At 39.7% G+C, this 72,089-nt stretch overlaps 1 protein-coding gene across 2 annotated transcripts; it reads left to right on the forward strand.

Moving 5' to 3' along the window:
- The first annotated feature begins 19,106 nt into the window (after positions 1 to 19,106).
- MAL2 (mal, T cell differentiation protein 2) lies at positions 19,107 to 55,804 on the forward strand. 2 transcript variants are annotated; one of them, XM_054499247.2, is made up of 4 exons: positions 19,107 to 19,325; positions 38,606 to 38,776; positions 50,320 to 50,475; positions 53,551 to 55,804. In XM_054499247.2, exons 1-4 carry the CDS (start codon positions 19,194 to 19,196, stop codon positions 53,620 to 53,622), a joined length of 531 nt encoding a protein of 176 aa, XP_054355222.1. In that variant the 5' UTR covers positions 19,107 to 19,193; the 3' UTR covers positions 53,623 to 55,804. The 2 variants fall into 2 exon arrangements, with proteins under 2 accessions (XP_054355222.1, XP_054355223.1); XM_054499248.2 differs by lacking the exon at positions 19,107 to 19,325 and adding an exon at positions 32,509 to 32,707.
- The last annotated feature ends 16,285 nt before the right edge of the window (positions 55,805 to 72,089 follow it).

Consider the following 72,089-nt stretch of genomic DNA (forward strand, 5'->3'; position numbering starts at 1 on the left):
TATATGTTTGTATATATAAATTATAGAACTGATTAGATAGATATAAATATATAAATATTTACCCTATATATAAAATTTAGCTCCAGAATTTCATAGAAACTGGTTTTTCAGTGTTGTCCCTGGTGGATATCAAAAAATGCCAACTGTGTGCAATTGAAAATTCTCAATTGTATACAGTTAGTATTTTGATATCTGCTAGTGACAACAGTTGAAAAACCAGTTTCTATAAAACACTGGAACCAAACCATCCTATAAACAAAAAGATGAGTGGACCTGCTTCTTTGGATAATATTGGTTATTCCACAAAAACAAAAACAAACAAACAAACAAAAACAGAAAGAGATTGAGCTCATTAACGTTCAAATGAGGATCCATTTGAACAGAGAAGGTTAATGAGTACACAGTGTGGGAGGAGCCCTGAGATAGTTTAAGGCCATGAAACAAATGCAATGTTTAGAAGAAAATGAAAGATAATTCCACTTAATGAGTACCCAGCAGACTAATTATTGCAATGAAAAATGTTTAATTAAAAAGAAGTCTGCTTTCTAATGATTGTACTGACAGTAAACCAGTTGAAAAAATCCCAAAGACAGCTAAAAACAATATATATAAAGACTGCAGGAAAAGTTTCCACAAAGAAGATAAGTATATTTGCTTATTATTATGATTTAAAGTTAGCATTCTAGCAATCCTGGCCTCTTTTAATACAATGTTTCCTGATCTCTTAAGAAAACACCCAGATGAACATGGGAGAAGAGATTACTTGGAAACAAAAGAAAGTCATAGCAGAATCATTTTAATAAAATTTAATATTAATTCAGAGAAAATACATTTTAACACAAATTTGTTTTAAAAATGTGAAATTATAGCAAATTCCATTCAGGTCATTAGTGCCAGAATCCATTTATGGAATCAAAATATCAACCAAGCCTATACAGCTTCAGTTTGTGGTGGGACTTGAGAAAGACAGATAAAGAATATTTTCACATTCTGTTTCACTTAAACAACCACCAGTGTCTCGATGGACAGGGCATGCAACTGGAAGAGAGTAGAACTAGGAGTTTCAAGACAGGGCTGCAAAATGTGACTCTGCCTCTGATTTCTCTGTGAGTATAAGTGTGTGTGTGTGTGTGTGTGTGTGTGAGAGAGAGAGAGTGAGAGAGAGACAGAGTATGGATAGTGTTATCAGTTATCAACTTCAATCTGGGGGAATCCATAATCATTCATTTTCTGGGCCTTTTCTTCCCTTGACTTGCCCACTTCTCTTCCCCGCCCACTTCTCTTCCCCTTCCCAGACAAATAGAGAGATAGAAGCAATGGTGTGCTGGGGTCAGCCTGTACCAATTCATGAGAGCTGTCAAATTTTTAAGTAAACTTGAAAGCTGCCTATGACAAAATTTATAGCCATCATTAAAGTTTAAATTATATACATTTACAAGTAGATAAATTATAAAGTAATAAATATTCAAACTCAACAATTTTGAATTTTTCCCTGGAGCTTATCTACACCTGTCATTTCTGTAGAGTGTATGTACTACCGCACACCTCTTTGTAATTCCACCCTCAGTGACTTCACATTGGTAGCTTGAAATTGACAATGGCAGAAATATTCACACCACAGAATCAGCAGGTGTTAGAATTTAGAGCTCCCCTCTACCCCCAGTGGTTGTTAAACATTTACCAACACATCACTGAATAGAGGCCATCATGGGGAACTGAGCCATGGTGGGTAGACTCTATGTTTAGAGGGTGGCACTTAAGCTCTGGCTGCTGTTGGAGCAGAGGGAACTGATAAGAGGTGAGTCTGCAGAAGAAAACCCAAACAGATGTGAGATCAGTGCACTGGTATTCTGAAGAAGCTATTGAGAGAGAAGTCAAGACTCTGGCTAGGAATTGTTGAGATGAGAATTTAGAAAACCCAACAAAAGCAGAATGTATAAAAAAGTAAACAGATGGTGAAACCACAGAAAACTTATTCAACTGAGTAGATCAGCATGTTTTATCATTTGGGTATTAGACACAGACAAGGGAGAAGCATTTTGAGGCAGGTACACTGATTTCCACATATATCTTGCATTACTTCAAACACAATCCTGTTCTTCTGAAATTACTTCTTTTCTCTCTATTCAAAGCTCTCTAACCCTCAATATGTGATCTGCAATTAAAAAGAAAGAAACTGGACTAAAATAATTTACACTGAGATATAATTAACATTCCTGAATACTAGGATCAATGTTCACACACACACACACACACACACACACACACACACACCGGGGGGGGGGGTGTTGCTAGAATAGCATTCATAGATAAAAACTATTGGAAATAGAATTAGTAGCAAATCGATAGGTTCCTAGTTGTAGCATAACCATGTGTAAGAGTCAGATGACCCTAAACTTTGAGCTGTGAAGTTTTAATCATGCTACATGATTAGAGAACCATTGTTTCCCCTTCCTTTGTGAGATTATCTGCTATTATGTGGCAGACACTTGGCTCCAACTGTATCCTGCTTGTTTATTATTCATGAGTAGTAAGAAACAAGAGTCTCTGTCCTGGGCATTGAGGTCTAAGCCTCGTAGTTTCAGTTATATGATATATCAAACTAGCAGTAGGAATTGCACCATCAGGGTTTATGGTTGGAGACACATCAGTCCTCCCTGGCATGATCGAGGGTTGGAGCTCAAGCCTTGCATTCAACTAAGATTGATCACCCTGAGAACTGGGACATAACCAGCTAGCACAGAGTTTGCACAAAGTCAGCTCCTTTTCTGGGAGGTCAGTCTGCAGGGGATCATTCTTGAACAAGTTTCTCCTCCTTTTTCATTGACACATATACCCCGGATTCCTCAAGAGATTCTTGGAATGTAATTGATGAGTTAATCAACACAGAATAATCTATATTATATGACAGTTCAAGTAGTTTTCTTTAAAAAAAAAGAAGACAAATAGGTCTTCTGCTGTCTTTTCCTCTGTCTGCTAGAACACCTCGTTGCCACCAGAACAGTTCTTCACACTTTAAAAACACCCAAGACAGGGATAACAGACTTTTTTCCCCAGCATCAACTGCTCCAAGGAAAAGTATGCTACAGTTGATTACTGATGTCTGTCACGGGTATAGGGGTAAAAGGTTGTATGACACATGCTATATGTTGGTCATTTTACCTATCTTTTTGGCAAATTATTCTTCCCACTTTAAAAATCATATTTTTAGGCATCTGTCTCCTTAAAAACCACAAGTTAGACAAGGGAATGTTATTCAATGCTAGAAAGAAATGAGCTAAGTCATGAAAAGACATGAAGGAAACAAATGCTTATTATTAAGTGAAAGAAGCTAATGTGAAAAGGCAACATACTGTATAACTCTTTATGATGTTCTAGAAAAGGCAAAACTATGGAGACAATAAAAAAAAATCAGTAGGTGTTGGGAGCAGGAGAAAAAAAGAATGAATGGGTGGAGCACAGAGGATTTTTAGGGCAGTGAAACTACTATGTCTGATACTATAATGGTAAACACATATGTCCAAACCCACACAATGTACAAAACCAAGAGTGAACCCTTATGCAAACTATGGACTTTGGGTGATATGTGTGAATACAGGTTCATCATTTGTAACAAATGTAACGACTCTGGTGGGGAATGTTGATAATGGAGTTGGCTATTCATGTCAGGGGGAACGGGGTATATGAGAAATCTCTGTACCTTCCACTCACTTTTGCTGTAAAACTAAAACTGCTCTTAAAAATAAAGTCTTTTTTTAAAAAAAGAATAAAGCTCCAACAAGCTACTGATCTCTGCTATGATGTTTCCAATGGTTATGCCCTCGTGTGATACAGTTAAAGGAAAATTAGCTAAATAGGCTGTATCTGTCCTTGGAAAATTTTGTAGTTAGGCCAAATGTGGTTACGTCTAAGGCTTGAAAAACATTGATAGAACAAATTCACTGGGGAAAGATTTATTTCTCTCTTCTGGTGAGACAATGCTAAGTGTGAAACTGGCCATCTGAAGTGTGATTTCCTCTGTAAAAGTAATGGCAACACCTGTTCCCTCTTGCCTTTGTAAACACCAATGCATTTCTTTATTTTATGGATTCCAAAGTCATTTTCTGTTGGATAAATTTAAACAATTACCAAAATGAAGAGGCAACATAATGTATATTTCAGGAATAATTTTTATGATGTGTGCATTATTAGTAATGATGGTTAGCATTTATTAAGTGCTTACTATGAGTTAGGTACTGGGATAAGTCCTCTGTAATCTGCAGAATAGCACTGCCTCTCTACAAAAATGTGATTAAAAATATAAAAACAAGGAACTCATTAGAATACATAGTGTTCTGTAAAATTTGAAACTAGAATATTTCCCCGCAAGTTTAATAATTTTTATTATCCTGGTATGGTGGCATACACCTGTAGTCCCAGCTACTCGGGAGGCCGAGGCAGGAGGATCACTTGAGCCCAGGAGTTCAACTCTGCATGAGCTGTGATAGCACTACTGTACTCCAGCCTGGGCAACAGAGGGAGACTCCATCTCTTAAAAAAATTGTTTTTAAATAATGTGTTCACCTTCAGCCATACTTACCAAAATAACTGAGTACTCACTAAATATTTATTATGACATCATATTTGTGAGCATTCTACCATTGAAATCACATCCTCTAATTCATTTTGCCTCACAATAACCTCAAAGGTGGATAAAGACAGGAAAATAACCCCCATTTTATGGATGAGGAATGCGCCTTAGGGAGGTTAAATAATTTCTTCAAGCTAAGCAAGTCTTTTCTCCAAAGTTTGTAAATTTACCCCCTCTCCATACTACTTTCCAATTTAGTTGCTGGTTTCAACATTTGTTTACCAATTTATTCTTTAGGTAGCACCCTGAGCTACCTCTTTAAAGTGTGGGCTTCATAAGGTCACTCCTCTGATACTATAATGATAAATACATAAGTCTAAACCGATAGAATGTACTACACCAAGAGTGAACCCTTATGTAAATTATTGAGTTTGGATGATGATGTGTGAATATAGGTTCATCATTTGTAACAAATGTACCACTCTGGTGGGGAATGTTGATAATGAAGTTGGCTATTCATGTGTGGGGGAACAGGATATATGAGGAATCACTCGAGTCCTGTTGTAATAAATATTTAGTGAGTGCTCAATTATTTTGCTAAACAGGGTTGAGAGTGAATAAATTATTTTTAAAAACATTTTTAAAGAGATGGGGGTCTCTCTCTGCTGCCCAGGCTAGAGTACAGTAGTGCTATTAAAACAGGAAATGTTCCCTTGTCCCCCTCATAGGGCATGCGATGGGGGTGTGGCTCGTTTCTTCAGTGCCCCGCTGCTCAAACCTCTAGGGGAGCATACAGATGGGCAGGCTGTGGGGCTCCAACCATGTCAGTGTCTAGGGGTGAATGTTTACAGCTCCTGAAACCCCAGTGGGTGTGCATTACAGGGTGCTCTTTTAGTTTGCCGTCTATAGGTGGCTTGTGTTAACCAGCTCAATTAGACCTTCTACCTTGTCGCAAGGATGGAGGGCTTTCTGTATCCTGGGTTCTTGCCTTGGTGTACTGGAAGAATCAGATCACATGTGGGCTTGGAGAATGAGTGCAAAGTTTCATTGAGTGGAAGTAGCTCTCCACCGATGGGGGAGCCAGAAGGGAGATAGTTTTCCCTGGAGTTGGGCAGCTCGGTAGCCAACTGCACGGCCAAACTCCACCTCGTCCCACAGGTTGATGGCCTGCTGGCATGCAGATGCCTGTCGGTGTGCTCTTCTGCCAGCGTTATCCTCCGGACATCCTCTCCAAAACCAACTGCTTGCACCTTCTTTGGCTGATGTGCTCCTCACGACCTTGTGTCTCTGCTTTGCTAGGGTCTTGGGTTTTTATAGGCCCAGGATTGGGGCTTGGCAGGAAGGCAGAAGTGCCTGTCCTCACCTATCTCCATGGGGGTGGAGCCCTAGCCAGGGACCGCCCCTCCTTCACCCAGCACTTCCCTTCCCCACTTCCCTATCATTTAAAGGGACCACACGCTTCCCTTCCCAGCACTCCCGTATCACTGTCATAGCTCACCGCAGCCTTGAACTCCTGGGCTCAAATGATCAAGTTCTTTTAGAGTTCTTAGGATTAAGTTCATAATCTGAAGCATGAACCATAAGGCTCTGGAGGACCAAAGCTTCATTTAACTCCCTGGCTTCATCTCAAAATACATAGATTTCACTCAGTTTTTCACCACCTAGCTCCTTCTTGAATAACAGCCTTCACATATGCTCTTCTCTTCATTTATAATGCCCCTTCCTCCTCCACTCTTCAGCAGTCTAGTTTTTATTCATCCTCAGGAGCACTTTGAGTCACTTACTCACCAAAGGTTTCCCCAACTTCCCACATTAGGTGAAGATTCTGTCATTCACTCATATGCTCTCCATATAAGGAAAACCTTTGACAAAGTCTTTTAGGCTGCCCAGCATAAGGTCCAAGCCATTATTTGGCCAGTTTTCCAAAGTATATGTTATGGTGGGAAGTAGACCCCAACTCTGGCGATGGAGGTCTAAAAGTAGATGCATATGTTCCCGTCTTTCTTTTCAGCTAGATTACAGATGCATGAGCTGGGTTTACCAAGTCAGATGCATGTGCTTCCAGCTTTAAATGAGATGCTGGCAACCCAATGAAGCATGGACAGAAGAGAATTTATTCTCAAGGAGGTGACAGTGGCTGCACCGATATCCAGTTTTAAGGGATCCACAGAGATAGTAATGGCATTGGTACTGATGGTGGAATCCTTGATCCAGTTCTGGCAATGTAAGAAGTGCAAGGCACAGATTTTGGTGATGGATGAAGTTGAGTGTAGTGTTCTCACTAGACTGTTTCTGTAACTTTATTTTGGCCGTGAGTTTGGCCGTGTATCTGACCTTATTCCTATCCACTTTCTGAGCTTGGTTTCTCAACCTTCCTGCCAAGTGCCTGAACTAATACTACATGTCTTTAAAATAAATTATATTTCTGTTTAAATCAGCCAGATTCAGATTCTATTGCTTGCAACTTAGAACTCTGACTGATAAAAAACATCCTTGCCCTTTATAACATTTACCACAATTTTAAATAAATATTGATTTCACTGATAACTACGTCTCCCACTACACTATAAGCCTGATGAAGATTAGGCCTCTGCCTATTGTATGCACCACTGTATCTCTAGTGTCTGGCACAGACTTGTCACATAACAACCACAAAATAAATTTGCTGAATGAAAAAATAAGTTAATATGTGTAAAACAGTGTGCCTAAATGGTGGAGAGAGTAGGGGACAATAGGGTATACAAAGGAAGATCACAAACATAATCCTCCACAGGCCAGACACAGTGGCCCATGCCTGTAATCTCAGCACTTTGGGAGGCCAAGGCAGGAGGATCACTTGAGGCCAGAAGTTTGAGACCAGCCTGTGCAACATAGCAAGACCTTGTTTCTACAAAAAATTTAAAAATTAGCCAGGCATGGTGGCACATGCCTATAGTCCCAGCTACTCAGATGGCTAAGGCAGGAGGATAGCTTGGCCACAGCAGTTTCAGACTGCAGTAAACCATGATCATGCTACCACACTCCAGCCTGGATGACAGAGTGAAATCCTGTTTCTAAAAAAACCCCTAAAATTCTCAATAGAAATTAAAAAAAAAAATTCTCAATAGAAAAGAGAAGGTTATAATGAATTAAAGTGATTATACAGAGACATATACATATGTCTGTCTATATATACACACATATACACGCAAACTCATGTGAGCCGAACTCATGAAGTCCATTATCAGCACCTATGGCCCATGTATATATGTGTATATGTCTGTATAGTGTTTCTTTCCCTGGGCAAAGTTGAGCCCCTGTATATTTATATATGTCTATATATATGTATGTCTGTATACTATGTATGTCTGTGTATAATCACTTTAATTCATTATACCTACATATATATGTATATATGTGAGTTTGCATGTATATATGTGTATTGATATTATATATATATACACACACACATATGTGTGTGTGAGAGTGTGAGCTAATGAATGACCATTATGTAAGATACAATGTGAAAAGTGTTGGAAACATAGAAAGATCAAAAGGGAAAACAACATAGGGCCTTTTGAAAGAGGTCCTCAGGTAGGATCTTAAAGCATAGATCAAATTTGGATATTCAAAAGTTTAAGAAGGGAGTCTGGACAAACGGAGGGATGAACAAAGGCACAGAGATCAGAATGTGCAGAGTTATGAGGTATAACAAGTTGTCCAGTTTCTCATTTACTTAGGACACAATGGGCAGCCATGGAAAGCATTAGGAAGGAAAATGACATGTCTAGGCTGTGCTTTGATAAAGTCAATGTCACAGAACTATTTAAAATTTACCAGCAGATAAAAAGACCAGACTCAATGAAATCAGATATTCAAGAAAAAAAAAAGAAGAGGTAATAGGGCATTAAGTCATAGGAATAAATGCATAGGACAGATGTATGAGTTATCAAAGAAGCAAGACTGCAAAGATTTGAACACTGGATATGGAAGTACAATAGAAGAAAGGTAGTTTTGTAAAATGAAATTAAAAGCTGAATAACTGGGAATATGGTAATGGCAAGAACAGAAGGAAGAAACAAAAGTAAAAGGTGAAGTTTCATAGAGAAAGATAAAATTGCCTATAAGATATATTGTATTAGTCTGTTCTCATGCTGCTAATAAAGACATACCTTAGACCGGGTAATTTATAAAGGAAAGAGGTTTAATTGACTCACAATTCCACGTGGCTGGGGAGGCCTCACAATCATGGCAGAAGACGAAGGAGGAGCAAAGGGACGTCTTACATGGCGGCAGGGAAGAGAGCTTCAGGGGAACTCCCCTTTATAAAACCATCAGATCTCATGAGACTTACTCACTATTCACAAGAACAGCATGGGAAAGACCCACCCCTATGATTCAATTACCTCCCACTGGGCCCCTCCCACAACACATGGGAATTATGGGAGCTACAATTGAAGATGAGATTTGGGTAGAGACAGCCAATCTGTATCATAGGTTGAGCTTAAAGTAGATGTGCATTCCAACAGACAACAGAAGTAGAGGTCTGAAGTTTGAGAGAGAAATCAGAGTTAGGAGTGTAGATTAGGGAGAGAAGCAGATAATGTCATTGCTTTCCCAGATTCCTTCAAATCCCTTTACACTATTTCTGTGCACCTGTCTTCCCACTTTGGTGTGGATTCCACTATCAACAGCTAGGGCTCATTTTTGGAAGACAACTTTGAGCTCCTGGAGGTGCATTGCCTGCATGTGGAGAAAACTGGAAGAGTCTGGAGTCTATGCTCCTCCTTCCCTTTCCTCCTTAGCCTTTGACAGTGATAAATAAGTGAAGACATGAAGACATAAGAAAGCCTTGCATCAGATTGTGCAACACTGAGTCGTAACTTACATTCCAGTTTTTCTGCTGGATTAGGCTGACTTTTGCCTGAGATCATACTCTTGCCTGGCTTCCTCTCCCTTGTCCTGCTTTACTTACCATTTTGTTTGTTTGTTTGTTTGTTTGTTTTTTCAGGCTCAGCACAAGAGTACTTCTTTAATCGATCACTTGCACATTAATCCATAACTCAGGGTCTGCCTCTAGGGAGCCAGGCTGAAGACAGGGAATTGTTTGATAGTGTTGATCAAGTCTTCTATAATGTCACTGATATTCTAATTTTTTTATCAATTATTGAAAAAGAACCAATGAGATTTCTAATTGTAATTGTGGATTTCTGTACTTTTCCTTGCATCTCATTATTTTGCACCATCTATTGTTAAAATTGTTATAAGGTGTATTAACATTTGGGAATTTTAAGCCCTCTTGATAAATTGACCTTTTTATCATTATGCAATAACATTCTTTATCTTTGATAACTTTCTGGCATTAAAACCCATTTAGCCTGATATTAATATAGCCCCTCAGGCTTTCTTTTCCTTATTTTTTTCATGAGATACCTATTCACCTCCTTTCTCTTTTAATATAATTGTCTTTATATTTAAAGTAAGTTTTTCTGTAGATAGTATATAGTTGTGTCTTGCTTTTTATCAAATCTGATCATCTCTGCCTTTAAACTGAAGATTTGAAGGGAATTTGCATTTAATGTAATTATTGGTTTAATTTTACCATCTTCCTATTTTCTCTTTGTTTCATATATTCTTTGCTTCCTTTTTCATCTTTGCATGACTTCTTTTGGATTAATTTTATATCTCCCGTGATTCCTTTATATCTCCTCTGTTGACTTATTAGCTGTAACTCTTTATTTCTTATTTTGTAATTTATGTAGGGTTTATGGTATGCATCTTTAATTTTCCACAGTCTAACCTCACATACTATTACACCACTTCAAATGGAGTATAAAAATTTTAGAACACTACATGTGGCATTTCCCTCTCAAGACCTTGGTGTTGTTGTCATCATATATTCTATTTTTACATATATTATAAATGTTAAACACACTAATAATTTTTTCTTTAATCAATGACAATAATTTAAATTTTTTTAATTTATAAAATGTATTGTATTTATCCAAATATTCACGCTTTGTGGCGTTCTATTTCTTTGTGTTGATGCAAATTTCCAACTGGCATCAATTTATGTCTGCCTGAAAGAATTTATCATTTCCTACAGCACATTATCTGCTGCTATCAAATTTGTTCTGCTTCTCCATATCTGAAAAAGTCTATATTTCATTTTCATTTTAAAGGACACTTTTCCTGTGTATAAAATTAAGGTCACAGAGTTTATTTTCTTTTAGCAGCTTAAAGATGGTCTACTCTCTGCTTGCCTAAATTGTTTTCTATGAGAAGTCTGTTACTATTCTTATCTTCATCGCTCTGTATGTAATGTGTCTTTTTTTGTGGTATACTTAAAGATTTTCTCTTTATTATTTCTTATAGGCAATTTGATTATGATGTGCCTTGGTTTTGATTTCATGTTTTCAATTCTTAAGATCCATTGAGTTAATTCAATCTCTGGGTATAAATTACAACAATTTTTAAATCTCTCAGCCATATTTTTCCTGTGTCTTCCTCTCTTCTCCTTCTGACACTCTAATTATAAATATATTAAAACACTTGGCCCAGAACAGTGGCTCATGCCTGTAATCCCAGCACTTTGGGAGGCCGAGGCGGGTGGATCACTCGAGGTCAGGAGTTTCAGATCAACCTGGCCAACATGGTGAAACCCCGTTTCTACTAAAAATACAAAAATTAGCCAGGCTTGGTGATGGGCGCCTGTAATCCCAGCTACTGGGGAGGCTGAGGCAGGAGAATTTCTTGAACCTGGGAGGTGGAGGTTGCAGTGAGCTGAGATTGCACCACTGTACTGCAGACTGGGCAACAGAGTGAGACTCCATCTCAAAAAAAAAAACAACGTTATGCTGCTGGCTAATGCTCTGTTCATTTTTTCAGCTATTTTTTTCTCTGTGTGTTTCATTTTAAATGGTTTCTATTTCTATATCTTCAAGGTAACTAATTTTCTTCTGCAGTGTCTAACCTGGTAATCCTCTGCAGGTTATCTTTTATCTCAGACATTGTAGTCTTCATATCTAGAAGTTGTTTGGATTTTTTTAAATGTCTTCTGTGTTTCTACATGATTTACTCAATCTTTCATCTCAGACATTGTAGTCTTCATATCTAGAAGTTGTTTGGATTTTTTAAATGTCTTCTGTGTTTCTACATGATTTACTCAATATTTACTCTATTTTTCAACAAAAAATACATTCATAACAACTGTCTTAATGTTCTTTTTACTACCACAATCGACTATGTGATTTCTGAGGCTGCTTGTAGTGAATGATTATGTCCTCACTATGTATCATATTTCCTGCTTCTTTGTATGCCTGGCAATTTTTAATTGGATGTCAAACCCTGTGAACCTTATCTTGATTGCTGGACATTTTTGTATTCCTATAATATTCTTGAGCATTGTTCTGTGGTTCATTTGAGTTATTTGACCCTTCTGATGCTTTTTATAAAGGTTTGTAAAGCAGAATGAAAGCAGCCTCTTCACTCTGATGATAGTTTCTTTTACTGTGCAGAAGCTCTTGAGTTTAATTAGATCCCATTTGTCGATTTTGGCTTTTGTTGCCATTGCTTTTGGTGTTTTAGACATGAAGTCCTTGCCCATGCCTATGTCCTGAATGGTAATGCCTAGGTTTTCTTCTAGGGTTTTTATGGTTTTAGGTCTAACATTTAAGTCTTTAATCCATCCTGAATTGATTTTTGTATATGGTGTAAGGAAGGGATCCAGTTTCAGCTTTCTACATATGGCTAGCCAGTTTTCCCAGCACCATTTATTAAATAGGGAATCCTTTCCCCATTTCTTGTTTTTGTCAGGTTTGCCAAAGATCAGATACTTGTAGATATGTGGCATTATTTCTGACAGCTCTGTTCTGTTCCATTGATCTATATCTCTGTTTTGGTACCAGTACCATGCTGTTTTGGTTACTGTAGCCTTGTAGTATAGTTTGAAGTCAGGTAGTGTGATGCCTCCACCTTTGTTCTTTTGGCTTAGGATTGACTTGGCGATGCGGGTTCTTTTTTGGTTCCATATGAACTTTAAAGTAGTTTTTTCCAATTCTGTGAAGAAAGTCATTGGTAGCTTGATGGGGATGGCATTGAATCTGTAAATTACCTTGGGAAGGATGGCCATTTTCATGATATTGATTCTTCCTACCCATGAGCATGGAATGTTCTTCCACTTGTTTGTATCCTCTTTTATTTCCTTGAGCAGTGGTTTGTAGTTCTCCTTGAAGAGGTCTTTCACATCCCTTGTAAGTTGGATTCCTAGGTATTTTATTCTCTTTGAAGCAATTGTGAATGGGAGTTCACTCATGATTTGGCTCTCTGTTTGTCTGTTATTGATGTATAAGAATGCTTGTGATTTTTGCACATTGATTTTGTATCCTGAGACTTTGCTGAAGTTGCTTATCAGCTTAAGGAGATTTTGGGCTGAGACAATGGGGTTTTCTAGATATACTATCATGTCATCTGCAAACAGGGACAATTTGACTCCAAAATGGGAGAAAATTTTCGCAACCTACTCATCTGACAAAGGGCTAATATTCAGAATCTACAATGAACTCCAACAAATTTACAAGAAAAAAACAAACAACCCCATCAAAAAGTGGGCGAAGGACATGAACAGACATTTCTCAAAAGAAGACATTTATGCAGCCAAAAAACACATGAAAAAATGCTCACCATCACTGGCCATCAGAGAAATGCAAATCAAAACCACAATGAGATACCATCTCACACCAGTTAGAATGGCAATCATTAAAAAGTCAGGAAACAACAGGTGCTGGAGAGGATGTGGAGAAATAGGAACACTTTTACACTGTTGGTGGGACTGTAAACTAGTTCAACCCTTGTGGAAGTCAGTGTGGCGATTCCTCAGGGATCTAGAACTAGAAATTCCATTCGACCCAGCCATCCCATTACTGGGTATATACCCAAAGGACTATAAATCATGCTGCTATAAAGACACATGCACACGTATGTTTATTGCCGCATTATTCACAATAGCAAAGACTTGGAACCAACCCAAATGTCCAACAATGATAGACTGGATTAAGAAAATGTGGCACATATACACTATGGAATACTATGCAGCCATAAAAAATGATGAGTTCACGTCCTTTGTAGGGACATGGATGAAATTGGAAACCATCATTCTCAGTAAACTATCGCAAGAACAAAAAACCAAACACCGCATATTCTCACTCATAGGTGGGAATTGAACAATGAGAACACATGGACACAGGAAGGGGAACATCACACTTCGGGGACTGTTGTGGGGTGGGGGGAGGGGGGAGGGATAGCATTGGGAGATATACCTAATGCTAGATGACGAGTTGGTGAGTGCAGCGCACCAGCATGGCACATGTATACTTATGTAACTTACCTGCACATTGCGCACATGTACCATAAAACCTAAAGTATAATAATAATAATAAAAGAAAAAAGAAAAAGAAAAGAAAAAAAAGAAATAAAGAAATAAACTCAAAAAATTAAAAAAAATAAAAAAAATAAAAATGGGAGTTTCTCTGCTCAAAAAAAAAAAAAAAAAAAAAAAAAAGAAAGCAGCCTCTCTTTTTTTTTTTTTCGTCTGAGGTTGACTTTGCCCCAGTACTGAGGCAATACTCTTCTGAATATTCTATCCAGTGCTCCATTAATTAGATTTTCCACTCTGAATGGTGGAAACATGGACTATTCCTGGTCCTGCATGAATTCCTGGGATTATTCCTCTGCTCCTTTGGAATGTTTCTGCCCTGGCCTTGGGTAAGTTAGTCACCTTCATGTGCTAATCAGCACTCAGATGAAGATTTAATAAAGGGGGCCTTTGCTGGCCTCCCAGTGTTTATCTGTACACAGCTCTTTTCTCCCCAGTACTCTGTGAACTCTAGCTTGGTTGGCCTCCTCAAATTCCCAGCTTCACCACCTCATCTCATGGAGACTGCTAGCTTCCACCAGTGTCTCCCCTCCCTGTGCTCTGAAAACTCTCCCCAAGCTGGGGAAATCACAGGGCTCACATCATTTTTTCCCATCTCCAATGGATCACTGTTCTGCGTTACCTGAAGTGCAATGTCTGAAACTATTGTTTCATAAATTTCCTCTGGGATTTTAGCTGTTTCGTGCAAGGAAGGTTAATCTAGTCCTGGTTATTATATTTTGGACTGGAATTACTTGTTGCTGTTTTGGATGATAAGGGAAACATAGATATTCAAAGAGAAAGGCTGTGTATAAAGCAAAAATTGAACATTGAGGAGACAGAAAAGAAAATTAAGAATTAATTTCCTAAGAAAAATACAAAGGGGAAATGATAAAAAGCTGAGATGGGGCTCAACTTTGCCTAGGGAAAGAAACACTTCTTATGAAACATGAAGTAGCATAGGAACAACGATGAAGCATAGAAATTTAGATGCAGCGTTCAATTGGTCAGCTGATTTTACTTGAGTTTCTATTATATAATGTGAATAAAACTCAGCTGTTTCCTCCAGTGAGGAAGAAGGGGATGGAGGAGGGGAAGAGTGAAGTGTGATTCCCAGCACAGTGCCTCCCCACTCCACTGCCAAAAAAGAAATCTTTCCAAATCCTCTAACTCCTGAGCTTTTCATTTTCTTGACAGAAGTAAGGGGTTTATAGATTGTCTAAGGAGATCACAGTCGGGCCACTTTAAAACTTCTGGTGGTCTGATTGACAGCTCATGTTGGTATCTGATATCTACCATCTCCTGGTGCCTCCACTGAACTTTTCAATTTAATATCCTGTTACAGAACACTAGCAAGGAATAGGAGACAAGTAAAAACACAATTTCAATTCAGTGATATACGTTCTCTATGTGGATTAAGCACAGCAGGTTATAGAAACACACTGGGTGACAGGGGGCCCTACATAATCTTGAATGAGCAGAGAAAGGCTGCCAGAAAGATCTGTCCCTGTGACCCAAAATATACAGAAAATAGGTTTAGGATATGGGAGTGGTAAGAAGAAAGGATGTCCTGCAAAAGAGAGGAGAATGTGTAAATGTTGGAAGCAGGAGGTATTGAAGATGTAGGTGGATCAACAAGGCTGGTGAGGTGGGAGGGCTCATCAGAAGCCACGTGCCAGAAATACCTTGAATGCACTCCAGGGCATCTGTAATGGGTCCCGAGAAAAGTAAGGAATTGGAGGCGTTTTAAGTAGAGGGGTGACTAACAAATTTTCTGTTTAGAGATCATTCAGATAGCAGTGCAGAGAATATAAGAGAGGGAAATTCACTGTCAGAAGCATATTCCTTGTGAGAAGAGCATTCACTGTGAGAGGGATAGTGAGTCAGAACAATAGAACGGAAAGTGCATATATTCTAGAAAATAAAATGGTAGAACTGCCAGAACCTGGTGACTGATTAAATATGTGTCATGAGAAGGAGGTACCAAGGGAAACACCCAGGTGTTTGTCTTGGATAACTGGATTGATGGCAGTGTTTTCAATGAAACAAGTATTACTGGCTAGATGTCCTAAAACTTCTTGTAAGCTAAAAGAAACTATGGAAGGGTGGAACAGTCTAGATTTGTTTTCATTCGCTGAACATAAGTCTACTTGTGACAGGCACAAGGACAGGTAAAACAAAAGAAGCTATGGGATAAGAACTGAGAGAAATATTGCCAGGCATGCGGGTGGCAGCGGGGGAGGCGGGGGGAGGTAAAAGGAAAATGACAACTGGGGATCCCTAAGGCTCAGTCAAGATTAGATCACATGAATTAGTAGTGGAACTAAGAGTCTTTATTATGACCTTCTTTCAGCAACCCTGGGCAGTGTGATGAATGATTCAGAGAGGGCAGATGTAGATTGTGGGTTGAACTCAAGCTGAAGAATAAGGAACGGTGAGAGTAAGTTTAGAGTCAAGTACAAGATGGGAAGCAATGTGGGACCAATACGAGCATTGCAGAAATGCCTTCCCATAAGCACAGGCTGGATGGGGAAGCTAGAAAAGCTAGAATGGGGCCAATGAGAGAATACAAGGGATGGTAAGGCTGGAGGCCAAAGAATTGGGGATAAAAGAGAGAAACCAATAGGAGACAGTCATCAGAATGTCAGTGTCCAAGAGAATGGCAGCATAAAAATTCCCAATAATAAGGTGAGAATTTATTGACGGCAGCAAGTTGTTTTGATTCAAGATCATTGAAAATATTATAACATGAGTGTTGACATTCCATAAAAACGGAGTTCAAAGGAAGTCTATGAGCAGGGTTACAGTTATGCTGGAAGTCAGGAACCACCAGAACAGGATGGGAAAAGAGCAGAAATTTGAAACTGTTAAGAGTTCATGGTTAGTGTCCTGGAGGAAGAGGCAGAGGAGTGGGGTGGAGTGGAGCTAAGTGCATTTTCTTCCTTTGATTTTAGAGGTGTTGCCTTCACTAGAAGGAAACTGGTATTATCAAGAACAAACAGGTGTTGGTAGCGATCATAAGAGAAAAAAGCATTCTAGAAAAGAGTTCTCTTTCAGCCAAGCGCAGTGGCTCACGCCTGTAATCCCAGCACTTTGGGAGGCTGAGGTGGGTGGATCACCAGGTCAGGAGTTTGAGACCAGCCTGGCCAACATAGTGAAACCCTGTCTCTACTAAAAATACTAAAATTAGCCCGGTGTGGTGGCACGTGCCTGTATTCCCAGCTGCTCAGGAGGCTGAGGCGGGAGAATCACTTGATCCCTGGAGGCAGAGATTGCAGTGAGCCAAGACCACACTATTGCACTTCAGCCTAGGAAACAGAGTTAGATTCTGTCTCAAAAAAATAAAAATAAAAATAAAAAATAAGTGTTCTTTTTCAAGCAGATAATATGTTACAATAACAGAGGGCTCATTGACAACCTTTTTCATGCCTCTGGTCACTGTGGAAGCAGGAAGTAGAGGCAAAGCAAAGATGGCTGAGGATATGCAGTACAGCAAGGAGGGTGCAGTAAGAGACCCAGTTGAAAGTGTTCTCCTAGGTGGCAATGCTAAAATAAGCTCACTTGAGGCTCTTCTGAATCATTAGCCCTTCTAGAAACTCCAAGGACATATTAAGTTCATTCACTAAAATATTTTAGGCATGGTGTAGTTGCTGATCATCTCCATGATTACTTCTTTGAAGTCTTTCCTTTGAACATTTTTTAAGTGCTTACTGAGAATTCTTAGGCAGAAAATAAAACAAAAAGATTATCCCGTGCCAATCAGAGTCTGAACACAGACAGGGCTCATCGATCAAACAAATCAATGCAGAAAACTTAAAATTTCCTGTTAAACAAACACCACACATTAAATACCAGAAAGTGGTGACTAAGAGGTGGAGAGAGGAGGGATATACAAAAGGTTTCACCCACACCCTGCTTTGTGGTTTTTACCCGGATGCCACAACCACACCTATGAGTTTCACTTATTAAAATAATAGAGAAGTAGAGTAACTAGAATCTGCTGACCAGAGCATAGTGCTAAATACAGTTCCTCAGAGACTGAACCTGACAGGCAAGGTCAGGATTCAACTTGGAGAATGTCTGATGAGATTAGCCAATGTTTTTTTCCAACGTGGTCTACCTGTGTGTGCTGATGCGTGTAGATTTGGTAGATTTGCTCATCTTTAGCAAACAAGATAATTAAGCTCATCTCCTCTGTTGAACTTACAAAATGTTGACGTTAAAACCAAGGATAAAATGGAGATAAATGGAGATAAACTAGAGCAGGGAATTCGAACCATACATAGACTCAAAAAAAAAATTCCCTTAAGCCCTTAAAAGGCAATAAGCAAGTAGTTTTATAGCAGTGAAATCAATAATTAAAAGTTCTACTTAAAAAAATATAACCCATGCAACATCGTGTGTCCACTGAGCAGTGATAGGCGCGTGTGTAAGGAAAAGAGCTGTCATTATATCAGCTAGCATTTAAGGAACTTACTGTGCGCTAAAATCTTTTCATGTTATATGATCTAATGTGAGCATCTATGCCAGTGGATTTCACATCCCCGTTTCACTGACGAGGACACCTCCGGTGACCTGCAGGGACCCCGCGCCAGTGGCTGCTGCAGCTGACTCATCCGACTCCCACGCGCGACGCTGCCCGAGTGGCGTTTAAAAAAATCCCACTCGAGTCCCATTTAAAACATAAGCACCCCACTTTTTAAGTGTGACTGGTGACCTCGATTTTACCTTCTGAGTCACAGCCCCAAGACCTGTGTATCTGTCAGATTGAGCACAGTGGGCGAGGGCGCGCTGTGAGAGTTGGGGAGAAGACAGGTGGAGAGCACAGGTGCAAACTAAGGGGAGGGCTAGAAGGTAAAAATAGCCATCAGGTGTATGGGGTGCGCATGGAGACGCCCGCGGAGCGCTGGCTCTGGCCAGCGGAGCAGGAGGTGAGGTCGGTGGAGCTGGGAGGACCGCGCCCGGCGGCTGCAATAGCCGCACCTGTGCACGTGATCGCGAGTGGCTCGGGCGCCAGGGCGAAGCGGCGCTCACCTGGGCCCACGTGACGGGGCGGGGCTCGAGGACCCCCCCCCCACGGCCACGCCTCCTCCCGCGCGGCGCACCCGGACCCCGCGCAGCCCAGCGGCGGCGGCGGCGGCGGCGGCGGCGGCGGCGGCGGCGGCAGGAGCCCGGGAGGCGGAGGCGGGAGGCGGCGGCGGCGCGCGGAGACGCAGCAGCGGCAGCGGCAGCATGTCGGCCGGCGGAGCGTCAGTCCCGCCGCCCCCGAACCCCGCCGTGTCCTTCCCGGTGCCCCGGGTCACCCTGCCCGCCGGCCCCGACATCCTGCGGACCTACTCGGGCGCCTTCGTCTGCCTGGAGATTGTAAGTAGGGCCGCCCGGAGCGAGGGTTGCGCGGGCAGCGAGGACAGGCGGCGGCATCCTTGTCCCCCGGGCTGTCTTCCTCTGCGTCCGCCCCCGGCTTCTTCTCTTCGACGTGACCTTGTCCTGCGCTCCCTCCCGAGGTCCTCTCCGTGCCCCGCGCCGCCTCCCGGGCCCTCCCTCCTAGCACCTGTTACGCGGGCACCTGCTTCCCCGTGGGCGACGGAAATTGCCTGGGGAGGGCGAGTAGGCGGCCCGGCAGGGCCGAAGATTGGGGACGTGGAGGAAAGAAAGGTGTTGGGGCTCAGAGGCGCCTTTAGAAACCCAGGGCATGGCCAGAGGCCGCGCTTGGCCGGAGCGAGCTCCTGGCTCTCGGCCTCGCCTGTTGCTAACCTGCCGTTTTGTTGGGTGGTGCAAAGGTGTAGCCGATGACTGGGTGACCTGGAGGCTGCCACGCTGTGGAAAGTGGGGGCAGGAGGCAACAGGAAGAGGAAGAGGGCTGAGGACTTGGGCATGCTTTTTCCCCACTCACCCTTGCCATCATTAGTGGCCTTTGGATTGGAAACAGGAGCTGGGCAGGAGGCAGGGCAAGGAGAAAGGTGAGTTATGTGCCATGCCCTGGGCAGTTTCTAATCCAGTGGGCGTGAGAATGGTGGGGGAAATGTGGAAACGTGGCTGTCGAGTTCTTCTCTGCCTGCCTTTGCACCTTCTCACTTCCTGGCCTCCTTACGCAACTCCAAACCTTTTTAGCACACTTTGTTGGGCTCAAGTAAAGGTGGGGTCACCTGCCTGTCGTGCAACCTTTTTAGGTAGCACTTGAACTTTTTAAATGGAATTTTATGGAGTTGGAAACTTTCAAAGCTCCTTGTGGACAAGTAGAAAATGTGCAAATATAAATTGGGCAACCTGAGGTTGCATCATGCCTGAGAATGGCAAATAAAAAGTGAAATGTTAGCGAGTTAGTGCCTTTCCGGCAGGCTAGTATTGTTTGCTCGGTTTAGGATTTTCATCTCTCCCCTCACCCTCGCCTTTGAGCTTGCATAACCTTTATTTGGGTCGCTTTGGTTTCACTTTTGTGCTTGTGGAGCTGGAACACCTTGTGAGCACTGTTCTATTATGCTAAGGTAGTCACACCACCCTAAGTTAAGTTTAGCCCAGATATGAATCTGAAAGAGGAGACGTGAGTGAGTTGCAGGCTATGACATCAGTAATGGGATTCTGACTGCGAGGCTGGTTTGAGTTTGAGCCTGGTTCAGAAGCATCTGAGTGCTTGGGATGAGGTGCAGGCATCCATGTGGGAAGAGCGGAGAGAGGATGGCATTGGGCTGGCTGCCTTGCTGTGGGAGGGAGACACGTTTAGAACTGGAAGATCTGCAAAGAACGATTTCTTAGGTTCTCGGCTACTTTATTCCGTGTTCTGCAAGCTCCAGTTTTTTGCCTACCTCTTTGAGAAGTTTTTGCCATATCCTCATTCCACCTGTACTAGAATTTACAGAGTTCATTGAAATACTTTCTAAACTTCAGTACTTTTGCTTCTTCTTAAGCAATAATATACATGAAATTTCAAATTTGATATTCTGGTTATATTTTTCTAATGTTTATTCAAATATATGTATGTATGTATGTAAAGATACATGTGTGTGTATATGTAAATATATATACATGTGTATATGCAAAGAAGGCTTATCCATATGCCCTCTAATCAAATACCATCTCAAGAACCTGTAGTCATGTCAGACTTTTAGGACACAAGGCCTAATTCTGAGGGAAAAGAGTAGAAAGTGACTTTGTCAAGTTCCCCTCCCCCTCCCCATTATATCTTTTTTTAATCTAGCCCAGTGGTTAGTTCTCAATTCTTGCTGTACTTAATAACTTGAACAGCTTTTTAAAATACTGTTGCCAGCCCAGACTAATTAAATCAGAATCTCCGGGGGAGTGTCAGAGTTCACTAGTTATTTTTTAAAGCTTCCCTGGTGATTCTAATATTCAGAGCCTAGAGAAGACAGCTCGGCTTTCATAGATGTGAATTCTCTCTATCTGCTAAAACTACCACCACTCCCCAACCTAGGAGGGATCCCAGACTCACAGAAGTGTCCAATCTAATCCTCTTATCTCATTTCCTCTGGTTTCGTACATCCTGAAACATGTCTCACACTCTTGGCTAGGTAGAACAGCATCTCTTCCAAAAGCTTATTAGTTTGCTTCTCTCTCTTTTTATGGCCAACTCAATAAGTTTACATTTTAGGCCCCCTTTATCTCCTTTACTTGAATATCAGTCTCCCCCACCCCATTGAAAAATGACCAAAATGTTCCAATGAAACTGGTGACCTTAGAGAAACAAAACAGGAGACCACTAGAGTCAAATTATAGCTCCTCGGCTCTCATCCTTTAGGACTGTTTAGAGATATTGATTTACATGCTTTAAGAGAGCAGAGATCAAAGTTGCCTTGTTACCCCTATATTTAGAATACTCATCTTGAGTGGATGTACAGATAGAAGCTAACCGAACACTTTTGAAGCAACTTAGCTCCTAGATGTCTCAATTTCCATCTAATTTTCTGATTCTTTTAAAATTGGCCATCGCCCATGGCTCCTCCTCAGAAATTCCTCAACCTGTAAAGTAAATGTGAGAATTTCCCAGGTACTGTCCTAAATGCTAAGTGATCTCCATTCTGGGGACCCATTTTTTTAACCTCTGCCCGTGTTTCTGGATATCCTCAAAGTCCATTTTAATTTTGACCTTCTGTTCAAATTCGTTTGTCTTTAAGAGTTCTTCATTTCTGTCCCATTGCCTTCTGAAACTTAACATGTGAAAATTGTACCTGACAAAGGAGGACTGGGCTATCAACAGTTGACTACACTATTGACACCATGCTCTTGGAGTTCGGTTCTCACACTTACCATTTAACTTGGCTCAAAGTATTCATGCCCAATTCCTCTTAATGTATTCTATTCACAGCCTGTCAGATATAAGCCATTTGTTGGGGAGATATTACAAAATATATAAATAGTGCCAGCCTACGAGCACCAGGAAAAGCATTATAGCACTGGCTTCTTAAGTGGAGAATATTACAACCTCGCATGCATAGTGATTTTTTTTTTTTTTTTGAGATAGGGAGATAGGTGTGTTCCACTCCTGGATACCTAATTGTCAGCTCTTTGGTTTTGGCCTTAGCAATACTTACCAATGTATGCTTGCCACAGAGTTTAATACTAAGTTAATATTGCAAAGCTAAGCCTTTTAGCTTAGAATGGAAGACATCACCTTCAAAATTCTCATTTTCAAAATCTCAGTTTTTTGAGTGAATATTTTCTAAAAATCACTCATCAGGTATTTACTGAATACCTACTATGTGCAAGGCACTCCTCTGGGAACAAAGATGTTTAAACCTTTCCTCACCGGAAAGACCTATAACCTAGTTGAGAGTATATTCACAAAAGTAACTACCATTCAGAGAAGAAAGAATTAAGTACGGGAAGTGAACTGCAGCTAAAACATTTTCCAGGTGGGTCTATCTACTTTAAAAAATAACATTGGATCATCTGCACTATTGGGCTGAACAAGATATTTAGGGTCCCTGCTCTCAATGAGCTTATCTTGTAAAATGCGCAAGAAGAATTGAATTTTTAATAGTATTAATCACGAAAAAGAATACAGATAATCATTGAATTCATTGTGATTTATTTTGCAGTTTTAGTGTTTAAGAAACTACTTATATTCCTAAGTTATTCATTCACATTTATCTTTGTGGGAGATACTCTAGGATTCTTTTTTTTTTTTTTTTTTTTTCCATACAACATAGACATAGTATTTATTTATGGGGATGTTTGTTCATAGATACATAGATATATTTTAGCAGTCACTATTTTCTATCCCCCTTTCTGATATCCTCCACCCACACCCACATACAGAGTATCAGTTTTATAGGTGGCATTTCCAAGTTTTATGGGGTTTTTTTTTTTTTTTTTTTTTTATTTCTTAATATATTTTTGATGTAAAAAATACAAATATAACATTCTTTGTCTACATTATAAATATGTCACTTCAAAATGTAGATAATTAATATACTACTTTCTTTTTTTTTTCTTTTTTTTTTTTTGTACATGTGCCCAATGTGCAGTAAGTTACATATGTATACATGTGCCATGCTGGTGCACTGCACCCACCAACTCGTCATCTAGCATTAGGTATATCTCCCAATGTTATCCCTCCCCCCTCCCCCCAACCCACAACAGTCCCTGAAGTGTGATGTTCCCCTTCCTGTGTCCATGTGTTCTCATTGTTCAATTCCCACCTATGAGTGAGAATATGCGGTGTTTGGTTTTTTGTTCTTGCGATAGTTTACTGAGAATGATGATTTCCAATTTCATCCATGTCCCTACAAAGGACATGAACTCATCATTTCTTATGGCTGCATAGTATTCCATGGTGTAGATGTGCCACATTTTCTTAATCCAGTCTATCATTGTTGGACATTTGGGTTGGTTCCAAGTCTTTGCTATTGTGAATAATGCGGCAATAAACATACGTGTGCATGTGTCTTTATAGCAGCATGATTTATAGTCCTTTGGGTATATACCCAGTAATGGGATGGCTGGGTCGAATGGAATTTCTAGTTCTAGATCCCTGAGGAATCGCCACACTGACTTCCACAAGGGTTGAACTAGTTTACAGTCCCACCAACAGTGTAAAAGTGTTCCTATTTCTCCACATCCTCTCCAGCACCTGTTGTTTCCTGACTTTTTAATGATCGCCATTCTAACTGGTGTGAGATGGTATCTCATTGTGGTTTTGATTTGCATTTCTCTGATGGCCAGTGATGGTGAGCATTTTTTCATGTGTCTTTTGGCTGCATAAATGTCTTCTTTTGAGAAGTGTCTGTTCATGTCCTTCGCCCACTTTTTGATGGGGTTGTTTGTTTTTTTCTTGTAAATTTGTTGGAGTTCATTGTAGATTCTGGATATTAGCCCTTTGTCAGATGAGTAGGTTGCGAAAATTTTCTCCCATTTTGTAGGTTGCCTGTTCACTCTGATGGTAGTTTCCTTTGCTGTGCAGAAGCTCTTTAGTTTAATTAGATCCCATTTGTCAATTTTGGCTTTTGTTGCCATTGCTTTTGGTGTTTTAGACATGAAGTCCTTGCCCATGCCTATGTCCTGAATGGTATTGCCTAGGTTTTCTTCTAGGGTTTTTATGGTTTTAGGTCTAACATTTAAGTCTTTAATCCATCTTGAATTGATTTTTGTATAAGGTGTAAGGAAGGGATCCAGTTTCAGCTTTCTACATATGGCTAGCCAGTTTTCCCAGCACCATTTATTAAATAGGGAATCCTTTCCCCATTTCTTGTTTTTGTCAGGTTTGCCAAAGATCAGATGGTTGTAGATATGTGGCGTTATTTCTGACGGCTCTGTTCTGTTCCATTGATCTATATCTCTGTTTTGGTACCAGTACCATGCTGTTTTGGTTACTGTAGCCTTGTAGTATAGTTTGAAGTCAGGTAGTGTGATGCCTCCAGCTTTGTTCTTTTGGCTTAGGATTGACTTGGCGATGCGGGCTCTTTTTTGGTTCCATATGAACTTTAAAGTAGTTTTTTCCAATTCTGTGAAGAAAGTCATTGGTAGCTTGATGGGGATGGCATTGAATCTGTAAATTACCTTGGGAAGGATGGCCATTTTCATGATATTGATTCTTCCTACCCATGAGCATGGAATGTTCTTCCATTTGTTTGTATCCTCTTTTATTTCCTTGAGCAGTGGTTTGTAGTTCTCCTTGAAGAGGTCTTTCACATCCCTTGTAAGTTGGATTCCTAGGTATTTTATTCTCTTTGAAGCAATTGTGAATGGGAGTTCACTCATGATTTGGCTCTCTGTTTGTCTGTTATTGATGTATAAGAATGCTTGTGATTTTTGCACATTGATTTTGTATCCTGAGACTTTGCTGAAGTTGCTTATCAGCTTAAGGAGATTTTGGGCTGAGACAATGGGGTTTTCTAGATATACTATCATGTCATCTGCAAACAGGGACAATTTGACTTCCTCTTTTCCTAATTGAATACCCTTGATTTCCTTCTCCTGCCTAATTGCCCTGGCCAGAACTTCCAATACTATGTTGAATAGAAGTGGCGAGAGAGGGCATCCCTGTCTTGTGCCAGTTTTCAAAGGGAATGCTTTCAGTTTTTGCCCATTCAGTATGATATTGGCTGTGGGTTTGTCATAAATAGCTCTTATTATTTTGAGATACGTCCCATCAATTCCTAATTTATTGAGAGTTTTTAGCATGAAGGGTTGTTGAATTTTGTCAAAGGCCTTTTCTGCATCTATTGAGATAATCATGTGGTTTTTGTCTTTGGTTCTGTTTATATGCTGGATTACATTTATTGATTTGCGTATATTGAACCAGCCTTGCATCCCAGGGATGAAGCCCACTTGATCATGGTGGATAAGCTTTTTGATGTGCTGCTGGATTCTGTTTGCCAGTATTTTATTGAGGATTTTTGCATCAATGTTCATCAAGGATATTGGTCTAAAATTCTCTTTTTTTGTTGTGTCTCTGCCAGGCTTTGGTATCAGGATGATGCTGGCCTCATAAAATGACTTAGGGAGGATTCCCTCTTTTTCTATTGATTGGAATAATTTCAGAAGGAATGGTACCAGCTCCTCCTTGTACCTCTGGTAGAATTCGGCTGTGAACCCATCTGGTCCTGGACTTTTTTTGGTTGGTAAGCTATTGATTATTGCCATAATTTCAGCTCCTGTTATTGGTCTATTCAGAGATTCAACTTCTTCTTGGTTTAGTCTTGGGAGGGTGTATGTGTTGAGGAATTTATCCATTTCTTCTAGATTTTCTAGTTTATTTGCATAGAGGTGTTTGTAATATTCTCTGATGGTAGTTTGTATTTCTGTGGGATCAGTGGTGATATCCCCTTTATCATTTTTTATTGCATCTATTTGATTCTTCTCTCTTTTTTTCTTTATTAATCTTGCTAGCGGTCTATCAATTTTGTTGATCTTTTCAAAAAACCAGCTCCTGGATTCATTTATTTTTTGAAGGGTTTTTTGTGTCTCTATTTCCTTCAGTTCTGCTCTGATTTTAGTTATTTCTTGCCTTCTGCTAGCTTTTGAATGTGTTTGCTCTTGCTTTTCTAGTTCTTTTAATTGTGATGTTAGGGTGTCAATTTTGGATCTTTCCTGCTTTCTCTTGTGGGCATTTAGTGCTATAAATTTCCCTCTACACACTGCTTTGAATGCATCCCAGAGATTCTGGTATGTTGTGTCTTGGTTCTCGTTGGTTTCAAAGAACATCTTTATTTCTGCCTTCATTTCGTTATGTACCCAGTAGTCATTCAGGAGCAGGTTGTTCAGTTTCCACGTAGTTGAGCGGTTTTGAGTGAGATTCTTAATCCTGAGTTCTAGCTTGATTGCACTGTGATCTGAGAGACAGTTTGTTACAATTTCTGTTCTTTTACATTTATTGAGGAGAGCTTTACTTCCAAGGATATGGTCAATTTTGGAATAGGTGTGGTGTGGTGCTGAAAAAAATGTATATTCTGTTGATTTGGGGTGGAGAGTTCTGTAGATGTCTATTAGGTCTGCTTGGTGCAGAGCTGAGTTCAATTCCTGGGTATCCTTGTTGACTTTCTGTCTCGTTGATCTGTCTAATGTTGACAGTGGGGTGTTAAAATCTCCCATTATTAATGTGTGGGAGTCTAAGTCTCTTTGTAGGTCACTCAGGACTTGCTTTATGAATCTGGGTGCTCCTGTATTGGGTGCATATATATTTAGGATAGTTAGCTCTTCTTGTTGAATTAATCCCTTTACCATTATGTAATGGCCTTCTTTGTCTCTTTTGATCTTTGTTGGTTTAAAGTCTGTTTTATCAGAGACTAGGATTGCAACCCCTGCCTTTTTTTGTTTTCCATTTGCTTGGTAGATCTTCCTCCATCCTTTTATTTTGAGCCTATGTGTGTCTCTGCACGTGAGATGGGTTTCCTGAATACAGCACACTGATGGGTCTTGAGTCTTTATCCAATTTGCCAGTCTGTGTCTTTTAATTGGACCATTTAGTCCATTTACATTTAAAGTTAATATTGTTATGTGTGAATTTGATCCTGTCATTATGATGTTAGCTCGATGTTTTGCTCGTTAGTTGATGCAGTCTCTTCCTAGTCTCAATGGTCTTTACATTTCGGCATGATTTTGCAGTGGCTGGTACCGGTTGTGCCTTTCCATGTTTAGCGCTTCTTTCAAGAGCTCTTTTAGGGCAGGCCTGGTGGTGACAAAATCTCTCAGCATTTGCTTGTCTGTAAAGTATTTTATTTCTCCTTCACTTATGAAGCTTAGTTTGGCAGGATATGAAATTCTGGGTTGAAAATTCTTTTCTTTAAGAATGTTGAATATTGGCCCCCACTCTCTTCTGGCTTGTAGGGTTTCTGCCGAGAGATCCGCTGTTAGTCTGATGGGCTTCCCTTTGATGGTAACCCGTCCTTTCTCTCTGGCTGCCCTTAACATTTTTTCCTTCATTTCAACTTTGGTGAATCTGACAATTATGTGTCTTGGAGTTGCTCTTCTCGAAGAGTATCTTTGTGGCGTTCTCTGTATTTCCTGAATCTGAATGTTGGCCTGCCTTGCTAGATTGGGGAAGTTCTCCTGGATAATATCCTGCAGAGTGTTTTCCAACTTGTTTCCATTCTCCCCATCACTTTCAGGTACACCAATCAGACGTAGATTTGGTCTTTTCACATAGTCCCACATTTCTTGGAGGCTTTGCTCGTTTCTTTTTATTCTTTTTTCTCTAAACTTCCCTTCTCGCTTCATTTCATTCATTTCATCTTCCAGGGCTGATACCCTTTCTTCCATTTGATCGCATCGGCTCCTGAGGCTTCTGCATTCTTCACGTAGTTCTCGAGCCTTGGTTTTCAGCTCCATCAACTCCTTTAAGCACTTCTCTGTATTGGTTATTCTAGTTATACATTCTTCTAAATTTTTTTCAAAGTTTTCAACTTCTTTGCCTTTGGATTGAATATCCTCCCGTAGCTCGGAGTAATTTGATCGTCTGAAGCCTTCTTCTCTCAGCTCGTCAAAGTCATTCTCCGTCCAGCTTTGTTCCGTTGCTGGTGAGGAACTGCGTTCCTTTGGAGGAGGAGAGGTACTCTGGTTTTTAGAGTTTCCAGTTTTTCTGCTCTGTTTTTTCCCCATCTTTGTGGTTTTATCTACTTTTGGTCTTTGATGATGGTGATGTACAGATGGGTTTTTGGTGTGGATGTCCTTTCTGTTAGTTTTCCTTCTAACAGACAGAACCCTCAGCTGCAGGTCTGTTGGAGTACCTGGCCGGCCGTGTGAGGTGTCAGTCTGCCCCTGCTGGGGGGTGCCTCCCAGTTAGGCTGCTCGGGGGTCAGGGGTCAGGGACCCACTTGAGGAGGCAGTCAGCCCGTTCTCAGATCTCCAGCTGCGTGCTGGGAGAACCACTGCTCTCCTCACAGCTGTCAGACAGGGACATTTAAGTCTGCAGAGGTTACTGCTGTCTTTTTGTTTGTCTGTGCCCTGCCCCCAGAGGTGGAGCCTACAGAGGCAGGCAGGCCTCCTTGAGCTGTGGTGGGCTCCACCCAGTTCAAGCTTCCAGGCTGCTTTGTTTACCTAAGCGAGCCTGGGCAATGGCGGGCGCCCCTCCCCCAGCCTCGCTGCCGACTTGCTGCTTGATCTCAGACTGTTGTGCTAGCAATCAGCGAGACTCCGTGGGCGTAGGACCCTCTGAGCCAGGTGCGGGCTATACTCTCCTGGGGCACCGTTTCCTAAGCCCGTCGGAAAAGCACAGTATTCGGGTGGGAGTGGCCCGATTTTCCAGGTGCCGTCTGTCACCTCTGGAAGGGGAACTCCCTGACCCCTTGCGCTTCCCGAGTGAGGCAATGCCTCGCTCCTGCTTCGGCTGGCGCACGGTGCGCTCACCCACTGACCTGCGCCCACTGTCTGGCACTCCCTAGTGAGATGAACACGGTACCTCAGATGGAAATGCAGAAATCACCCGTCTTCTGCGTCGCTCGCGCTGGGAGCTGTAGACCGGAGCTGTTCCTATTCGGCCATCTTGGCTCCTCCCCCTACTCTAGGATTCTTATACACATGCTTCTAACTGCAGTGTTTTGGGTGCCATAGTAATTTTCATTTACTCAGCTTATAATTAAGAATACACTATGCATCAAGCCTTCTTTTATGCCCTGAAAATAGAGTAGCTAACATGGCTCCTGCCCTTAAAAGAAATTACTGTTTGGTGGAATATAAAGTCAAGAAAGAATTACTGTGCTGTGTATGAAGTGCTAATATAGGTTTATAAAAAGTATTGTGGAAAAGCAGGATAGAGTACATCTGACTTCTGGAGAGGTCAGAAGAGGCAGCATTAATGAGGTGGAGACATTTGAGGTTAGCCTTCAATAATGAGCCATGGTTCATTAGAAAATGGGAAAGAGAATTCCAGGTAGAAACAAGGACATGTACAGACACAGAGACAAGAAGGACAATGGCAAGAACGTTCTGTCAGTTGTGAGATTTTGGTGGGCAGTGGCAGAAGAAGGAAAAACAGCAGGTAGGACTCAGGTTCTGGTTTGCTGAGAAATGCTAGGCCAAGGCATTGGATTTATTGTCTGATGGAAAGCTGTGAAGGACAGAGATAAACTTGATCCAACTTGTGTCTTAGAAACCTTTGAGTGATGAAGTTTGGTTGTAAAACAAAGAGACTGAAGGCAGGAAGAGCAGTTAGGGGGCTTATTGCAATAGTTTAGATAAGGGATGAAAAGAACCTGAAATAGAACCAATGAAAGAAGGATGGAGAAGAAGAGAGAGAGGTTTGAGGTTTGGGAAGTCAATTAAGTATGTAAAGTTTGACTTGCCCCAAAATGATACCTAGACTAAACTTAAATATAAGATGTAACTCCGAGGAATTATGCCAGAAAAACAAATGTTAATGAAAGGATGATTGTGAGGGAGGGGCTTTAGGGGAGGCAGGTTGAGTCATGCAGATAAATCTATGAAAGGGACTTCAGGTTATTTTCAACTGAGAGCTTTGACTTTGGACTAGGAACATGTATATGTTCTGATGTATAGAGTTTATTGCCTGGAAAATAAATTTTGACTGTGAAGGGACATTGCTTATTTGCAGTGTGCCAGAGGGAGCTGTCCATGGACATAGTTGTCTCCTAAATGGGTTTTAAAACTGTAAGTATTTTTTTTCCTTTGCCTCTGGATTAAAAATCTTCATCCACATTAAAAGAATCTTTAGGCCGGGCGTGGTGGCTCATGCCTGTAATCCCAGCACTTTGGGAGGCTGAAGAGGTGGATCACCTGAGGTCAGGAGTTCGAGACCAGCCTGACCAACATGGTGAAAGCCCCATCTCTACTAAAAATACAAAATTGGCCGGGTGTGGTGGCACATGACTGTAATCCCAGCTACTTGGGAGGCTGTGGCAGGAGAATCGCTTGAACCTGGGAGGCAGAGTTGCAGTGAGCCAAGATCGCACCCTTGCCCTCCAGCCTGGGAAATAAGAGCGAAACTACATCCCCAAAATGATAAATGAATAAATAAACAACCTTTAAAGTTTCATAAGGGAAAATAAACCAATGCCCCTGCCAGAGATTATTATCAACAATCATTTGCTCCGACTGGCAGTCCTTTAAAAAAAAAATACGAAGAACTGAAATATTGAAAACTTTAAACCAAGTAGCTGAAAAGATTCACCTTGAGCTCCAAAGGAAAAAGTCATGGAGAAGAGATTTGATTTGTAGAGCCTGATAGAAATGTTGTATGTGGTGGTAGGAGCTGTGGACATGGTGTATTTGCAGTCATATGGCTGAATAGAAATGACACTGTAATGACAAAGGACAGGAACCAGGTTGGCATACCCAGTATCATGCACATGCAGTACTTAACAAATGCTACTTGTTTGTTCTATAGTACAAACTGAGCAGTATGTGAAAATAGTCTGGAGACATTGGCTGGAGTGGAGAAGGGCAGCTTGGGAGTAGATGCCCTCTTAAATCTTGCCTAGCATGTAAACTGCCATAATTCTTCTCCAGGTTTCTGCACTTTAACTTGAATTTCCTAAGTGTTCTATTTTAGGTGAGAGTACCATGTCCTTTTATAGACAACATATATAACAGTCTCAATTTTTGTATAGTAGCTATGAGAAGGAGGAAGGTAAAAAGAAAGGAAAGAGGCAGTGATTTATACGGGTCTGGCCAATATCAGGGCATTGGCACGCAGGAACAGTTTTAACCTAAAAGTGATAACTAGTTACCTGCAAACATGAAAAGAGAATTTTCAAAATCAAGAGGAATTATTATAAAGAAGAATAAAAAGAACCAGAACATATTTCTCCTCTGTAATATGAGCTTTCCATTTTAGGGTCAGTGTCAGCTATTTAAGCAGCTGAATTGGAGGTTTCGGTCACATGGGGAGGAAGAAAGTATAACTCTCTATAGCACTCTCAGACATATTTTTAAAGCCTTCAAATGTAAAGCTAAAAAGTAACTTCTTTTGCAATGAGTACTAATGTATTTTGGTCATAAGCCTCTTATGTGTGTGTCATTTCTCATTACATCCCAGAATTTGTTCTGTTTTCCTAATTAAATAAATAAACACCTTGCTGCCTTGCATCTCTAATGCAAGTATTAGAGATGCAATACTATGCCAGGCCTATGCCAGGGCCAGTCCAGAAGCAGTTTGGACAGAAGTCAGCATGGTTAGAGGACAGACGGGGACTGATGAGGGGAGCAGGAGGCACTGGGAGAAGGCACAAGATTTACCCTGGTCAAAAGTTCCAGTGGCAGTTACAATAGAAATAGGTCATGTGGGCAAATTTGGGGCCGAAAAAAGATTTAAAATTGGGTGTCATGAATTCAACTGGCAAGAGGTACAAAGTTTCCCATAACTTTCCATCTCAGCCTCCTGAGATCTGGTACTAGGTGGTGGGTGTCACCAATAATAACTTGGGAATTGAGAAGTACATATTCTCGCTTCACTCGTTTTCATGCCTATTTTTGGACATCCACCGTGAACCAGGGAGTGAGCTGGGCTCCAGACCGGAGTGTGTTCCTAGCATCCCAAGCTGCACTCCTAGAGCATTCTCTTCTGGAACCATACATTACACACGCCGGTTGGTTTCTGTTCATTTCAAGGAGGATGGATTGAGGACCTTCTGTAGAAAGCACCATCCTGGGTAATGAGCGTACAGAGATGTTGAAGGCAATGTCACCAACTCTGACGTCACAGTCTAGTGGGTGAAACGGGCATGTGGATCCATGATTTTGATCCAGTTGTAATTGCTGTGGAGAATACACGCGTCAGTAACCGTGGAAGCACCGAGGGATGGCACCTGGCCAGGGAAGTCTTTCTGGAAAACATGGTAACTGGAGTTTAGTTATCCAGCAGAATTTTTACTGTCAGCATGCTAGGCAGAAACATGGTCAAGTGTGATCATTTCTCTATGCTCAGGGGATGAGGGGTAGAGGCCGGAATGCAAAGAGAGGGTGGTAGGAAAAGAAGCATTACAGGGAAGATGATGAGCTTGGGGAGGGGAGCAGCAATATGCCTTGTAGTGGTACCAGTGATCTACAGTTGCATTGTGAATGAATCCATACTTGTGTGGGCTGCTTTGTAAATATGTCTACCAGTTATTATATTGTATCTGTTGGCTGAAGTACGTTTCTAGTTTAAAGAAGTCTTTCAAAATGCGAATTGTATGTAAAATGTAGCTAAATGTAGATGATCTTTTTTTTCTAGCTGATAAATTTCTGAACATACTGAACACTTCTATAACCATGATGTTTCCTGTGCAGCACCCCATAAGTAAACATCCATTAAAATAGAAGGGGTTACAAGTAGATAAAGTGTTCTGAATTTCTGGGTGGGGGGGCCACATGCCCCTTTGTGATTCTGATGAAAGGTGTGGACTGTGTCCTCAGAAAAATGCATATGTACTTGTCCACCCAAGTTTCTATGATTTTAGGAAATCATATGGAATATGGGTAGAAACCCTGCTTTAGAATGAACACTAAACCATGAGAGGGGCACAATAGCAGAATGTTAAAATCATAAATTCTGGAAGCCAATTGCCAAGTTCAAATTTCAGGTCTAACACTTATTAACTATATAACTAGGGAGAAGTTATTAATGGATTTGTACTTCAATTATCTGTAAAGTAGGAATAATAATGTTGTCTCTCAAGGTTTGTGAGGATTAAATTGGCACAAATAAAACCCTTATAACAGTGCTTATAACATAAGAGCTCAGTAAATGTTAAATAATATTTCTGCTGTCACCATTAGCTTCAGCCTCTTACTCTAACTCTAGAAGCCAGACTGGAAGACAAACATTTTTTTTGCTTTTCCTCTACGTTTGCTTGGTGTTCATTCTCACTGCAGTAGAATAATGAAATATCCAATATATAGGTAATAGAATTAGAAGGAGGGAGCTTAATACAGAAAGTTCTAAATAATGTTTTCCCTTATGGGTAGTTTAGCCAGTCTTTATCCTTTCAAATTCACTTACCTTTTCCTGTTCTCATTCCAAAGATTAATTGAAAATAGGTCACAGTAGAAATTAGCCTGTTTACTTTGTGGGTATACTAAGATGGAGGTGTCAAATTGGTTTGAAAAAATGTTTAGCTGTCAGAGGGTATGTTTAAAAGCAGGTAATTAGGAAATAAGTGACATTTGAAAAGAAAAAGGGCATTTGCAAAAGGAATCCTTTGGGAACATAAGACTGTCCAAATAGGAGATGAGTTAAGAATCTGTAATTCATGCACCCAGAATTGCAAGAGTTGCTACTTGCTCAAGAGCATGTTTTCCCGTGGGACTATGTATTTTTCCCATTCCACGGTTTCTAGTGAAAACATGTTTTAACATCAAACCCCGAGGGTTCAGTTTAGTGTGATTTGTGGATAAATACTTCTGTGGTTTTCTTATGGGAGGGATTCAGCCAAGTCATACCTTTCTGGTCTGCAGAGACCAAGCAAACATAACAAACATATGTTAAACCAGAAAAAAGATCAGTTGTTTTAGGAATGTGTAGCAATTTAATAACTGCAACTCAGAATACATTTGAGTACTTCCGGTATGTACCCAGTACACCTAAAGTTGGGTTAAGAAGATAAAAGGTGACTGAGTCACCGGGAAAGGCTGATACCTACTCCTAGGAGGTTTTTACCTTCGTATTGCCTGGAAGCAAAGGTAGTCTTTTTGTTAGAGCTTGAGGTTTGAAGTCATAAGCACAGACTTAGTTTCTTAAAGAAATTTCAAATTGAGGTGCATTTGGCTATTTTATACATAATTATTGGATTTTTTAGAACACTACAAAGCAGTGGAAGGCAGTGGCAGAGAAGGGGTCAGAATGTGGATTCAGATCCAAGATGATGAGAACAACGTGGGCAAAACATATAATAGTTCCGAATACCTTTCTTCACAGTGTGTACTCTGCAGTTGCTACGGTATTTATCATCTGTTCTCTGTCAGATTTAACCATTTTTGTGTTCTGCTTTTTACTTCTAAAAATATGGCCGCCTCCAGAGTCATCTCTACTAAACAGGAATGCTGATAATTACACTGTTTTGCAAACACACTCTAAGCTCACTAATGCCTGGAATTAGATGAAGTGAATATACTGAGCATTGGTCATCTCAATTTTTTAAGTTCAGTTTTTTAAATTGGAGCCAAGTTGGGAAGCTCAAGAAGAAAAGTAGCTTTTGTCAAAAGGAAATCACAAAGTAGGGAATAGTAACTGTCAAGGCCAGAGTGACCCATACACCAGTATGACAGTCTCAAAATGAGGATGGTGGCCCTCCAAAGTGGGCTCAATTATGTTCTCTGGCCCATCCTCTCTCTTCCAAAGACAGCCTAGATTTCACAGTCTCCGCTCTAGGGATGTATCACATGCATTTACGTGAGTGAGAGAGAGGGGGCATTCATACACTCCTTCCCTCTCCCCTTTCCATGCAGCACATACCCAACAAGTGAAGAGGTGAATCTGACTCCTGTTCATGCAGCATTTAGTTTCCCTTCCAAGCCCTTGAGGTGTTTGAAGGGCTGTAATTTTGAGTACGATAAGAACGGTTAATCTGTACTGTTTTACAGTATAGCCTCTGCTGTCAAAGCCTTGGTCTGTCTTGAAAGCTTACTCTGAAGCCTGCCTCCCCTGCCTACCTTTCCAGATTCTTCCCATTATATTTCTTCTCTCTTCTCCCAGGCTCTCAGAACACACTGTGTTGAGCTCTTTTTATAGCACCCACCACAATCTGCTCCTGAATCAGTTTAATGGTGTCTATTTCTTCCTTATTTCAAGCTCCTGGAGACGGAACCTTGCCTTTTTTGTTTTTTATTGAGTGTTCTTCTATAGTACCTAGCAGTAGGTTCGGGGCTTGCCTGTTTGAGGTCCAGTCTGGGTTTAGTAAATGCTGCGTTTAATTCCAAAGTATCATATAGCCTCCTCTTTAGAGGTGTGAATGTATCATAATCCCTAACTCATATTACTATGTTTTTCTATTTGGCTCTGCCTGTCCCTAACAAACAGTGGCCAATTGCTTTTTATTATCCTTTATATTTGCACATAGGTTCTCAGGAAATAACTCAGAAGAGATATTTAATAATAATGTATATTTCTTAAACTGTATTTAAAGTTATGTAGGTTATTCTTTATGGGAGAGTAAGAAAAGACTACCAGAAAGAAAGTGGAAAAAAAGGAAAGATTGATCCATGGAAGACATTCTTATCACCTTCAGATATTTATTTAATAGTATGTAAAGGTAAATAATATTTTATTAGGAACAAGTTTTTTCTTTTATAGGCACTGATAAGGTGGTGGTTAAATGTTTAAGATGCATTGATATTCATTAGATTTATTTCATAACACTTCCTGGATCAATTGTTAATTTTTGATTTGACGTTAGGACTTGAGGTATACACCACAACTATACATATTTTTAGACTGGTGATTTGATTATCATTGATCAAGTGATCATTTATGCTTTCAAAAATGTTTCTTCAAAGTAGTGACAAATTATATGATTGGGCCTTTTCTTGAAGCTTGAATTAAAACTTGTGTTTTTAACTTTCAGCAACTTGTGGAGTAATTTGGATATCTAGATACTGAAATGCAATGTACAGATGAGTATTGATTTTTAATATTTGGAGCTCAAGCTGTTCTCATATGAGCACTAGCTTGTTTACTAAGCAAATAATTGAGAGCGTGCTCTATCTCTCACTCTCCCTGGGTGTGTGTGTGTGTGAGAGAGACAGAGGGACAGATTGATTCTCACTTGCTTGAGGTGTCTTCAGGGCAGGTATGTAGCCTAAGGTTTTGTGCTGCCAAATCTAGCATACTACCTGACTGATGGTTAGGAAGGGATTACTGTGTAGATTAATAAATGGCTTGGGATACAGAGACATATAAAGCGGTATGCTACCAAGAAGGCCTGGTAGTGCAGATGGAGAGCCAAAGGGATTTAATTACAGTGTATCTCACTGATGTAACAAAGCCCAATAGGGAGGTTGCCCAGAGGAGGGAGGCATAACTGAGCAGGGGTGGATCTCAGGAAAAATGTTGTAAATGATGTGCTCAAGATTAGATATGAGTGGGAGAATCTCAAGTACACATAGGGAGGGAATGACATTCACGGCATGCAAGTAACAGGCCACTCTGATGTGAAAGATCTTTGTCTTGGAACTGTGGATTGTTTTTCTCCCCCTAATACAAAATGTGAGGGGCATAGTGGCAAGAGACAAGGATGAAAAAGACATGTCAGATCGCAAATGGCTTGGAATGCCATGCAAAGAATGCGTGGTAGTATGGAGGAGACCAATGGTGATACATGCATAAAACTCATCTTCACACCATTTCTCCTGCGGTGTTCTCTCAAGCCTAGTGGCCCATGCCAGAAATCTGGGTATTTTCCTTATCTGTCCTCTTTCTGTTGTGTCCCACATCTGATCAGGTACCAACTATTATCATGTCTACTTCTAAATTTCACTCTAATCCATTCCTTTCTCTCTGTCCTCAGTGTTCTGATTCTTACAGTCTGTTGGTATAACAGTCTCCTGTGTTACCCAATGTTTGTGAAATCTCTGTGTTGATAGAGTTGAGAAACACAGAGATGTGCTCCCTCACCATCCACCCTTTCCTCCCCAGTCCATTCTCACATTCTAGCCAGAGAGAAATTTCTAAAGGCAAATCTTGACCATGCTAGTGTCTGCTCAAGATGATCTTGGCTTTGTCATCGCCCTTAGGTGAAGTTCAGTTCCTTGGCCCGAGCTTCAGCACCTCCTCGCTCAGTCTCCAGTGCAGTTCTCCACATTCCCCACCAGCACATGCCCCTCCTGTCTTGCTGAGCTTTGTTCTTCACCTGTGCAGGGCTCCTCTCAGCTCCCACCCTGGAACCCCTCTTTCCTCCCTCTGCTTTACCCCATAGCCCTGTGCTTTGGATTGTTGCTTCTAGGAAGTATTTTCAAATCTGGATTTATAGCCGTTGCTGTGTGGACCTGCAGTGCCCTGTATTTGCCCAATTGTGACATTTATGAAGCAGCTTTTTAATCGCTTGCTTGTCTCTTTCCTGTAATATACTGTGAGTTCTGTGGTGACAGAAACCAAGTGTAACCTGTTTACCATTTGATTCCCAGCACCTGGCATAATGCCTGAAATGTAGTAGGTATTTATTGATACTTAGAGCCACAGATATGTGAAGTACTTATTCCTGTGTCGAACACATAATACTCAATAAGTGATGGTAGTTTTTATTGTTTACTGCCATATACAACAGCTGCAACTATTATTCTAGCCATTTTTTGCTAACTCTCTAAGAAGCAATGAGATCAAAAGCTGGTTTATAGTGATGTGAAGAGCAACTTCAAGGAGAGGAAGTGGAGACCAAGCAAAGATGAATTTGTTAAAATGGTTGACTGAAAAAATACCTTCATTGAAAAAGTGGTAGTCAGAGAATCAGTAAGGTCAAAGGAAGGTATTTGTCAATGATGAGGGAATGCTGGACATGTACATGGGTTGAAGAAGAGAGTCCAACCTGAAGATATAGATGTGGAGTTGGATGAGTTCTCCAAGCAGGAGGATTGGTCTTGCACCTGAGGAAAGAAGGCATCTTACATAATAAGGGGAAAATCGAAGGGGTGGGGTTGCTGGAATATGTGCAGGGGTCTAGGAGGAAAATGAAGGCAATGCTGAGGGTAATACAAGCATGTTTAATTCTCTTGTATGAAAGGTATCTTTTAAGCAAACCAATTACCCTCTTTTTCTCTTTCAGCTGTTCGGGGGTCTTGTCTGGATTTTGGTTGCCTCCTCCAACGTTCCTCTACCTCTACTACAAGGATGGGTCATGTTTGTGTCCGTGACGGCGTTTTTCTTTTCGCTCCTCTTTCTGGGCCTGTTCCTCTCTGGCATGGTGACTCAAATTGATGCTAACTGGAACTTCCTGGTAAGGACTTTTTATTTTAAGTCTATTGCAGGAAGATGGGAGAAACCTGTATCCTATTCTGTCCTGAAATGCCAGAGTCCCAGTTCTGTTGCCCCTAATGGGAGAGAAGCGGTCCAACCACAGAGACTGCTGTGGTGGTGTGTGGCTGCCTTGATGGACAACAGGGCCCCAGTTGGTGAAATCTGTGTTGATAGAGCTGAGAAATAATTCTGTTACTCCTACAACTTAGATGACTGTTACTCAAAAATTGTTTCATTTCATATGGCAAATGAATTGCATTACAATTATCAAACAATTGAACAAATGCCTTTGGGAACTAAAGATTGTCACATCTTGAAATTTTCTGTTAATTTCTGCCTCAGATATTTAAATATGTATTTTTTTTCAGAAAAGAAATACTTAGAAAAGGGCATGTTTCATATTGATAATAAATGTCTGTCCCAAATTAAAAAGAATTGGTGAGTTTTTAAAAATGAATTTGTGGCCGAGCGTGGTAGCTCATGCCTGTAATCCCAGCACTTTGGGAGGCCGAGGCAGGTGAGTCATGAGGTCAGGAGTTCAAGACCAGCCTGGCCAACATGGTGACACCCCGTCTCTACTAAAAATACAAAAATTACTCCAGGCGTGATGGGGTTTGCCTGTAGTCCCAGCTGGTTGGGAGGCAGAGGCAGAAGAATTACTTGAATCCGGGAGGCAGTGAGCCTAGATTGTGCCACTGTACTCCAGCCTGGGTGACAGACCAAGACTCCATCTCAAAAAAAAAAAAAAAAAAAAAAATTTGTGACCAAGTGCGGTGGCTCATGCCTATAGTCCCAGGACTTTGGGAAGCTGAGGCAGGAGGATCACTTGAGACCAGGAGCTCAAGGCCAGCCTAGGAAACATGGTGTAACCCTGTCTCTACAAAAACTACAAAAAATATCTGGACACGGTGTTGCACTCCTGTAGTCCCAGCTCCTCAGGAAGTTGAGGCAGGAGGATCACTTGAGCCCAGGAGGTCGAGGCTGCAGTGAGCCATGATCACACCACTGCACTCCAGCCAAGGAGACAGAGCAAGACCTTGTCTCTCAAAAAAAAAAAAAAAAAAAAAAAAAAAAATTGCAATCAACACAATTTTTAAAATTATGACACCATTAAATTAGATCAACTTTTTGTTTAGTATATAGAGCTTGTCTTTCATGCTTGCAGCCATTTATTCTCTAAGACTGTTTTAGAATGACTCAGTGGATCACAGTGCTTCAGGGAAGTTCAGGAAGAACCCCCATTAGGTTATGATCATACTTTGGTGTTTGGAAGCTTACATCAGACCTTCAGTCAGGCTTTATATATATTTCTTTCAAGTATAACAGCATATTATTCCACAGCTTTAGTGCAGATGTTAAATATCTGTTCTTGTTTTATTTATAGGGCATAAGAGGAACTGTAATCCTAAATGTTATTAGTGGTGAAGTGTAGGGAATGTGGCTGGCCTTTAAGCCAGCCCTGGGGCAAATGGCATAGCTTAGTATAAAGCTAAGAAGGAAGTGGAGTACCGTGGTTACAGTCCTGCATGGGCTTTGAGCATAGATCTGGTTTGCTTAGTAGCTATGTAGCCTTGGGCACAATTGTTAACCTCTCTCAATTTTAATTTCTTCCTTTGTAAAATGGTAATAATATATTTGGTATTGAGTACAGTCATTCATGTCCTTATTAATTTATTTGTTTTCCCAAGTTTGCATTTCCCACCCATTTGTAGCATTATATCTGATGTTCAGAAAATTAAATGTTAAGCGTTTCTGTTGTTTTAATTGTGCTACTTTATGAAAGTCACAGCTGAAATTGGAAATCTTTGTTTCATAGGTCAGCTGCAAAGCTTACCTGTGGTCTTTTAGCTGGAGTAGTCCACTGTTACTGAGGCAAAAGATGGAAATAGCAATGCACAGGGTTGATTGTATGGTAGGCATGCTTTCTAAGAGCCAAATCTTGTCTTCAAGAAATTTATTAAATGTTTTCCCTATTTCGAAAGGGCTTCTCTTTTTTTCTTCTTTTGTGTGTGGGTCTTTTTTCTTTATTATTATTCAGTCATTTTTTATTGCATGGCTTTTGATAGGTTTGGTAACATATTTTGTACACTCTCCCAGGAAAACTTTTTAGCCATGTATATAATGGAATTGTCACAAGTTGGTAACAATTTTTAATTGTTGCATTCTGGAACTGTCAGACATTAATGGCTCAAAAATAGTTGTTTTCTCCTGTGATAATAGTTTATTACCACTTTATACCATGCTTGAAGGAAGCAAGAATGGATTTTGATAAAGAACTTATTTTCTAGACATATTTGTTGTAGGATATTGAGTTTACTATTTCTTCTGGGTTTTATTGACTAAGAAATTAAAGTTACATTCATGATAGATAGCTTCAGCAGTTTTTCCTGAACTTTCTAGCTTTGATATAAATAGTGAAATAAAAATATAATATCTAATAACAGATATAAAGTACTAAATACTTGCTTCATTCTATTCCAGGAAAATAAGGAGATTTTGGTTTTGAAATAGCTTTTCTGTATTTTTTTTCTGGAGAGGAAGAAAATACCATTTTTGTGGAACTTTAAACAGAAGAGTCTAAATTTATAGTCCCCTTTGTAGGGGAAGGGTACTAAGGAAAGATACATTTTAGAAAAATAGAGCTATTTAAAAATCCTATGCAATTAAACATGTTTCCCTTTATTCCCCCAAAGTGTAACTGGCACACATTTGATCATTTGCCTACTATGGACATCACTTAATATATTGTTTTTTTTAAGATTTTTTTTTATTTCAATAGCTTGTAGGATACATATGGTTTTTTATTGCATGAATGAATTGCATAGTGGTGAAATCTGAGGTGTTAGTGTAACAGCCCCCCGAGTAGTATACATTGTACCCAATATGTAGTTTTTTATCCCTCCTTCTCCTCTCCTCACCCACTCCTGAGTCTCCAATGTCCATTATACCACTCCGTATGCCTTTGCATGTCCATGGCTTGGTTCCCACTTACAACTGAGAACATACAATATTTGGTTTTCAAATAATAAGTGAGTTACTTCACTTAGAATAACGGCCTCCAGCTCCATCCACTGCTTAGGATCTTACATGTCCTCAGCTATATTTTCTGGCGCCATATTCATTTGCTTATTTGACCTGAATGACAATTCTTTATGGGTGATAAGTATTCTTGTTCTCATTTTTACAAATGAGAAAACTGAGGTTCAAAGTGGTTGTCATCCATTTTTCTTGCTGCTGTTAATGTAAACGAGGATCCCCCTATACACAATGCAGCTTTTTTTTTTAAGATTAACTTTGTAGAGTTTTACTACATAAACTTGCAGATCGTATTTTCTCACTCCAACTTTTTTTAATACTTTAAGTTTTAGGGTACATGTGCACAACGTGCAGGTTACTTACATATGTATACATGTGCCAGGTTGGTGTGCTGCACCCGTTAACTCGTCATTTAATATCAGGTATATCTCCTAATGCCATCCCTCCCCCCTCCCCCCACCCCACAACAGGCCCCGGTGTGTGATGTTCCCCTTCCTGTATCCATGTGTTCTCATTGTTCAATTCCCACCTATGAGAACATGCGGTGTTTGGTTTTTTGTCCTTGTGATAGTTTGCTGAGAATGGTGGTTTCCAGCTTCATCCACTATGTCCCTACAAAGGACATGAACTCATTTTTTATGGCTGCATAGTATTCCATGGTGTGTATGTGCCACATTTTCTTAATCCAGTCTATCATTGATGGACATTTGGGTTGGTTCCAAGTCTTTGCTATTATGAATAGTGCCGCAATAAACATATGTGTGCATGTGTCTTTATAGCAGCATGTTTTATAATCCTTTGGGTATATACCCAGTAATGGGATGGCTGGGTCAAATGGTATTTCTAGTTCTAGATCCCTGAGGAATTGCCACACTGACTTCTACAATGGTTGAGCTAGTTTACAGTCCCACCAACAGTGTAAAAGTGTTCCTATTTCTCCATATCCTCTCCAGCACCTGTTGTTTCCTGACTTTTTAATGATCATCATTCTAACTGGTGTGAGATGGTATCTCATTGTGGTTTTGATTTGCATTTCTCTGATGGCCAGTGATGATGAGCATTTTTTCATGTGTCTTTTGGCTGCATAAATGTCTTCTTTTGAGAAGTGTCTGTTTATATCCTTTGCCCACTTTTTGATGGGGTTGTTTTTTTCTTGTAAATTTGTTTGAGTTCATTGTAGATTCTGGATATTAGCCCTTTGTCAGATGAGTAGATTGCAAAAATTTTCTCCCATTCTGTAGGTTGCCTGTTCACTCTGATGGTGGTTTCTTTTGCTGTGCAGAAGCTCTTTAGTTTAATTAGATCCCATTTGTCAATTTTGGCTTTTGTTGCCATTGCTTTTGGTGTTGTAGACATGAAGTCCTTGCCCATGCCTATGTCCTGAATGGTATTGCCTAGGTTTTCTTCTAGGGTTTTTATGGTTTTAGGTCTAACATTTAAGTCTTCAGTCCATCTTGAATTAATTATAAGGTGTAAGGGAAGGATCCAGTTTCAGCTTTCTACATATGGCTAGCCAGTTTTCCCAGCACCATTTATTAAATACGGAATCCTTTCCCCATTTCTTTTTTTTTTTTTTTTTAACTAGTAGATGGAAGTTTGACCCTGAAACAAAGAGCAAACATGGGCTTAAGACAAGAATGTGAGATATAGTCACTTGCGGGGGTGGTGGGGTGGAAGCTGTGCCTGAAGCTGAGGTTGCCCAGGGAAAAGGCAAACACATAGTGGGCAGTGCTCTGGGGTGTGTGAGCATTGATAAGATTGGTGAAACAGCAAGAGCACATGAAGGCAATTAAGAAAGAGGCTGGGTTCATCTGCTAATAGGTGGAGGCCAGGGGCCTAGGGCAGAGATTTACAAATGGTGGTCCTGGCCAGAAGAGCAGCAGCATCTGGAAACGTGTCAGAAATGGAAATTCTCAGGTTCCACCCTGACCTACTAAGTCAGAAACTCGGGGAATAGGACTCAACTGTCTGTGTTTAAACAAGCTCTCCAGGTGGTTCTGATGCAGGCTAACATTTGAGAACCACTGACTTAGCAGAAATGATCTGGGCTGTCAAATGCAATGAGTGAGGCTTGTGGAAGACCTTCTTAACACACATCCAACGCACATCCCACATCTGGCCCAAATTGGAATAGTACACTCAGGATGACCAAATACAAATATAGGTACAGTCCACCAGGGGTTGGGAATAGTTACTGAGTGGTTGGCCCTATACTAGGCCTGGGAATACAATTGTGATAAAAAGATCTAGCAGTTGCTGTCAAAGTGTTTGTTGTAGTAGACAATGTAAGTAAATTGTTACAAAATTAATGCATTAATTAATATTATGTTAGTAGCCAAAAAGGAAAAGCCTAGCATGCCAAAACAACATATGTGTTATCTCAGCTTCACTGGGAAGCAGATTCTAAGATGGATTGAGAAGTACAAGAGTTTTGGTTTGGGCTTTTTGTGCATTTTGTTGTTGTTGTTATTGTTTGTTTAAGGGAAAGGGGAGATAACACTTGTAAAAGAAAATAAAGGAGGAAGTAAGATCAGGAAGAAAACCCAGAATGATACACTCTACAAAGTCTTGACCAAATCCATACAAAACTTCAGAGCACAGCCTGTCCTTTGAGAGTTTCATATTGGGCACAAGTGGCCAAGCACTAGTACCTCCACTGTGCTGTCATTAGTGGGGTTGGGGGATATCCAGGAAGAATGTGGCCTTGGCTCACGCATTGTAGCAGATCCCAAATCCACTGAAGCTGGAGGCTGTCAGCTACCTGCACGCCTCACAGCTAAACATCAAGTTCCTTCTTGATGGAAAGTGTGTGCAATGCACAATTAGATGCTCCAGTCTCTACTGTCATACTGCAGATCCATTTCTCCATACATATCTGGGGAGTCACTCCTCTGGGGTTCCAGTGTGCCTTTCTTCCTGATGAAAGACTTAAAGGAGAGAGGTTAGAGGGATACATGACATCTCTATTCATTGGAGTTGGTTCAAGGCCAACTGGTACTCATCTTCTTCTTCCACTGACCATTTTACATTCCTCTTCTCAGCTTTCCTGTCTGGTGGTCTCAGTGGTTTCCTGGTGGTGAATCCAAATCTTATTCCTGAGAGAGTCAGGGCCCCTGGCAACCACATCTGCTTCAGGCCAGCATTGCTACACTTGTTTGTTTTTAGTCACAATTGGCAGAGAGACTTCCAAGAAGACCTCAAGTAGATCACCTGAAGTCTACATATAATTCCTTTCGCCCTCTTGTGGCACATACACTAGGGCAATATGCTCCTTACTGCCATCCTGACTTCCAGCAGCTCTGCCTTCTCTTGATGTTTAGTGGCAACTACCTTTGTCAAGATGGTAACTCCTCTTCCTGCCTTTTTGTCCCTGGACAAAAGAGTCCAAAGTGGCCAGAGAGTAGCCATAGCTTGTAGCTCAATGGGACCATTGCTCTATCCTCTGTCAAGAGTACCCCTTTGGGGACAAGGACCCCTGACCATGAAAAACCTAGAGTTGTGGGGACATAAATCGTAAAAGATTTCAGCAGGCTATTAGAAGCGACGACAAGTAGAGAAACTCTTGCTTTTACCCGTAAGTTTCCATTCTTCCAATGGGGACACGATAACATGTAGGAAACTCTTCTTCAGTGTATCTACTGCATCCTAAAGGATGACCCCCATCCTCACAGACTAGTGCCTCCAAGCTGTGCCTTCAGCCAGCCATTCCTTTGTTCTATCAGGCCAGTCCAGCAGCTTCTAGGTGGTGCAGTACGTGATGCAGCCCATGGGTAGGCACCCATTTCCACTCCTGCTTTGCTGAGAAGTGGTTTCCTTGATCAGAGACTGAGTGAATGCCTGTGAGTGAATGCAGTCTGTAAATCCTTGGGTATAGCTGGTGGCTCAAGCTCAGAGAATCAGAAAAGCAAATTCATAAATCCTCGATGCCCTAGGTAATTGTATTTTAGTGAGAATAACCATTATGGGTGTGTGTTTTTGTGAGAGTGAAATATTTTGCCCTCCAGGAAGGTAGGAGCTCAGTTTTCATTCATTTACTACAGGTGACTGGTTGGTTCCCTTGAGGATAATCCCTTATCAGGAGCTCAGAGTTGGTCTCTGTTGCTGGCATTCCAACATTCAGAGGAAGCAGTGGGTAGATCAGCTTTGGCAATAAGGAGGCCATACTCTTGGGCCTTTCCGTGGCCACTTTCTCTGACCATGGGTACTCTGTTTATGTGCCCATAATGCCGGGTATGGGGTGGTTGATGACAAAGGATTGCTAACATCAACTGGAAGGGTCCTTTTGGCTACGTAGCATTCCAAAGCGCTGCTTCTGGTAAGCATTACCAAGTGACAGAAAGATCTTCACATAGTATGCCTAATCCCATATCCCTTCCTTGTCCCTGAAGCTTTGATCTGTTTTATCCCATGGCCCTGACAAGTATAGTAGGCTATTTGCTATTGATCATTAGTCTATGTATATTCTCACTGTGGGCCTTTTTTTTTTTTTTTTTTTTTTTTTTTTAAAGACAGAGTCTTGCTCTATCACCCAGGCTGGAGTGCAGTGGCAGGATCTCTGCTCATTGCAACCTCTGCCTCCTGGATTCAAGCGATTCTTCTGCCTCAGCCTTCCGAGTAACTGGGATTACAGGCATGCACCACCATACCCAGCTAATTTTTCTATTTTTAGTAGAGATGGGCTTTTGCCACGTTGGCTAGGCTGGTCTCGAACTCCTGACCTCAAGTGATCCACCACCTCGGGCTCCCAAAGTGCTGGGATTACAGACACGAGCCACCGCACCCAGCCATGGGCCACTTTTCTTTCTGAGCAAAGTGTATGACATGCATCATCACTCAGCTCTACCCATTGGGAAAATAGGTTCTAACCACTGTCTTTCAAAGCCAGCTCTGAATGTGGCTATAATGCACATACAATACAGCTGCTGTCCCTTTCAACCTTGCAACCACATAGGAGCCAACTCTTCCAAAAACAAATCTCAGGGTTTTTTTTTCTCCTTCAGGTGGGCATAAGGAAACCACTCTTCCCTGCGGCCATAGGTATGAACTGAGGAAGGAGAGCAGTTCCACTCTGGTGGGTAATATGAGAGCCTAGGCTACCTGCTCATGCAGTTACCTCTTGTTAATTGGTCTTGCTCAGGTTAATATGTGCCCTTCCTATCACAAGGAGACAGCTGCTGGCCCACCTGATTTTTTGAGTTAGTGGCTTCCATGGAACCCAACCCAAAATAAGCAGTTCTGGATGCCTGGCCACTGGTGTCTCATGATCAAGTGTTTCTTCTCCACCAGGTCTAGTACCAGGAGCTGCTTTTCAAAGACTTGTCACTCTCCAGTGCAGGTTACTAGAGGCTCTAAAACTCCAGGAACCTCCATAGTGGTTTTCACACTGGCATTGCCATAAATTCCACACTATGTACTCTCTCCCTACACCAAGAGTATATATGACCTTTGCTGGATAGGATGACCCAAGCATATGGAGTGAGAAGCTCAAGAAGTGTATTGGGAAGTAACACCTATAAAAGATGAAAGGGGAAGAAATAGGATTGGACAGGAAAGGCTTGAAACCACAGTTTAATTCAGATCCTTCTGAAAAGGAGGGAGGAAGAAGCAAAATTGGCAGGAATAGAGAGAGAGGGAGGGAAGGGGCAGGCAGTAATTGTTTGTGGGAAGAATCCTTTCTGGCAGAGACAATACCGTGTGTAAAGAGTAGCATCCTTGAGCTATAAAATGCTTCCTAGGGACCAAAATGAGGTGAATGTGGGTGACATTGAAAAAGATATGTAATGGTAGAGAAATCAAGGGATCAGATCACATGAAGAGTCACAGGTCCTGTCACCAAATCTCTTTATTTAAAGATAAACTATTTCTGATGATTCACCTCAGTAAGTTAAATGAGTGCCTAATGATCTCAGACAAATTTTCTCTTAATTTTTCTTACTAAGATCTAGCATCATTTCATTTAGCCATTAAAAATGGTGACATTTGAATTTGGGGTTTGACCTTCATCAACTAATATTTGTTGAATAACCACATGTATTTGAGCATCTCTCCTATAAACAAGTGGCCAGTATGTAACACTTTTCTTAAATCTTTTGAAGGCATTTGTGAATCAGTTTACAAAAGAGAGTTATTTAATAGAAAGCACACCTTTGTAGTTCTTACCCATGGTTAGTTAAATTTGTCCTAGCAGGGTATTTTAGATGTGGGAACAATTTCTTTTTTTTTTTTTTTTTTTTTTTTTTTGGAGACAGAGTCTTGCTCTGTTGCCCAGGCTGGAGTGCAGTGGTGCGATCTCGGCTTACTGCAAGCTCCGCCTCCCAGGTTCATGCCATTCTCCTGCCTCAGCCTCCCGAGTAGCTGGGACTACAAGTGCCCACCACCACACCCGGCTAATTTTTTTGTATTTTTAGTAGAGACAGGGTTTCACCGTGTTAGCCAGGATGGTCTCTATCTCCTGACCTCATGATCTGCCCACCTCGGCCTCCCTCCCAAGTGCTGGGATTACAGGCGTGAGTCACCGTGCCCAGCCAGATGTGAGAACAATTTCTATAAACAGTATCATTTGCTGTATGGGCATTTACAAAGGGAGTGCATTGCTCTCCTTTGTAATATTGCTGTAACAATAATATAAATCGATAATAGGTTTGATAGGAAAGAAAGTAGACTTCAAAGGGAACCCTTGCACACTGTTGGTAGGAATGTAAAGTAGTACAGTCGTTATAGAGAACAGTGTGGAAGTTCCTCAAAAAGTTAAAAATAGAACTACCATATGATCTAGCAATCCCACGCCTGGGTATATATCCAAAGGAAATGAAATCAGTGAGATATCTGCATTCTTATTTTCAATACACCATTATTCAAAATGCCAAGATATGGAATCAACCTAAGGGCCAATAGATGAATGGATAAAGAAAATGCAGTATATAGTCACATACTAATTGCCTTTAAAAAGGCAGAAATCCTGTCATTTGCAATATAGATGAACATTGTGTTGTGTGAAATAAGCCAGGCATGGAAAGACCAATACCACATGATCTCAGTTATATGTGAAATCTTAAACAGTTGAATTCACAGAAGTAGAGAATAGAATGGTGATTACCAGGGTATGGGGTGATGGGGGACTGGGGAAATGTTGGTCAAAGGATACAGAATTTCAGTTAGGAGAAATGAGTTCAAGAGATCTATTGTACAGCATGGTGACTGTAGTTAATAACAGTGTATTATATTCTTGAAAAATGCTAAAAAAGATTTTAGATGTTCTCACCACAAAAAAAAATTATGGGAGGTTATATATATATATATATATATTTATATATATATTTATATATATATATATTTATATATATATTTATATATATATATATTTATATATATATATATTTATATATATATATTTATATATATATATATTTATATATATATATTTATATATATATATATATATTTATATATATATATATTTATATATATATATATTTATATATATATATTTATATATATATATATATTTATATATATATATATTTATATATATATATATATATAAAAATTAGCTCCACTTAGCCATCGCACAGTGTATAAATATTTCAAAACATGTACACGATAAATATGTATGATATTTGTCAATTAAAATAATTTTTTTGAAAACTAAAGAAACTGGACTTTGGGACCAGACACACTACATATTTTTCTCCCTCCAAAAGTTAATATTTGTGTGGCTTTAAACAGTCATTTAACTGAAAAGAAAGAAGAAATTCTTTGTAAAATTGAGATAATAAATGGTGGTTATAAGGATGAGTAATAATGCACATAAGCTACCTGATATGTGGGAGCTGTTAAAAATAAACAGTGATGTGTTGATGGTATGTTAATTCAGGTAAGACAATTGAACTGTAATAGTGTTATACTTCACATGAATGTCAGCAACATACAAAGAAACCTAATAAACGAGTTCTTATACTTTTGGTGGAAGTATATATGTTAGTAGTTTTTAATGAAATATATTAATATATGTTATTGAATTCTATTATTAGTCTTCTGTATTTTTCAGTGGAAAATCTCTAATGAGAAAAATAACTGCTCAAAAATAATTATATAATGTGTATGAATACATGTCATAACCATAATAAAAAGATGTTATTTAAATGCTATTTTACTTGAATTTTAAAGACAGCATATGTTATGGCTTTTTTATATTATCCTAATTAACATTGATCTCTATGGCATCTTAATCCAAATTATAATTACATATTATTATAAAATTCAGTATATGGAAAGGTTTACCAATGTGCCAATTAAGATGGGTCAGTTGATTTTCACTTGGATTCTAATAGCCTGACATTTCTAAAGCAGCTAATATAAACAGTGAATATAGTTAAGATTGTTTAATTAAATGTTTTCATCTTGCTAAACCTAAACTTCATCATTTAAAGTAAGGAAGAGAAAAATATATATTTTTTAATTATAGATGTCTTTTCTCTCCTCTTTTAGGATTTTGCCTACCATTTTACAGTATTTGTCTTCTATTTTGGAGCCTTTTTATTGGAAGCAGCAGCCACATCCCTGCATGATTTGCATTGCAATATAACCATGACTGGGCAGCCACTCCTGAATGATAACCAGTATAACATAAACGTAGCAGCCTCAGTAAGTATTCAATGAGTACCATTCACCAGCACTTCCGCTCCACTGTCAAGGCCTCCAAGAATCTCCTCAGGCAACAATAGTTTTCTTCAATGCTAGCCATTGGCATTAAATATATAATAGCTATTTATCTGTACAATAACCCTGTAAGCAAAGTGCCATGATCACCCCCAGTGTTGTGGGTGATTAAACTGTAGCACAAAGAGGTTGATGTTCATGTAAAATCATAGCGAGCCAGTAGGACTGCTTTGCTTTGCACAGCAATGTCTACTTTGCAAAAAGAATTGTGTTTTTTTTGCTTCTGATAACTTTCAGAGATGGTAAGGGAGATTTCCCAGTTTTGTTCTTTAGTATTCGATAGCTGCTTGCAATTTATTTCTATTAAATGAATAGTTACTGTGGGCCTACCATTTATCAAGTAATTTTGCTGGGTGTTGAGGATGGGGTGAATAAGTTGCGGTTCCTGCCATTAAGGAAAGTGCAGGTGAGTAAGGGAGGCAAATATGCCAGCCATTGCAGTAGATGATAGGCAGATGAAATATATTCCTTGGGGTATTTATTAAATTTTTAAAATCATCTTTAATTCATATACTGGAGTGAATTTGTCATTTTGTGTAGATAATTTGAGGAAATAATATATTATTTTTGTTGTTAGAGATCATTGTTAAGATGTTAGAAGTCCAAATTATTTTCTAAAATATTGTGATATTTAATATAAGTATATGGCAAGTTAGTGACCCTAATGTTTTATTATGTTCCCCAGGTAGCCTATAAATAACCCAGTACTCATATAGTCATTGAAATCTGTCTGGAGCAGCACTGTCTAGTAGAACTTTCTATAATGACAGGAATATTTCATGTAAGTGCTGTCCAAAATGGTGGCCACTAGCTTCATGTGGCCGTTGAGCAGTTGAAAATTAACTAGGCTGAGGAGCCATAGCTCATGCCTGTAATCCCAGCACTTTGGTAGGCCGAGGTGGGAGGACTGCTTGAGGCCAGGAGTTTGAGACCAGCCTGGTCAACATAGCAAAACCCTGTCTCTAAAATGGAAAAAACAGAATAAAGAATTGGCCAGGCCTGGTGGCTTGTGCTTGTAGTGCTACCTACTCAGGAGCCCAGGAGGCAGAGGTTGCAGTGAGCAGAGACCACACCACTGCACTTCAGTCTGAGTGACAGACCGAGACTCTGGTCGGGGGAGAGAAAGAGAGAGAAAGATAACTAGTATGACTAAGGAACTGAATTTTTAGTGTTGTTTAATTTTAATAATCACATGTGCCTAGTGGCTATCATGTTATACAATACATGTCTAGAGTGAGTTTTGAGGGGTACAAGACAAATGATTTCAAGACCTATTATAATTTTCCCAAGTCTCTGGTAGGATTTGTCAAAATTTATTGAGTGCCTGCAATGAAATAGGCTGAAGGTGGGATTACAACCAAAAGGAGTCATGGTTTTAGCTTTGAAAGGTTTATAGTGTAGACTCATGACTTTGACACTTGCTTATAAAAGAAATAAAGGTTTTATTTAATGAATTCTTACCTAAAACCCCAATAAATCTAGAAGATAAAAGTGTAGGTGCTCTAGTTGAAGTGGAGGAAGAGGGCCTTGAATGATGCTCATTCTCCTTCCATAAAGCTGCCTCTACCCACCATATCATCCCTGAGGATCATAGAATCCTTGTGATCCACATTGGAAAACCCTTGCTTTTAACAGTTTTACAAAGCAAAGTTCAGGGACTTTTTTCCTTGCTGTTAGTCATCAGTTCCCATTGTATTTGCCTTTATGCGTTTCTTACTTCCAGTCCTTTCTTTTTAATGGTGCAGGCTAGATTCTTTCTTATATCTTGGATCATTGAAGTAGCCCCAAATCTATTGACAGTCACCCTAGAACCTATTTTCACAAGAATAGTAGCTGCTGAAATACGTGATGGTTGTCTGAGGTCTTTAATTTCTCACCTTTGTCCTAAGGGCCTAGTTTTCCGTGTTCTCCATAATGTAGTTCTGTTCTGGCTGCTTCTCTTGTGTGACTTTGTCCCTGTTGTCCTTCCCTTTCTAAGTGAAGCTGTCTCAGTAAACCTCTACATGCTTCAAGTTCAACATTACATCCCATTTCATCCATATGCTCACTCCAGTCTAAGTAAATCTCTAGTTTGAGTTTTATTATAACTAAAATGTATTAGCCATCCATTTGGGAAATTAGAGAGGAAAATTCCTTTTCCCTAATCAAAAGCTATTGCTCTCATTCAGAAAACAATGTCTAGATTAGAAATGTATCAGAGAAACAATCAGCAGAAGAAGGGTGGAAAGAAAAGCAAAATAGTACACTGTGAAAATGGTCTATAGGTGAATCTGGTATTCCTTCCCAGAACTAGTTTCCTGGTTAAGAATCCCTGTGCTAAACCCATAACATTTACCATGTTGAACTGCTTTTGCTTTGTCTTTTAGTCTTCTATGGATTATAAGCCCCAAAAGGGTGAGGACACTATCTACTGTTTGTTTATATGTACCAAGTATAGTGATATACACACAGTTGGTGCTGAAGAAATTCTAATTCCAAGTAGAGTGCAGATTTGTGCATAGGACTGTCTCCCATACAAGAGCAAGCCAACCTGATAATTCATTTCCACTTGTCTTAGTTGAGTTTTAAAGTTACCTTCCATCATCATAGAAATTATTTGATGCATCCTCAGGTTCTGATAGTTGCTGGCTTCCTTGGCTGTGAAGCCACTACATGAACAGAACTTCATGCTGAATTTTTAAATACAGTGCTTAGGGATTCACAAATACTTAATAAGTGAGCCCAGAATGTGAATAAATTGAGCAAATGTTCAGTGTAAAGTTGTCCACAAATGAGAAAATTATTAGGAGCTAAAATGTTTAAAGGAAGGGGGGAGGGTAATTGTATGAGGGAATAAAACAGTTGTACAAATCATCAAAAAAATGTAAAATATTTATTTTTGTAAGCGTCAAAGTATCTTTAGGTAGATTGTTGGTCAAACTTCATATGGTGGCTGTTTAGGACACTGTTTATAAGTCGGTGTTGTAAATCTAATGTGAATTTTTGTTTCTTTTTTCTTAGATTTTTGCCTTTATGACGACAGCTTGTTATGGTTGCAGTTTGGGTCTGGCTTTACGAAGATGGCGACCGTAACACTCCTTAGAAACTGGCAGTCATGTGTTAGTTTCATTTGTCTACTTTATATGTCTGATCAATTTGGATACCATTTTGTCCAGATGCAAAAACATTCCAAAAGTAATGTGTTTAGTAGAGGGAGACTCTAAGCTCAAGTTTTGGTTTATTTCATGGATGGAATTTTAATTTTATTATGATATTAAAGAAATGGCCTTTTATTTTACATCTCTCCCCTTCTTCCCTTTCCCCCTTATTTTCCTGAAAGTTTCCTTTTATGTCCTTAAAATACAAATATATTGTTCATAAAAAATTAGTATCCCTTTTGTTTGGTTGCTGAGTTACCTGAACCTTAATTTTAATTGGTAATTACAGCCCCTAAAAAAAACACATTTCAAATAGGCTTCCCACTGAACTCTATATTTTAGTGTAAACCAGGAATTGGCACACTTTTTTTAGAATGGGCCAGATGGTAAATATTTATGCTTCATGGTCCATACATACAGTCTCTGTCACAACTATTACAGCGTGAAAGCAGCTATACACAATACAGAAATGAATGAGTGTGGTTATGTTCTAATAAAACTTATTTATAAAAACAAGGGGAGGCTGGGTTTAACCTGTGGGCCATAGTTTGTTGACCACTGGTGTAAAACCTTTGTTATATATGATCTGCATTTTCTTGAACAGATCATGGAAACTTATAAACCTAATAGAAAAGCCACATAATATTTAGTCTCATTATGCAATAATCACATTGCCTTTGTGTTAATAGTCAAATACTTTTACCTTTGGAGGAATGTATAAAATTTCTCAAACTATCTCAGGCAGAGTCCTGGATGTTATCTCAGGCAAAGTCCTGGATATAGGAAAAAGTAATTTATGACGTAAACTTCAGTTGCTTAATCAAACTAATGATAGTCTAACAACTGAGCAAGATCCTCATCTGAGAGTGCTTAAAATGGGATCCCCAGAGACCATTAACCAATACTGGAACTGGTATCTAGCTACTGATGTCTTACTTTGAGTTTATTTATGCTTCAGAATAGTTGTTTGCCCTGTGCATGAATATACCCATATTTGTGTGTGGATATGTGAAGCTTTTCCAAATAGAGCTCTCAGAAGAATTAAGTTTTTACTTCTAATTATTTTGCATTTCTTTGAGTTAAATTTGAATAGAGTATTAAATATGAAGTTGTAGATTCTTACATGTTTTTGTATTAGCCCAGACATCTGTATTGTTTTTGCACTGGTGACAGACAAAATCTGTTTTAAAATCATAGCCAGCACAAAAACTATTTCTGGCTGAATAGCACAGAAAAGTATTTTAACCTACCTGTAGAGATCCTGGTCATGGAAAGGTGCCAAACTGTTCTGAATGGAAGAACAAGTAAGAGTGAAGCCACAGTTCCCACCACACTAGGGCTTTTTATTGTTCTACTCTTTCAGCCCTTTACTTTCTGGCTGAAGCATCCCCTTGGAGTGCCATGTATAAGTTGGGCTATTAGAGTTCATGGAACATAGAACAACCATGAATGAGTGGCATGATCAGTGCTTAATCATCAAGTGTTACTTATCTAATAATCCTCTAGAAAGAACCCTGTTAGATCTTGGTTTGTGATAAAAATACAAAGACAGAAGACATGAGGAAAAACACAAGGCTTAAGGAAATCAATCAGGCATATGACTTTATACTTACATTAGATCTTTTCTATAATATCCTACTACTTTGGTTTTCCTAGCTCCATACCACACACCTAAACCTGTATTATGAATTACATATTACAAAGTCATAAATGTGCCATATGGATATACAGTCCATTCTAGTTGGAATCGTTTAGTCTGCTAGAATTTAGTTGTGAGATTTTTTTGTTTCCCAGATATAGCAGGCTTATGTTTGGTGGCATTAAATTGATTTCTTTAAAATGCTTTAGTGGCACTTTTGTAAACAGATTGCTTCTAGATTGTTACAAACCAAGCCTAAGACACATCTGTGAATACTTAGATTTGTAGATTAATCACATTCTAGATTTGTGAGTTGAATGACAAAGCAGTTGAACAAAAATTATGGCATTTAAGAATTTAACATGTCTTAGCTGTAAAAATGAGAAAGTATTGGTTGGTTTTAAAATCTGGTAACTCCATGATGAAAAGAAATTTATTTTATACGTGTTATGTCTCTAATAAAGTATTCATTTGATAATCTTTGTGGTCATCTTTTACACCATTCACTTTGAAATTCAGTTAAAGGTTTGATATAAATTTGACAGAGCTTCTAGACTTACAATGTATAAAAAGTTCTGTTTTAAACATTTCTGTGTAAAAGTCTCTCAGGAATTGTCTTTTTTCTTTGATGAAGGTGAAAGAGGCAAGTCTTTGGAAGTAACGTTGCAAAGGAACTTTAAATGAGAATTCTATTTTGCCGAGTGTGATGACTTACTTATGCCTGTATTCCCAACACTTTGAGAAGCCAAGGCAGGAGGATCACTTGAGACTAGGAATTCAGGACCAACCTGGGCAATATAGTGAGACCTCATCTCTACAAAATAATTTAAAAATTAGCTGGGTGCATGTGGCACGTGCCTCTAGTCCCAGCTACTTGGGAAACTGAGGTGGGAGGATTGCTTTAGCCCAGGAGGTTGAGGCTCCAACCTGGGTGACAGAGTGAGACCCTGTCTCACACACACACACACAAAAACCACTATCCATGCTAAAAAGAGAGAATTCTGTTTTATTTAAAAAGCATTTATACCATGTTTTGTATGTTTCAAGCATTTTTTCAAATAGTCATTTATTCCTCATCATAACAACCCTATGGGGTGTATACTCTTTTATCCCATTTTAAAGGCTTGGAGACTAAAACACAAACCTTAAGAAACATCCAGTGCTGCCTGCCTAGCAAGTGAGAAAGCTGGGATTTAAACCCCAACAGTCTGACTCCAAAGTGCAGACTCTTAATTTCTGTTTGCCTCAGTTCACCCAGATTTTACATCCGTATCCAAAAATATGATCTTTTCTTCACCCAGAGCAGTTTTAGCAGAATGTTTAACAACATAATTATTTATGGTAAATGTCATATCTTAGAACATTTTTGTCATAACCAAGGACTCATGATTTTATTGAATGTCCAACTTTGTAATAAAAAACATGTTAGTTACACTTTTATTAGGCTGTGCCCCTAGCAAAAGGACAATCCTAGTTCCTCTCTCTGGAGCACTCTTTTCTCAAGTTACCTACAGAGCTGGCTTTCGCACCCTCTTTGGGTCTTTGCTTAGTCATCAACCTTCACAGTGAAGTCTTACCTCAGAACCACATTTAATCTTGAATCTCACACTAGCACTCACTGTTCTGCTTTTCTACATTTTTCTCCATGGCACTTAGGACATATTTTATGTATGGTGTATATGCATACAGCATTAGTGTATTATATTTGTCCTCTTCACTAGAATGTAAGATTTGTGTTTTGTTAATTTAAGACAGCAGGTTTTAACAATTGTCTCCATTTTTGAGCATACATACTTTATGCATATAGAATATATGAACTGGTGTCTACCTATTTAAGTATTTCATTGGTTCAAAAGTAATTGTGGTTTTTGCTGTTGAATGTAATGGCAAAAGCTGCAATTCCTTTTGCACCAACCTATTAGCAAAAGTTTAATTTTATGCTCATAGAGTTAAAACATTTCCTTTGTCACTCTAATTATCTTGCATATTTGTTTAAGTTTTAGAGATCCATTTTAGAGATCATAGGAATAGAATATTGGCTTGGAGGGCACAAAACTGGACTATCTCCTTTGCTGTTTTGATGGAACTGTCTATGTTAGACACTAAGATGAACTGTCTAACAGAGGCTGGCAGCCATAAACATTGAAATTGGTTTCTCAGTAAGATGATAGGTATTCCATTTCTTCAGAATGACTACGTTGACTAAATGTCAAAAATTAACTCTTGGCCAAATATGCTTTCATAGAACAAAAAAATGTGATATTATGTACTTTTCCAATGTGGGATAACTAAGTTGGCTAGACTTAGTCTTGTTTTTTATTTTAAATTTAATAGTTATACTTTCAATGTGAATTAGGGAATTATAACTTGCACATCAATTGCATGATTTCATGGATATTATTCAGTATGAGAATAAGTATTTTGAAAAAATAGTCCATTTAACATTTGTGGGACCTGAGGTGAGCCACTTAATTTATTCAAGCCTAAGTTATCATCTACCAGTGATGATGATGCAAGTCTGGGAGAGGAGGTCCTTTGGAAAGAAGAAGCCAAGATGCAGTTCAAAGTACAAGATGTTTGTTGGAGATAATGCCTATAAAATATAAAGAGGAGAGAGAACACAAGTAGGAAAAAAAAATCTTTCTGCCCCTGATGCAGGTTTGACTCTTATGAAAGGAGAAGTAAGATTAGGTAGGAAGAGCTTCAGACTGTGCTCATTCTGAGAAAGTCTCAACCAATTTAGCAGTGAGCTCCAGCACCAAGACTGCCCATAGAGGAGGAGTCTTACACTAACTAGAAACGATGAGCCCTGATACCAACACCATGTGCAGTCATTGCCTGTGGACTGCCCAGAATGAATGGCCTCAGCTCATTGGCTTGGACACTGAAGGAAGATCCTGAGGGCATCTGCAACTGGTGCTGTCAGATAACTGCACTCCCTGTGGATGGTTATCTTTTGGAGATCTAAATAGCACACTTCATAATGGCCACCTTTCACCCCTTGTACCAAATCAATCCACTTCTCCATGCATATCCTGGGAGCTACTCCTCAGTGGGCCTCTCATCCTGAGGGGAAAATTTTAGAAAAGGAAGGTTAGTGGGTCAAACTCAGCCACATCATTGCAGTTGGTCTTGGGGCCACAACTGATGTTCATCTCTCTCTCCAACCATCCATTCTGAATTGTCTTAGCAGCTATCACCTACCTTTGCAGGTCTGGGTGAGTTATCTGGTGGTGTGACGCACACCCTCATTCTTGAAGGGTCTGAATCCAAGACAACAATAACTTTTTCAGGTGGGGGTCACTGCATTTGTCCATCCACAGTCATAATTGGGCAAAGAATTACCACAAAGATGCCCATGTGGATCACCTGAGCTTCATACATATTCATCCCTATTTCTATAGGGTAATAACAGCCATACGTACCTTTTTATCAGGATCAATTACCCCTGCAAAGAGGGCAACTCTTTCCTGCTCACTTGGTGCTTAAAGACTCCAAAATGCTTCAACAGCAGCCACAGCATGTAGTTCAGTAAAACCCTTGCTCTGTCCCAGTTAAGAATAATAAACCTCCTTTGGAGATCAGAATGGTAACCAAGCAGAGCCCCAAATTATAAGGATGGGAAGCATGAAGTCCATAGTGAGTCACTGGGAGTGATGGTAAATGAGGCCACTCATGTTTTCATCTCCCTTTTCCCAGGCCGATTAGTTTTTCCTTTTGGGAACACAATACTCTATAGAAGTCTCAAATTCAATGTGCATGTGGCATTCAGGAAAATGGCACCCCACTGTCGTGGGTATTGCCTCTGTGCTGGTGCCTCAAATGTGCTTTCAGCAGGCTATTCCAACACTATCAGGCTGGTTGATACTGGATCGTGCATTATGTGATATGGTCTATGACCACAGTCATGGGGCTAGCTCCCTGGTTAGATGCTAAGTTCAGTGTGATTTCATGCTTCTGGAGCAAGCACTCCATAAGCCCACTGCACATGACTATATATATTCTCACCTCGGAGCACTTTTATTCCACAAAAGTTTCATCAGATAAACTCAGAAAACAGGGGTAAATCCCAATGACCTTGGATTTGACCATGGATTCTCAGGTGTGACACTAAAAGCATAAGCAATCAAAGAAAAAAACATAAATTGGTCATCAAAATTTTAAACTATTTTTACATCAAAGGACGCTGCAAAGAAAGTAAAAACTTAGACAATGAGAAACATTTGCAAATGCATCTTATAAGGGTCCAGTATCCAAAATACATAAAGAATTCTTACAACTCAACAAAAAAACAGTCAAACAACTCAATTTAAAAATCGGCAAAACACTTGAATGGACATTTCTCCAAAGAAGATATACAAACAGCTAAAAAGCACATGAATAGATGCTCAGCAACATTAGCTACCAAGAAAACGCAAAGTAAAACAATAATTACCACTTCACCACCCACTAAGATGGTTAGCTATAATTTTTTAAAGAAAAGAAGTTGGGAGCCTTGTACATTGCTCATAAGAATGTAAGATGGTGCAGCTGCTGTGGAAAATAATTTGACAGTTCCTCCAAATATTTTGGCAGGCAAACAATAGAATTATATGACGCAGTAATTCCACTCCTAGGTAGGTATTCCAAAGAATTTGAAACAGATACTCAAGCAAATAAAGCAAATACTATACACAAATGGCCATTCACAATACCTGAAAGGAGGAAACAATCCAAATCCCATCAATGGATGAATGGATGAACAAATGTGGTATATCCATAACATGGAATATTATTCAGCCATAAAAAAATGAAGTACTGATACATGCGACAACATACCTGAACCTAGAAAACATTATACTAAGTGAAAGAAGACACATACAAAAGGTCAAACATTGTATGATTTATATGAAATATACAGAATCAATAAATCTATATAGACAGAAGTCAGATCAGTAATTGCCAGGGGCTGGAAGGAGGAGGGATTGAAGAGTGACTGCTTAATGGATATTGAATTTCCTTTTGGGGTGATGAAACTATTTAAGATGTAGGTAGAGGTGATGGTTGCACAACATTGTAAATGTACTAAATGCTACTGAATTGTACACTTTAAAATGATTAATTTTATATGTGAATTTCACTTCAATTGAAAAAAAAGCTCCGCAAAACAAGGGGAGGTGATGATTAAGCTCCACTTATTTTTAAGATATTTTCTTCACCACTTTCTTCAAAACCACCCCTGGATATGACTCTAATGGAGCTATTATGCATTTTCAGCTTGTACCCACATAAGGAAGCCCCCATAAAAGGCAAAGGTGTGAGCAAGACGGAGAGGTGTTGGCTGACAAGCAAGTCTGAGCTAACTGGTCATGCAGCTTACTCATGCCTTCCACCCTAAAGTAATGTCTCCACTTATAATAAACTACTGTGCTCACCCAAATTTATGACTTGATTGTAGCCCAACAAAACCTAGTTCAATTGAGCAGCTCTGGGTGGCTGGTCACTCGGTATCCCATGGTCCAGTGTTCTGCCTCTACCAGGGCCAATGGCAGGTAGAAGCTATTCCTAATAGGCATTTAATTCTCCACTTCAAATGGCATGCCCTTGCTGCAGAACCCACAATTGAGGGCCAAAATTGTGATTCTATTTTTATACACACCTCCACCTGAATTCATATGTTGAAGCTCTAATTTCCAACGTAATTGTATTTGGAGATAGGATCTTCAGAAGACAAAGATAAATGATTTTATAAAGGTTGGGCCCTAATCCATAGGACTGGTGGACCCATTAGAAAAGCAACTCTCTCTGACTCTGTCATGTGAGGGCAGACCAAGACGATGGCCATCTGCAAGCCAGGAAGAGGCCCTAATAGGAATTGACTCTGCCAGAAATGGATTTGGGACTTCTAGCCTCCAGAACTGTGAGGAAATACATTTCTGTTATTTAAGCATTTTGTTACTTAAACATATTTTGCATTTTGTTATGGTAAACGAAGTCACCAAGACAAGCTGCTATGTCACAGCCTGGATCTGCTGCACAGCTCTTTCCTGTTCCAGACACCACTCAAAGATGATTCCCTTTTATGTCAAACTACGTATGAGCCAAAGGGATATTCCTATGAAACATATTTCCTTAGAAACCCCAGTGAGACCTGCAAACCATGGTACTTCCATTTTGGAATTAAGAAAGCAAAATGCAACCATTTACCTTTTTCTTTGGAGGGGAGGTCCCAATATGCCCCTGACAAGTAGATGTCTAAAATTTTTACAGAAAGAGCAGGTGCTTGAATCTTCAGAGGGTTCATCTCATGCCCTCTGGAGTGCACATTTTACCAAGCTTTTCATTCTGCCCTTGCTCATCCTGATGTTATTGATGTAATGAACCAATATCATGTTTTACAGTTATATCCAGGTGGTCTTCAGATTATGACATACAACAGGACAATTATGCCAGTCCCAGTACAAATCTGTCAATGTCAGATGTGGCCAACGTGATGATTCAGGCCTTTGTAAGCACAGAGGAAACAATACTTGAAAGTACAGAGGGAACAATATGTTCAGTGCTGTCTGATCCACGTAGTAAACTGTTTCTGATGCTCTTTTCTGGCTAAGATAGAACAAATTCCTTCACCATACCATAACATGATATTATGTACTTTTCCAGTGTGGGATAACTAAGTTGCCCAGACTTAGTCTTTTTTGTTTTTTATTTTAAATTTAGTAGTTATACTTTCAATGTGAATTAGGGAATTATAACATACCTCATCCGGCATCACAGCTGTAGTCAGGATCACCAGTTGGTTGAGCTTGTGGTATTCTATCTATGGTCAATCTCCAGGGTGCTTCTGATTCCTGCTAGGGCCATACTGTTGAATTAAACAGAGATATATTAAAGACAAACTTCCCTGCATCATTAATATCCTTAGTGATGGCACTATTCTCTGTCAACCCCCTTCCCATTAAATGTAATATTGTTTTTTTTTTATTTAGTACATTGTCTGGGGGGCTGTACAGTTTCAGAAACTTTTACTTGGGCTTCCCCAATATGATAGTTCTTAATATACAGAATAGAAATTCAATACAAGGTTTAAACCAATTGCCAAGTATGGTAAACCCAATTATACATTTAGGGACCAGGGAGATGACCAAAGCTTAGTTTACAAACTAGTAAGTTTATCATAAGATGGACTTTGACCAGGGTTCTATTTATTAACTTTCTACCCAATCTTACAGCGAAATGATATTGATGTTTTGGGCCTTCAAATGTGAATGTCAACTCAGTCCCTGTGTCCAAAACCTTCAAAATGTCTTATAATTCCCCTTGACCCAATATCAATCACTTGAATAAGTTGTCATATATCTCTTTGGGGAAAGACCAAGGGAATCGTCATAGTATGCAATTGCCCTGGGGTTGCAGGGGTTTTTTTTTGGCAAACCATCCACCTCGTCAGTCAATAGTTTCCTGCCTGGTCTTACAACTGGTTCAGATTTGTGAATGGACCAAGAAAATGTGAGCCCTTGCCAAATCTTCCTGCTCATCTATTCTTGCCTCTTTTATTGTGTGTAATAAGCAGTACCCTCATTCGCTGTCCATTTGTTCTTGCCCCTAAGAATGCCATGTTGTAGTAAACATCTGCATAAATCCCTGTGGGTCAAGGCCCTATGACTACCTCTCCCAGAATGTGCAGCCCCCTGGAAGTGGGTGGTTAAGGCTTATGATATAGACTCTTATCTTGGGGTCTTATCTTCATTATTGATGAGGCAGGCTCTGTTAATATCTTTCATACCATCATTCCTGGTCTTTGAAGGGGATCCATCACTGATATTAGGATGATCTTCTTGATTCCTCTCACCAGAGCCTTCCTGAGAGCATTGGTAAATTACGTGTCCTCTATGACTTCCTATAAAATAAAATCTTTTAGAGAGTATTGTTCCTTCACATAATATATTATCCCAACACATTCAAAGCAGTGTGTAGAGGGAAATTTATAGCACTAAATGCCCACAAGAGAAAGCAGGAAAGATCTAAAATTGACACCCTAACATCACAATTAAAAGAACTAGAGAAGCAAGAGCAAACACATTCAAAAGCTAGCAGAAGGCAAGAAATAACTAAGATCAGAGCAGAACTGAAGGAAATAGAGACACAAAAAACCCTTCAAAAAATCAATGAATCCAGAAGCTGGTTTTTTGAAAAGATCAACAAAATTGATAGACTGCTAGCAAGACTAATAAAGAAGAAAAGAGAGAAGAATCAAATAGACACAATAAAAAATGACAAAGGGGATATCACCACCGATCCCACACAAATACAAACTACCATCAGAGAATACTACAAACACCTCTACGCAAATAAACTAGAAAATCTAGAAGAAATGGATAAATTCCTGGACACATACAGTCTCCCAAGACTAAACCAGGAAGAAGTTGAATCTCTGAATAGACCAATAACAGGCTCTGAAATTGAGGCAATAATTAATAGTTTACCAACCAAAAAAAGTCCAGGACAAGATGGATTCACAGCCGAATTCTACCAGAGGTACAAGGAGGAACTGGTACCATTCCTTCTGAAACTTTTCCAATCAATAGAAAAAGAGGGAATCCTCCCTAATTCATTTTATGAGGCCAGCATCATCCTGACACCAAAGCCTGGCAGAGACACAACCAAAAAAGAGAATTTTAGACCAATATCCTTGATGAACATTGATGCAAAAATCCTCATAAAATACTGGCAAACCGAATCCAGCAGCACATCAAAAAGCTTATCCACCATGATCAAGTGGGCTTCGTCCCTGGGATGCAAGGCTGGTTCAACATATGCAAAACAATAAACATAATCCAGCATATAAACAGAACCAAAGACAAAAACCACATAATTATCTCAATAGATGCAGAAAAGTCCTTTGACAAAATTCAACAACGCTTCATGCTAAAAACCTCAATAAATTAGGTATTGACGGGACATATCTCAAAATAATAAGAGCTATCTATGACAAACCCACAGCCAATATCATACTGAACAGGCAAAAAGTGGAAGCATTGGATTTGAAAACTGGCACAAGACAGGGATGCCCTCTCTCACCACTCCTATTCAACACAGTGTTGGAAGTTCTAGCCAGGGCAATCAGGCAGGAGAAGGAAATAAAGGGCATTCAAGTAGGAAAAGAGGAAGTCAAATCGTCCCTGTTTGCAGACGACATGATTGTACATCTAGAAAACCCCATCGTCTCAGCCCAAAATCTCCTTAAGCTGATAAGCAACTTCAGCAAAGTCTCAGGATACAAAATCAATGTGCAAAAATCACAAGCATTCCTATACACCAATAACAGACAAACAGAGAGCCAAGTCATGAGTGAACTCCCATTCACAATTGCTTCAAAGAGAATAAAATACCTAGGAATCCAACTTACAAGGGACGGGAAGGACCTCTTCAAGGAGAACTACAAACCACTGCTCAAGGAAATAAAAGATACAAACAAACGGAAGAACATTCCATGCTCATGGGTAGGAAGAATCAATATCATGAAAATGGCCATACTGCCCAAGGTATTTTATAGATTCAATGCCATCCCCATCAAGCTACAAATGACTTTCTTCACAGAATTGGAAAAAACTACTTTAAGGTGCATATGGAACCAAAAAAGAGCCCTCATTGCCAAGTCAATCCTAAGCCAAAAGAACAAAGCTGGAGGCATCATGCTACCTGACTTCAAACTATACTACAAGGCTACAGTAACCAAAACAGCATAGTACTGGTACCAAGACAGAGATATAGACCAATGGAAGAGAACAGAGCCCTCAGCAATAATGCCGCTTATCTACAACTATCTGATCTTTGACAAACCTGACAAAAGCAAGAAATGGGGAAAGGATTCCCTATTTAATAAATGGTGCTGGGAAAACTGGCTAGCCATATGTAGAAAGCTGAAACTGGATCCCTTCCTTACACCTTATACAAAAATTAATTCAAGTTGGACTAAAGACTTACATGTTAGACCTAAAACCATAAAAACCCTAGAAGAAAACCTAGGCAATACCATTCAGGACATAGGCATGGGCAAGGACTTCATGTCTAAAACACCAAAAGGAATGGCAACAAAAGCCAAAATTGACAAATGGGATCTAATTAAACTAAAGAGCTTCTGCACAGCAAAAGAAACCACCATCAGAGTGAACAGGCAACCTACGGAATGGGAGAAAATTTTTGCAATCTACTCATTTGACAAAGGGCTAGTATCCAGAATCTACAATGAACTCAAACAAATTTACAAGAAAAAAACAACCCCATCAAAAAGTGGGTGAAGGATATGAATAGACACTTCTCAAAAGAAGACATTTATGCAGCCAAAAAACACATGAAAAAATGCTCATCATCACTAGCCATCAGAGAAATGCAAATCAAAACCACAATGAGATACCATCTCACACCAGTTACAATGGCAATCATTAAAAAGTCAGGAAACAACAGGTGCTGGAGAGGATGTAGAGAAATAGGAACAATTTTACACTGTTGGTGGGACTGTAAACTAGCTCAACCATTGTGGAAGTCAGTGTGGCAATTCCTCAGGGATCTAGAACTAGAAATACCACTTGACCCAGCCATCCCATTACTGGGTATATACCCAAAGGATTATAAAACATGCTGCTATAAAGACACATGCACACGTATGTTTATTGCGTCACTATTCACAATAGCAAAGACTTGGAACCAACCCAAATGTCCAACAATGATAGACTGGATTAAGAAAATGTGGCACATAAATTTCTTCTTTTGAGAAGTGTCTGTTCATATCCTTCGCCCACTTTTTGATGGGGTTGTATGTGGCACATATACACCATGGAATACTATGCAGCCATAAAAAATGATGAGTTCATGTTCTTTGTAGGGACATGGATGAAGCTGGAAACCATTATTCTCAGCAAACTATCACAAGGACAAAAAAACAAACACTGCATGTTCTCACTCATAGGTGGGAATTGAACAATGAGAACACATGGACACAGGAAGGGGAACATCACACCCTGGGGCCTGTTGTGGGGTGGGGTGAAGGGGGAGGGAGAGCATTAGAAGATATACCTAATGCTACATGATGAGTTAATGGGTGCAGCACGCCAACATGGCACATGTATACATATGTAACAAACCTGCACGTTGTGCACATGTACCCTAAAACTTAAAGTATAATAATATTTTAAAAATAAAAATTAAAAAATGTATATATTATCCCAACATGCCAACTTTGCTGAGTTTTCCAATCCCTTCTTGCACTGTATTCTTTTGTAATTCAGTTACCTCAACCGCTGGGATTAAAGAATTCTTTCTTATCTAGTCCTATGTTCTGTTTTGCTTGATCAAGCATCCTTAAAATCCAATCTCATTGGTACTCCCCTGGCTCCTACTAATACATGCTAGTTAACTTTTGCAACTGCTTTGGGTATAATCTCCTTATACTTTAACATACCCTGCATGAATTCAGCTGGGATATCTGAGGATTAACTGTAGTTATCAGCCTGGCAGCCAGGAGAACAGTGAGGACATATCCTAAAGAGAGCCTTCTGCTGACTCCTGAGGGAGAGGCCACTATGTGGGGAAAGTGCTAGCAATTAATAGGGAGGGATTAAAGGAGGGAGCAGCGGTACCTCTGCAGCTCTAAATGTTCAGGGGATTCTGGAGAGCCTCAATATTTGAGGGTATTCATTCAAATGTCCCATCTCATGTTTTCCTAGGCTTTCCCTACTAGGGTGCTGAATTTAGCATTACATATTTGCCTTGGCAGAGCATTCTACTATCTTTGAAGTTCAATAAACCTGTCAGATCTTGAGTGGGCTCTTTAGCTGTGTTGCTCTTTGACTGCAAAACACGGGTCCTCTTTATAAACTACACAATAAGCCCCTTGGCTGTTATATTTAGCTTTCACTGTTTGTTAAGGACCTCCATTGCTCATTATCCTTCTGTAGGTCATCAGTATAGCCAATCATTAGATTTTGTTGTTTATTTGTAATTTAAGGTGTTGTTCCCTCCGTACTTTCAAAGGCCTGAATCATCACATTGGCCAGAGTGTTCACCTCCATGTTGACATTCCCCTGTAGAGTGGAATTAGGATGATGATATTTACCATTAAAGCATTTGTGCTTTTTATTTTATCAGTTCCACTGTTACTATGAAACTTAATATAAATGTATAAATGTGCTTGCCATTAACCCAAAAGAATACTATTTTACTCTACGTAGAGTACCATTGCAAAATTTACTAAGGTTCCATAATTTTTTTTAGTCCAAAGGGATTTGAGTAGATTTGGTTTCCGAATATAGAAAAAGGAATCCAAATGACTTGCTAAAACAAACTCGAGGAATAATGTAAGAGATTCCCACAAACTACTATGAGTCTCCTTCAGACAAGTACACACTATCTGGAACCATTCGGTCCTAAATTTACCTGTGCTATTTGTTCATGTTTTAATAACACTCTTGTCTGGATAAAAGTCCTCCTCCTTTCCTTCTGTTTTTTTTTTAATCTCTTCCACTTTTGAATCTGTTGGTCATTTCAGGTAAATCAAACATGGATATTTAAATTGTTAAACTATGTCATGTGGGGTAATTTGGGGGAGTGCAAATTAATATTGAGCATGCTTGCTCATTTTTAAAAAGCTGAGTATTTTCGTCATTGTGTTAGTCCATTTTGCATTGCTCTAAAGAAATATCTGGTTAATTTCTAAAGAAAAGAGGTTTATTTGGCTCATGCTTCTGCAGACTGTACAAGAAGCATGGTGCCAGCATCTACTTCTGGTGAGGGCCTCAGGAGGCTTACAGTCATGGTGGAAGGCAAATGGGCAGGAGATGTATCACATGATGAGAGAGAGCGAGAGAGAGCGAGAGAGAGCGAGAGAGAGCGAGAGAGAGCGAGCGAGACAGAGAGAGAGAGAGAGGAGAAGGTGCCAATCTCTTTAAACAACCAGCTGTAACAGCGACTAATAGAGTGAGAACTCACCACCGAGGGGATGGCACCAAGCCATTCATGAGGGATCCACCCCCATGACCTAAACACCTCCCACTAGTCCCCACCTCTAACAGTGGGGATCACATTTCAATATGAGATTTGGAGGGGACACACATCCAAACCATATCAGTCATTTGTACTATATATTTTTTCTCATTTGGGTATAATGGAAAAAGGAGACTGTTATTTAAGAGATCTTTCATTCATCCACTTCATTCAGCAAATACTTATTGAACTCCTATGTGTGCTATGTGTTCTATATGCTCCAGAGACAGACAGTGAAGAAAATTATGTCCCTGTCTTCATAGGGCTTCCACTTTGGTGTAAGGAGAGAGGCAAGACATAATTGCAAAGTACATACATGAAGTATTAGATCCTCATGAGTGCTAAGGAAAAAAGCAAAGTAAGGTAAATAGTGTGGATGTGCCAGGGAAGGGGGAGTTGCAATTTTAAATAAGCTAGATAAGGAAAGCCTAAGTTGTAAGCAAGGAGCTGAATTCTGAAGTTGAGGGAGGGAGTCATGTAGGTGTCTAGGAAAAGGAAAAAACCTTTAGAAGGACTGACTCGAGAGCATGGTAATGTGGTCAAGTTTAGCAAAGAAGGTAGTGTACCTGGAAAGAAGTGAGCAGGAGAAGGAGTGGTGTGAGACGAGGCAGGAAGCTATGCTGTTGGATGCAGCTCACATAAAACACTGACATCAGATGATAGGACCCTATCTGAGATATGCAGGGAGCCATTTCAGAGTTTTGAGCAGAGGTGTGTTATAATCTGATATGTTTTAACAGGACAGTGCTGGCTGCTGGGTTGAGAATAGATGGTAGGAAAACAAAAGGAGGAACAGGGACTCTCATGAAGAGGCTACTGAAATAGACCAGGTGAGAGATGATGATGGGTGAGTCCTCAGTGTCAGCAGTAGAGGTGGTGATAAGTGCTTAGAGTGTAGATACGTTGTGAAGGTAAAGCTAACTGAATGCACTGATAGATTGATGGAGTGTGAGCAAAAGAGAAAAAACAAGATTAAGACCAAGGATGAAGTTACCATTTACTGCTTTACAAGAGACTATGGCAGGAGGTGTGTGCAGGCAAAGGTGACCCCATCGTGGATACTAATCCACCATGTTGACATTTGAGTTGCCCCAGTTCTGGAAATGCCTCATGATTCCTACTTTACTTACTGTCCATAGTATTCTCCATAAATTCTATTCTAGATCAAAACCAACTTGATGTTATCACACAAACTATAGGCCATGATTCACATAGCATTCTTGCCTCTTCTGGAAGGTGGTAGTTAAGTGTCTCTATTGAGCATGTACACCCTTTCTCTATAGTACACAAGCCCTAGGTCTGGGGAATCATGATGTGGAGGTCTACCTGTCTTACCGCTGTCCAAGAGTACACCTCTGTTCATAACATCCCCAGTAAATCATCCTCTACTGACAAACTGGATTTGTCTACCTTTTTCTTTGATTTCTCAGCTCCTTCTGAATTTGGGGGTCACTTTGCACATAAAGAACGTGTTTTGGAGGAGAATCAGGCATTAAGTTTTGAACATTGCATTTGTTTTTTTAGGGTTGCCTTAACAGAACACCGCAATCTGTTACCTTATGACAACAGAAATATGTTTTCCCACAGTTCTGGAGGGTAGAAGTCTAAAATCAAGGTGTCAACAGGATCTTTCTCCCTCTGAGACTCTTATAGAATCCTCTCTCACCTCTTAGCTTCTGGGGATGGCCTGCAATCCTTGGCATTTCTTGGCTTGCAGCTGCATCACTCCAATCTCTGCCTTAATTGTCACCTGGCATTCTCTCTGCATGTCTCTGTCTCTTCTTCTTACGTAGACACCAGTCAAATTGGATTAGGGCTCACCCTAATGACTGCATTTTAATTTAATTGCATCTGCAAAGATTCTATTTACAAATAAGGTCATTCCTGGGTCCCATGAGTTTAGAGTTCCATATACCTTTCTGGGGGACACAATTCAAACTGTAACAAACATGTCAAGTTTGTTGGTAAGTTTGAGTATTCCTTACACATCCATGTTGAGAAGGTAGTTGGATATACAAGTCTGGAGTTCAGAAGAAACATCCAAGTTTAGGGCTGTCAACTCTGGCACCCACTTATTTACTGGATAAGCCTGGGAAAACTACAAAGCAATCATAATATCCTTCTTTGCTGTAAGATGGGAAAATACAATCCCCACTTGGAAGGGACCATTGTGAGAATTTAATGGGACAATGAATGTGAAAGACCCCCATGAAGTTTCAAGAACCATGTGAGTCAAAGCTCCTCATATTGTCTACTGTTCTAAATTCAGCAATCATATATTTGGCACAAATGTTTTTGGAATATAACATGCTTTAGTATACCAGCAGTTTGTATTTAAAGCTAAATGTCAGCTTGCTTTGGGGCAGCTGATGTATACAAATAATGATAAATTACACGCTGGTGAGAATTTTTTTAAAAAAGAAAAGAGTTCTAGGTTGGTGGTTGACAAGAGAGCTTTTAGACTCTTTAACATTTCATTAAAGCAATATCCAAAGCTTACCACACCACTAAAGTGAAATCACCACTCAGAGAGATTCTCAAGTAGAAGTTCTGCATGATTCTTAGAGAAAGTAAGTGAATCCTTTCAATTGTTCCAAATATACATTTAGAATATATTTTAGGCTAGGCATTGTACAAGAGATGGGGCTATAATGGTGAATAAGACCCAACAACTGTCCCTAAGGAGAGAGACTTACAGATAAACATACAATTAACATAGAGCAAGTTAATTTTAGATATAAACATAAGATGCTATTGGAAGCACAGGGAAAGGCTAATTAACTAGGTCTTGGAGTAAGGAATGACATGTGTGAGATCTGATGGTTAAATTAGAGTCGATCAAGAAAATAAGGAAAGGGCATTCCAGGCAGAATGACTCAGAAAGGCTCAAAAGAAAAAGAGATGATGTGTTCAGGAAGGAAAGTAGTTCGATGCAGCTGTAGCGTGGAGGGTCAGATGGTGATGGATGTAGGGATGACTCTACAGTTGTTAGCAAGAGCCCATTATGAAGACCCCTCTGTGTCGTGCTGAGGAGTATGTGCTTTGTCCTATGAGACTTGAGGCCACTTTAAACCAAATTGCACCTGCTCAACTATTTCTCATTATTTCTTTCTTTACCTATATACTATTTTTTTTTAACTTAAGGACTATGAATGCTGAAGTTTTCCCAACTGCCCTGGAAGAGTTTGTCCAACGGTCTTGGCTAGATCATTCTAGTCTGAGAATTCTAATGCTTTGTTTCAGAAGCATATAGCAGTTTATTCACAGACACTTAGAGGTAGCAGGTCCTATTTGTAAGCTTACCTTCCTTTCTCTCCACCAACTTACTCTCATAATCCACTAATCTGCTGCCAGGTATTCCATGATCTGGTATTCTAACCTGGCAACATTCTAGTTCACAACTATCTCTTATTTCTGAAATAAAGAATGGTCAGAAATTCCTATTCCTTTTCCATTTTTGCTAACAGATTTAAGAGCAAAGGCACATATCTGATATAGTATAATTATGTGCCCAGTCTTCTTTAGTCAGAACCACTGGAATGATGCTAAATGGAAGGCAAGCACCTGTTGGAGTTCTGTAGTGAGTGGAGTACTCAAGGGGTACTTACCATTGCCTGGCCATTGTGAATTTGTGTTTTCCCTACCATCTGAATAGTGAAGTTTTTCTTCCTGTCCCTCATTGGATAAAAGGAATAGCTATATAATCCCTTTCAGAAAATTTCCCATTAACCTATAAAAATTCA

Source organism: Pongo pygmaeus, chromosome 7 (genome assembly GCF_028885625.2).
Source record: "Pongo pygmaeus isolate AG05252 chromosome 7, NHGRI_mPonPyg2-v2.0_pri, whole genome shotgun sequence".
Lineage (NCBI taxonomy): Eukaryota > Metazoa > Chordata > Mammalia > Primates > Hominidae > Pongo > Pongo pygmaeus.

Bases quoted from the DNA above. Each gene is read 5' to 3' on its own strand.
- MAL2 (XM_054499247.2), top strand. From the start codon at position 19,194: ATGTCGGCCGGCGGAGCGTCAGTCCCGCCGCCCCCGAACCCCGCCGTG. The intron at 19,326-38,605 runs GTAAGTAGGGCC...TTTCTCTTTCAG, and splicing joins CCTTCGTCTGCCTGGAGATT to CTGTTCGGGGGTCTTGTCTG. The intron at 50,476-53,550 runs GTAAGTATTCAA...CTTTTTTCTTAG, and splicing joins ACATAAACGTAGCAGCCTCA to ATTTTTGCCTTTATGACGAC.